Source organism: Benincasa hispida, chromosome 6 (assembly GCF_009727055.1).
Source record: "Benincasa hispida cultivar B227 chromosome 6, ASM972705v1, whole genome shotgun sequence".
NCBI lineage: Eukaryota > Viridiplantae > Streptophyta > Magnoliopsida > Cucurbitales > Cucurbitaceae > Benincasa > Benincasa hispida.
In genome coordinates, this window is record NC_052354.1 from 18,651,718 (window position 1) to 18,723,806 (window position 72,089).

Here is a 72,089-nt window from a genome sequence, read left to right on the forward strand (position 1 = left end):
AGCTTAATAAATCACGATGGGACAGAAAGCTGATGACAGTCGATGCGAATTAAGTTGACAAGCCGTTAATGACACTGTAGCAAGTACACTCAACTTTTCGGTGACAATTATTCGGTGCATCAGATAGAGAATTAATGGCATCCCATCAGTGCAATCATTCGAGAGAAAAAGCTCTCCACCTTGAAGCTCTATAAATACCGAAGGCCACCTTCATTGAGCCAGTTTCGGTTTTTTCATTCCAACTGAGCCATATAGAAGATAGTTAGCCTTTATTCTTAGTTTCCTTATACTTAGAAGGCAGAAGTGAGAGAAGGGAAGAGACATTGGAAGATCGTCCTGGTCCGCTCGAGAGAGTGCCAGGGAGCGTGGAAAACAGAGAGAGGGTCGACTCTTGCGAGAGGAAGAATATTATTATTTCTCGACGTGGCCTGTCCCTTGTCAAGTACAAAGAAATTCTCTTATTTCTCTAATCCTTTCTTGGATGAGTCAATATACCCCGGTAAGACTATAAGACTTCTCATCTTCTGAAGAGAACTAGATAGGTCGAATTTGGGTTTTCTAGAATATGGCAAAAAAGGTAAAAATAAAGAATAAAAAAACTCAAATGACTCTAAGGAGTCAACAGAAAGAAAAGACGCAACAGACTCGTGAGGACCAGGGAACAAAACTCAAATATATACGAAATACTAGGAGTCAGAATAGGGCGAGGTCGTTTGACCTCTAACTCTATCACCTGGATCTCATCGGATTTAAGCTCTGTATTCTCCTTAACCTCACAAATTGGCAAGCATGGAGTGATGTCCTCATCATTACTGAAGTAGTAGCACTCCACAAGGGACTCTGCCTCCGAGGTACAGACGATGGGTTGCTTTGGCACGTTGTCCAGTCTTTGCATGGTCTCTGTCGGCTGGGCAACATGGGTGATCAATCCTTACAGTCGAGCTTGAACACCCTGTTGAAACTCAAAAGCACTGTTAGCAAGTTCAGAAATTAAAAACTCCAAAGTCATACCTGGGTGATCTCTAAGAAGTGGTTCTTACTTCTCCATCGCAACGACATGGACTACCTCATGCCTCCAGATCTCTAGAAAATCAAAGAAATGGTCTGGCAACGGCTCGTCTGGCCTCCCAACTGAAGCTGCAAGTCGAGCAACAAGGTCACTCAGACTCTGCAAGTTAGTTTTAGCCTCTGCCTCGGGGCAAAGATTCTCCTATTGGATGCACTCAAACACCTGCTACCTACGAAGGTTGTCCTGTTGAAACTCAAAAGAACTGTTAGCAAATTCCATAACCAAAGCCTCTAAAGACTTACCTGACCCTGAAGATTAAGAATAAGTCGATTGGTGTGGTGTTGTGAAATCTTAGGATGATGAGACTCGTTGTCCATATGACCATAAGACCCCTCCCCAACGAATCCACATGGTGTTGCCATCCACTGCAACCTCGAGCATGCTTGCGTGGGATGCCCCTCTAGTAGGCAACTCTCGCACACCTCTACCTGCTATGAACTCCTTTCCACATAGTGGCCACCTACGGAAGTCAACTCAGCAATGTGGCATCTAAGGCCATTTACCTCGTCATCAAAATCTGTAACTAGACTTTCGAACGTCCAAGATTGATTCGAAAATCCCATCATGCTTAACTGGCACAAAAAGAAAACAAATCAAAGCAAAAGAAACTTTAACTAAAAAGAACTAATTGGCTTCCACGGTAGCAATGCCAGTTTGGTAGGGTCGAGTTTACCATCGCCCGTAAAACCTTGCTACACAAATAAAATTTATAAATCACCAAACGAATTACTTATACTAACAGGTAGTACAAGCGGCAAGTCTGGGGTTAAACCTTAGGGAAGTGCGCAAAATAGGTAGCTACTACCTTATAGCATTGCACTTCACTCGTTTGAGCATTGCAATGCTCCGTCCAGGGGTGTTTTCGTTCGTTCACGTTCTTTTGAAGTCTAGTTGCTCAAATTAGTTCCTAATTGCTTCAAATTAACCCAGAATAGCTCGTAATGACTGATTCTACCTCCCAGATGCTCAATACCTACAAAATCATAAAATAAACACATTAAACATAGTAACGGCCTAGAATTAAGAAGAGGAAAATAACATATTTTCGGTGGTATCAACAATCCTTTTATTTGTATGGGTGAGAGTGGTCAGATTGCCAATTCAACAAGCATACCATTTTGGGGGATTCGTCTGATTGAGGAGCTGAGAACACAACTATGCAAGAAGGAATTCACTCCTTCCCCGATGTCGGGGTAAGTAGATAGATTGCTCCCTTAAGGGTTAATTCTGAGACTTGAACAATGTGACATCATATCCTCTCTTGGCCTGAGAGGGGTTTGGTCATAGTTGGACTATGATTTATTATTCATTAGAGAGATCAGTAATTGGTGAAAGGAAACTGTAGTCTCTTTTGATATGCGTTGATTTCTATGTGTTAATGGTCATGCGTTAAACTGAAGAATATTCAATATGCATTAATCATGTATGCGATGACCATGCGTTCCTGTCACAAGTTTTCTTGCTCTCTCGCCAAGTATAACGAGAACATAAGTTTCTCGGGATGATCCAAGGTCGAACACAGGGAATTATAACTAAATGATGTTTGTGAAGTAATGCGTTTCTGGTGGTGAATAAAAATAAAAAGAAAGAAGTTAATGGACTATGCGCCCTACTCCTAGCTAAACAGACTGAGCAATAGAAGTTTGATTATGAGAATTGGTAGAGATGCAACAACTGTTAACGCGTAATAAGATGCGTGGAGAAGTAGAATTGTGAAGGGGATAAATTCACTGCATCATTAAGCTTGGTCACAAGGTTAATCCCAACTCGCCACACCAATGCATCACACATCTCTCAGTGGTCAGCCACATGCTTATATCTCTCTAACACATGGTTGCGTTGAGCATAAGATTATTCCTATCTCTAGGAACACTGCTTACTTTGCTTAGTGAGTTCCATTAGTTACCCTTTCGGGCAGTTGGCTATAGCTACTCAGCTTATAGACAAGCATTGCGATAGCCTCGCAATAAGTAAAGAGGATTAACTCACTATATTCGCGCAACACACACCTCTTGGTGGTTTGCTACATGCATCATATCTCTATGCCGCATGATTGAGTATGCGATAACTCTTGCAATCTACACATAACTCATTGCAATGAAAGTAAAAGATGAGTAAGAAGAAGAAGATGATGAAGATGATGCTGAAGAAGCAATAGAGATGCATTGATTACAAAATGTATTAATGTCTTAAGCCAAAATGTAATACAATACCGAGGTAAGAGGAGAGGTGGAGGGCTAGATGTAAGCAATCTCTTTCTTCCATCAAAAGTACGTCAAAGTTGCTGGTGGTGCCATGGATAGGTGGTAGAGTAGTCTCTCTCGAGCTCTATCTCTAGAGAAGCTTCGGTCGTCACTCAGAAGGGTTGTGAGAATGAAGAACTCTCAAAGCTCTATCCCAAAAGCTCTATCACAATAATCTGCCTAAGATAGAGACTCGGATGGCTTGAATTTGAGCTCAAAGGCTCTATTTATAGAGCTCAAAGACCGACAACATTGGTAGTCCCGCTCTGAATCATTGCCACTTCTGACGCAATAGGTGAAATGTCAGCATCATCTTATCTCTTTGATACTCCTAAAGTATGCATTCCTGATTGTTTCTTCTTGAAGTATCAACGCATTCCACCCACTTTACGATCGACCTTCTATCACGATTATCACTTTGTAGTTGCAGCATTCCATGCAACTGTTGGGAATGATACCCTAAACTCTCGTGTCTTGTAGTTTATAAACACAGTTTTGAACAAAAGCTTGTGATGTATAATATATGATATTTTCTTCACTTATTGTCTATGAACATTGGATGTTTTATTTGCTTTATCACAAACTAATAAACTAAAATCCCTTGTTGTCGTTTGTAACTTAAGCATGTATGTGGAGACATACAAGTGGATCATGTCTTAAGTGATAACCAAAATGGTCTATAGTATACAGATATAGGAGGGAAACCTTATCCTGGTAATGCTACGAATGCGACCCGCTTTGTAGAATAGCTACAAGTGTTGTGACTTGCTACAGATGGTCTGATCCTGATCATGTGGGGACACGCGAGTGGGGGTGTCCTATACAAAGAAATTTGTATAAGACTAGACCACGAAGTTTTAACGTCTCGTTATATAACACCATTCATGATAGAGACTTCACTTCACTAGGATAACGATAGGTAACATGACCTCAATCCTGAGTGAGATGGGAACTCCTGCCTTTGAGGGCGGTCCCTTGATTTGCATAGGTGTGAGTGGCCAGATCGCTGAATCAAACCTACCACTTTAGGGATTCGTCTGATTTGGCAGATGGGAACTCAGCTACACAAGATAGAATTCACTTCATCCCTAAAGTAGTGGTAAGTAGATAGAGTGCTCCATTAAGGGCTGATCCCGGGGCTGGAACGATGTGGCGTCACACACCTTCTCATGGCTTGAGAGGTGTCCACACATAGTAGGACTATGTTGTATTGTTCATTAGAGAGATTAGTGGTACTTGAGAAGTTAATGTAACTAAAGGAGAAAAACGGTAAATTGGCCCAACTGTACATACGAGCACCTGTGAAGGGTTATCGTACTGTTGATTGGTTATATCCAATGGATGCAGAAATATATCCGTGGTGAGAAGAGTTCAGTTGTCAGTCTTTAGTGGAATGCCTGACAATTAACTGATGGTGGATCTCGTGGCTAAAGAGTTTAGTCGGCTATTCACGTATGGTTGGAGCTTCGAGCCATAGGTTCATAAGGTCCCCTTGGTAGCTCAATGGATTCAAGTTAAGAATCAGTTTTTGGGTCAGTTTGAAGTGTTCAAATTGACAAGAGGGAGTTCGATTATATATGATATGATTGAACTGGTTAATTATATATGATATGATTGACTTTATGTATGAGATACATTATTTGGAGGAAAACGAATATAAATATGATTTATATCTAGTGAAAGAGAAAACACTATGGTTTATATGTGATATTAAACCATAGGTTAATGAATATGATATGATTATATTTATTATTTTTAATTGGACAATTATAACATAACTGTGCCGGCGTTTTCTCCATAATGGTGTGATAGTGGGAGGTTTCATTCAGTTTTTCTAACTGAAGAATAAAATGAAAATCTTTTTTATTTTGCAAAGAGATTGGTCATTTGCTTACGCATTGTGTATACAGCCTATCGCATAGCAAACCGAGAGACTACACGAAAGCTCAAAGTTTTTACACGATCGCATAGACGCGTGCTTCTTTCTAAATGATCGCATAGGATTTGTTAAATGATCGTCTAGCTCTTTCCTAAACGATCGTACGCCCGAGCATTTACTAAACGATTGTCTATATGATCGCAACCTATTTACTAAACGATAGTGTACCTTCTTTTAAACAATCAAGCATTGTCTATACGATAGACCCTACCTTCTCCCACTTGCTTGGTCGTTGTATACGATATTCCTTTCCTTCTTCCTTCTACCAAATCCAACAGAGCCCACACCTTCTAGATTCTTACACTGAGAATACCGAGGGCTCTAAGTGGTGGTGTCATCCCCATTGTTGTGTTCGTATGGAGGTCATTCGTGAGTAGACGACCGGTGATTTGGTGAACGATTGCTTGGACATTCTAGCGAGAGCGAGAGGAGCAGTCCACTGTTCGAGAGCGATATTTCTGTGAAGAAAGGTTCTTCAACTGGTATGTTTTCTTGTTCTCTTGTTATGCTGGTAATTTTTTGTTAATTACATATCTAATCTGTTAGAATGTAAATGCGGTAATTCTGTCACAATGTATTTGGAACGATCCACTTCCACTCAGAGGTACTCTTGCATAAGAGTTCCTTCAATTGGTATCGAGCCAAGTTCTGATATTCCAAATTTATTGATGCAAAGAATTGCATTTACATTCTAGGTGGGTAAAAGCACAGTTGCTCTCTGTTTAAGCATTAAATAGTTTGTGGATGTGGGATTAATGGATTTTTTGGGATGAAGCCTCTGGTCATTTAAACTCTTTTACATTTCAAAGTTAATTGTAAGGGCCCTAGCGTTTTTGGGCATATTAATTGTTATCGAGTCTGTAATTTCAAAGTTGTTTGAGTCTGTGAGTCGTTCGTGAAGAAGCTTCATAGCAAGGGTTGCTATTCTTCGAGGATGAAGATGACTAAGTGTTGATCGAGTCGTGTAAACGATGGGGTAGACGATCGTAAAGCATCGGATACTTGGGAGTTGGTTGATGTGCATGCACTAGACGATTGTGTAGCTCAATAAGCTTCATCGTTTAGTTCTTGCCTACAGGATCGCAGAGTAAATCGTTTACTTAATTGCTTGTTAAGTGATCGTCTACATGATCGACCTTTGTAGCTTTGTTGTCGTCTAAACGATTGTTTAGAACTCGCGTGTTTTTTCTTGTGCATTAAACGATCAGATACCTCATGCTTCATCGCATAGTTATGATACTCGATCGTAGCTAAACGATCGTATATTGGTCGTGTTTACTAAACGATGGGGAGCTTCGGCCGAGACGTTCAAGGCTCAGCTCATCTGTGAACCGGTTTGCTCGATGAAAAATGTAATAGATAGAGTTTTCTTTCTGGTTTTGAAGTGGTTCATCCTGGTCCATTAATCTTTGTGAATGTACACAAGATATATGTTTATTTATATATCATATAGTATGCCATATAGAAGAAATCTCACCTTAGGTTATGCATTGGTCATGCATTTCTATTTATTATAAGTGTTATGATTTAGAGAAGCATGATTTAAATTATGTAAGTGCATGCTCATGCATTATATAATATAAGAGTTATATTTATGCATACATAAAGGCATTGACATACAACATCTTTATATTATAAGTGTTATAGTGTAAAGGTGTATGGAGCATGTGTGCTTGGTTCGTTTCTTGTATATAAAAGTTATGTATGGTAATGAACAGACATTGCATGAAGCATGACACATAGGTTAAATTTATAAGCGTTTACCTAGTTGTGTAGTAATGTGGTTTTAGTTGTTTCTTTTATAAAGGTTATAAGGAAATTAGAACTAAAATCTATAAGAAAGACATGCATGCCAACGTAGGTTTGAATCATGGTTTTAAAAATGTTTTAAAACTTGGTGGAGATAGACCTAAGATCACGGCTCTAATATGATTAAAAACTATAGGCTTTAATCTTTTAATTAGTTTAATAGGATTAGATTGACTAATAAAAGAATAAAGTGTAGCAAATCTATCTATAAGGGACCTTTTGTCTAAGGCGGGTTCTGTCTAGGCTGGGGTATCTAAGATGACGGAAACAAAACACCCTTACCTAGGAACCTACATGGAAAGGTGAATTAGATAGATTTGATGAGTGCATGCAAGATTGAGGATAATCCATTAAAGAGTTTAATGTGACTACTTGAACTTGTTTAATTTCAAAGACAAAAGTTGTTTTTGAGCGGATTAAAATGACTTAGATTAAAATCAGTAGCCGGATGGTCTAAGTTAATGAACTTCTAGGTAAAGCATTCGATGAGAGGTACTTGGGGCATCTAATGCTTCATTTAAACCTCTTGCATTTCTCCCTTTATTGTCCACACTGTGAGATATATCCTCTGTTTGGATTGGTGTCCTAGTTCTCCTGGAGTCTTGTTGTTTGTAATTATACACATTGTTTACGAATAAAATAATTATTATTTCATTTTGGCATTTACTCATATCCAATAAACAAAGATCCATGGTTATCTTATGTAAACTTACACATGTATGTGAGGTATACAAGTGGATCATGTCTTAAGTGATAAACTAAATAAGTCTGTAGTATAAAGATTAAGAAGGGATTCCTGATTCTTGTGACACCACGATACGACCCGCTTTGTAGGGATTTGCAAGTGTTATAAACTACTACAGATGGTAGATCCTGACCATTCATGTGGACACATACGAGCGGGATTGTCCTATACAAAGAATTTGTATAAGATCGGACCACGAGATGACTAGACTTTGTATATAACGCCATTAATACTAGAGACTTATATCTCACCTAAACGACCATAGGTGACACGACCTCAATCCTAAGTGTTTTGGGAACTCCTGCCTTTGAGGGCACTCCTTTGATTAGTATGAATGAGAGTGGCTAGATTGCCAACTCAACATGCCTACCTTTTTTAGGACTTGTCTGATTCTGGAGTTGAGAACTCAATTCACAAGATGGAATTCACTCATTCCCCAAAGTAGGGGTAAGTAGATAGATTGCTCCCGTAAGAGTTGATTATAGGGCTTGAACATAGTAGCCACAGCTTCTTTTTGGAAGATAAAACTCAGTCATAGTAGAACTATGACTTATGTTCATTAGAGGGATCAGTGGTACTTAAGGAGTTAGATGTAACCACAAGGATAAACGGTTATTGGCCGAGCTGTACTTACGAGCGATCTGTGAAAGGTTATCGCACTGTTGATTGGTTAGATGGACACATAATATATCTATAGTAAGAAGAGTTCAGCTGTCGGTCTTTAGTGAAGTGCCTTGCAGTAAGAGATGGTAGATCCCGTGACTAGGAGTCTAGTTAGTTATTCATGTACCGTTGGAGCTTCGAGCTACAGGTCCATAAGGTCCCCTTGGTAGCTTAATTGGCTTCAAGTTGAGGATCAGTTCTTGTATTGATTTGAATTGTTGAAATTGACAAGAGGTAATTCGATTATATATTATATGATCGGTATGATGTATGAGATACATCTAATGGAGGATTAATGTAAATGAGATTTACATTAAGATCCTTGGAATAGAAAAAGAGTTATGGTTTGTATGTTTCATGAGATGAAATATTAAAAACTATAGGTTATAAATATAATATGATAAATTGATTATCATTTATATTTATAATAATATTAATTATAGGATAATTATCTCTTTTTCTCTAATAATTAATTGAGTGGGAGGTTATTGATGGTTTCATGGTAATCGTGAGATAAAAAGAAAAACGTTTTCCTAATTTTAGAAAGTTTTTGCAAAATTGTTAATGTAAGATTTTCAATCTTGGAAATTACTCACTGATAGTTGCCAAGTAAATCAAATTTACTAAGTGACAGCTTGGAGTTAGCTAAACGATCGTGGAGTGTTCTTACATGATAGACACTCAGCTAGACGATGAGCTAAACGATCGCATAGCTTTTACTAAACGATTGGGCATTAACCTATACGATAGGTTGTTTCATCTCCTACTTGCTCAATTGTTTACACGATTGTTCTTCCTCCTATTTTTTGCCTCTAACCAAGTCCACAAAGAGCCCACCCTCTGGATTCTCACACCAAAAATATCAAGGTAACCTTCTTGGTGGTGTCATACTCAAATCGACATAGTTGAGGTTCTGTGGAGGTCGTTCGTGGTGTTTGGGGGTGTTCATGAACTTGGCAATCGCTTAGTTTGAGTTCGCTATGATCATGCAGTGTAGCGATCATGTTGAACGAACATTCGTGTGTTGTTATGTTGCTATGATCGAGCGTTTGTGATCAAGGAACTTGAAGATAAGTCTTCAAAAGTTTGTTAATTCCTTCCCTTGATCTTGTAATAAAGCATGTTGTAGTTTCTGTTTTATGCATAACCGTATGTTTCCATTTGTGATTGTAATTGTAATGTTCATATACTATTGAAATTTGGTAAGATCCTTCTGCTGCTCATGGAAATCCTCGTGTTCGATTTCCTTCAATTAGTATCAGAGCCAGGTTGTTCTGATATTCCAAATTTCAATTCTGTTTTGAACTTCTTTTACAGTCTTGGTGGGTTTTCTACATTTGTGTTTAATTGTTAAGTGCATTTGTGGGATAGCGTTGATGGATGTTTACGGGTTTAATTTCCTTTGTTTAAAGCTTTCTTTTAACTACAAAATGTTAATTTCTAAGGGCTCCTGTGTTTTTAGGCATAATTAACATGCAATCGAGTCTGTAATTCAAAGTGTTTGGGTTAGTCAAGTCGTTCATGATGAAGTTTTGAAGCATGGAGATGCGGTTCTCAGCGAAGAAGAAGATCAAGAGTTGGTCGTATCGTGTAGCCTCAGGTAAATGATCGTTGGGATTTATCTAAATGATTGTGTAGATTTTTCTATACAATCGTATAGTATTTACTAAACGATGGGGTAAATTGTTTAGTCTATCGCGTAGAGTTGGTTGCCCGATCGCGTAGACGTTAGAGGTAGACGATCGTAGTGGGAGCATATGATGCTCATTATTTAGTTAAAGGCGCGCGTTAAATGATCGTGTAGTTAGCATGCCTCATCGCTTAGTTACTACCTACACGATCACATGGTATATGATACGAAGGCGTTTGTCCAGCGATCATTTAGATGATGATGCTTCGTCATATCGTAGCCATTTAGATGATCGTGTAAGGTTTGAGTTGTGCGTAGCCCGCTAGACGATTGCGTACCTCATGCTTTATCGCTTAGTAAAAGGTACACGATCATTGCTAAACGATCGCTTAGCTCTAGGAGCGTTGGTAAACGATAGAGCAAAACGTTTTGTTCTTTCGTGTAGATGATCGTGGGGAGTTTGGTACATGATGGTTGGATACGCATTGCTTCGCTCGGACGGTTCATGACCCAGTTCGCCTGTTTGAATCAGAGACTCCTTGTTTTGTAATAGTTAGCTTTATTTTTGTGAATTTAAGGCAATTTTACCCAGTTCATCGACATTTTCTTATTACACATATGATATATGGTGTTCATATGGCAAAGTGTTTGACATATAGTTTAAAACCCACTTTAGATTGTGCAATTATTCATGCATCATGTATTATAAATTATAATCTAGCATGAAGAAATTACATGAAAGCATGCGTATGCATAATGAAATACAAGAGTTATTCTTTGCATGCAGTGAGTATATTCATGCATCATCCTTTTATTATAAGTGTTATAGTCTAAGGGTGGAAGCATGTTGTGCTTGTTTCGTTGCTGTTTTGTATAAGTGTTATATAAAAGAAGTAGCAATGAATGAACAATGCATTGAGCATGACACTTAGGCTGTTTATAATCATTATGAATGCCTTGCATGTGTTTAGCTTTGCATTGTGGTTTTGGTTGTTTCCGTTTATAAGCGTTATAAAGGAAATTAGAACTAAAATTGATAAGAAAGAGTTGCATGTAGACTTAAAGTGAACTCAAGTTTTTTAAAAGGGTTTTAAAATTTGAATTGAGATAGACCTAAGTTCAAATGGTTCTAAAGAGTTTAGTAACCTAGATTAATCTTCTAAAATCGGTTTAATAGGATTAAAGTGATTGGCATAAAAGATTAAATTTGTTTTAAATATATCTATAAGGGACCTTTTGTCTAAGGTGGGTTTTGTCTAGGCTGGGGTTCTTAAGCTGACGGAAATGGAACACCCCTACCTGGGAACCTACCTGGAATGGTGAATTAGATAGATTTTCTACAAGCATGCGACAATTGGTCAAAGACTCCGTTAAAGAGTTTAATGGATGATGACAAAAAGTTGTTTAACTATCCAAGGTAAACGTTACTCTTGAGCAAACCTAAAAGCCACTTAGATAAAATCCTTAGCCGTGTTTTTTTCTAAGTAAACTAAACCCTAGGTTATAAAATACTCAGTGGGAGGAAGAGATGTATCTGATATGTCTATGATTCCACTCACGTTTCTCCCTGTTTGTTCACACTGTGAGACTCATGCTTGGCCTCGTGGTTCCTTGGAAGCATCCCCCTTCAAATGGTGTTTGCATGAGTCAATATCAAGGTGGACAGAGAGAATGTTTATAGTAATTGGGTGAAGGGTATTTGTCAACACGTCCTATGGTCTCTGTCATTGGTTCACACCATGAGATCATTCTATACTCCCTCATGGCGCCTAGGAGCATCCCCCCTCGGATGGGTTTTGTGCAGTTGGTCAAGATTAAGATGAACTCCAGAAATGGATAGGGTCGCTTTAGGTTTTGCCCCAATCACATTTTTTCCCTTCGGATTGGCTACTTGAGGCGGATCTCTAGAGCCTAAAATGGCGGGTCACGCTTAAGGGAGATTGTTAAGTAAGTTAATGATCTCTTGATCAAATCAATGATGGCTAGTTGTATAGGAGTAAGAGTTGTTCTGGTATTAATGATTGATTGAGAACTTCTCAATTCAAAGGAAGGATAATTGATCTCCCTTCGGTGGCTATTGTCCTAAACCTTTGAAGCATCATTGCGAAACTAGATGTCACACAGGGTTCATATTAGTTTTTCTAAAACCTTATTGGATGTTGTTTATTTTACAATGGGTATTTGCTTAAAACGTAACATAGGTCAACGTGCGATAGCATATCCCACGGTCTCTCTCGTTAGGTTGAGTAAAGTTTCTGTGCATCGCCTCGAGGCATCATAGGAGTGTCCCCCTATAGGATGGCAGTTTTACACGTTTCTTTATTTGATCTCTTGTATAGGATAAGGTTACTTAGTAACTTGTCCTAATCTACTTTTTCCCTACAGTGGGTGCATTAGGGCGGGACTCTAGGGACGAAAACGAAGAGTTATACTTATGCAAAATTGTTAAGGGTTAATAGTTCTGGACCGAAAAAATGGTGACTATTAGGTTCAATTCCAAGAGTTGGTTTTGCCTAATGATTATGAGTGTCTCATCCCAATGAAGAGGCATCTGATCACCCCACCGGTGATGTTTGTCCTGCCTCACTGGGGAATCATTGCGAAATAGGAATCTTTATCACTTAAGGTACTTGGAAACTATTTTGCTAAAATTAATTGGTGTTAAAATGTGATTTAGCAAAAGACTTATAGAAATTTGTTCGTTTTTCAGCAACGGTTTTTAAAATGGCTATAACCACAATTGCTTTGCTTAGCGTCAATAGGCTAACTGGTAACAATTACACTAGTTGGAAACAAATGATCACGACTATACTAATCATCGAGGATCTTATGTTTGTCCTTACGAAGGAGCGTCCTCCTATTCCAGCTCCTAATGCTACTCGAAATGTTCGGGAGGCATACGAGCATTGGACACGGGTGAAGGAGAATGCCCGAGCCTATATCTTGGCCAGTCTTAGCGATGTGTTGGCCAAGAAGCATGAGCTCATGGTCTCAACGCGTGAGATCATGATGTCCCTACAGGGGATGTTCAGACAACCATCTGGAAAGCTCAAGCATGAGGCTCTGAAAAACATCTTCAACTCCAAAATGGAGGAAGGCACCTCTGTTCGTGAACACATGCTTAATATGATGGTCCACTTCAATGTGGCGGAGATGAATGGGTCTAGGATCAATGAGGGCAGTCAGGTTAGTATTATCCTACATTCTTGACAGAAAGCACCATACACTTTGTTAGCAATACAATTCTGAACAAAGTGGACTATACCCTTACAACTCTCCTCAACGAGTTGCAGACATAGCAAACCTTGCTGAAAAGTAAGGAGAAGAAGGGAGGTGAGACAAATGTTGCTTTGTTATCAAAGCAATTCCATCGAGGTTTGACTTCAAGGACGAAGTCTGCATCTTCTCTTTCTAACACTAGAAAGTGGAAGAAGAAGAAAGGTGGTAAGGGGAAGGGGAAGGCGCCTGCTTACCCGCCACCTGTTGCCTAGCGAAATAGGCATTCGATGCTGGTTGACAAGGGAAAGTGTTCCACTACAACCAGGACAAACATTGGAAGAGGAATTGTCCTAGTTAGCTTGAGGAAAAGAAGGCAGCCAAGACTAAGGCCAAAGCAAACAAAGGTAAATATGATTTACTGGTGTTAGAAACTTGCTTAGTGGAGAATGATGATTCTGTCTGGATTATTGATTCGAGCGCCACTAATTATGTTTGTTCTTCTTTTCAGGGGATTAAATCCTGGTGGCATTTGGAGGCTGGTGAGATGACGATGCGAGTACGTACCAGGCACGTCTTCTTAGCTGTGGCAGTGGGAGGAGTACAGTTGACTTTACAGAATAAATTTCTTATTTTACAAGATGTATTTGTTGTTCCTGAGTTGAAAAGGAACTTAATTTCTGTAAAGTGCTTGTTACAATGTAAATATACTCTTCAGTTTAATGTGGATAAAGTGTTTATTCATAAATATGGAGTAGAAATTTGTACAGCAAAACTGGAAAATAACTTGCATGTGCTAAGATCGTTAGCATTAAGTTCCCTCCATAACATAGAGATGTTTAAAACTGTCGTAACTCAAAATAAACGTCAACGGGTTTCTCCAAAAGAAAATGCCCAACTTTGACACCTTTGATTAGGGCACATTAATCTCAATATGATTGAGAGGTTGGTGAAGAATGGACTTCTAAATGAGTTAGAGGAAAATTCTTTACCGATGTGCAAATCTTTCCTTGAGGGTAAGATGACTAAAAGACCTTTTACTGGAAAAGGTTAGCGAGCCAAAGAGCCTTTAGAGTTAGTACATTCTGACCTCTGTGGTCTTATGAATGTTCGAGCTAGGGGAGGCTAGAAGTATTTTATCAGTTTCACTGATGATTACTCTAAATATGGGTATGTTTATTTGTTGCAACAGAAGTCTGTATCTTTTGAAAAGTTTAGAGAGTTCAAGGCTAAAGTTGAAAATGCATTGAAGACGAATTAAGATACTTCGATCAGATTGAGGTGAAGAGTTTTTGAATTTGGGGTTCCAGGACTATTTGATAGAACATGGAATCGTTTCCCAACTCTCAGCACCGGTTACACCTCAGCAGGATGGTATAGTGGAGAGGAGAAATAGAACCTTACTGGACATGGTTTCTTCGATAATGAGTTACGCTTCCTTACCAGACTCATTTTGGGGTTTTGCAGGGGAGACTGTAGTGTATATCCTCAATTGTGTTCCTTTCAAGAGTGTTGCGAGAACACCTTTGGAGTTGTGGAATGGGCGTAAAACTAGTTTACATCACTTTTGCATATGGGGTTACCAAGCACATGTGCTTGAGGCTAGTCCAAAGAAGTTGGAACCACGGTCGAGATTGTGCCTCTTTGTAGGTTACTCCAAAGGTACACGAGGGGGTTACTTTTATGATCCCTCAGAAAATGGAGTGTTTTTTCCACGAACGCTGGGGAGGATCATATTAAGGAGCACAGTCCACGTAGTAAGGTCATGTTACGTGGCTTTCCAACAAAACTACTAAAACTTCAACAAGAGTTGTTAAAGGGTCTGCTTCATCAGCATGAGTTGTTGATGAAGTTCATTTGGTAGGTCGATTCCACCTCAAGAGTTGAGGGAACCTCCACGGATCCATATTGGATACATAGATTCTGACTTTCAGACTAATAAGAACTCTAGGAAGACCACTTCAGGGTCACTTTTTACTCTTAACGGATGAGCAGTAGTGTGGCGAAGCACTAAGTAGAGGTGCATCCCTGACTCCACGATGGAGGCCGAGTAGGTAGCGACTTGTGAAGCAGCTAAGGAGACCGTTTGGCTCAGGAAGTTCCTGATAGGTCTAGAAGTTGTTCCAGACATGTCTAGGCCCATCACCATCTATTGTGACAATAGTGGTACTGTGGCAAATTCCAAGCAGTCCAAGAGTCAGAGGCGCAACAAACACATAAATTGGAAGTATCATCTCATTCGCGAGATAGTGCATCGAGGGGACGTGATTGTCACGAAGATCGCTTCAGAGCACAATGTTGCTGACCCGTTTACGAAGGCTCTCACCACTACAGTGTTTGAGGGTCAACTTCAAAGCATGGGTCTACGGGACCGCCCGCGGCTGGACTAGGGCAAGTAGGAGATATTTTTGTACTGGGCCTTAGTGCCCTAGTTTATTGTTTTGTACAACCCACTCAGTTTAGGATAAGTGGGAGATTGTTGGGAATGATGCCCTAAACTCTCGTGTTCTGTAGTTTGTAAACACAATTTTGAACAAACGCTTGTGATGTATAATATATGATATTTTCTTCACTTATTGTCTATGAACATTGGATATTTTATTTGTTTACCACAAACTAATAAACTAAAATCCCTTGTTGTCATTTGTAACTTAAGCATGTATGTAGAGACATACAAGTGGATCATGTCTTAAATGATAACCAAAATGATCTGTAGTATATGAATATAGGAGGGAAACCTTATCTTGGTGACGCTACGAATGTGGCCCACTTTGTAGAATATTTACAAGTGTTGTGACTTGCTACAGATAGTCTGATGCTAATCATTCATATGGGGACATGCAAGCGGGGGCATCCTATACAAAGAAGTTTGTATAAGACCGGACCACAAAGTGTTAACGTCTCGTTATATAACGACGTTCATGACAGAGACTTCATTTCACTAGGATGACCATAGGTAACATGACCTCAATCCTAAGTGAGTTGGGAACTCCTGCTTTTGACGATGGTCGTTTGATTTGCATGGGTGCGAGTGGCCAGATCGCCGACTCAAACCTACCACTTTGGAGATTCATTTAATTTGAGAGTTGAGAACTTAGCTACACAAGATGCAATTCACTCCTTCCCCGAAGCATGGATAAGTAGATAGATTGTTCCCTCAAGGGCTGATCCCGAGGCTTAAACGATGTGGCGCCACACACCTTCTCATAGCTCGAAAGGTGTCCACACATAGTAGAACTATGTTGTATTGTTCATTAGAGAGATCATGGTACTAAAGGAGTTAGATGTAACTATAGGGGCAAAATGGTAAACTGGCCTAGCTGTACTTACGAACATCTGTGAAGGGTTATCGAACTGTTGATTGGTTATATCTGATGGACACAAAAATATATCTGTGGTGAGAAGAGTTCAGCTATCGGTCTTTAGTGGAATGCCTGACAGTTAATCGATGGTGGATCTCGTTGCTAAAGAGTTTTGTTAGCTATTCACGTAACGTTGGAGCTGCGAGCCATAGGTCCATAAGGTCCCCTTAGTAGCTCAATGAATTTAAGTTGAGAATTAGTTTTTGGGTTAGTTTGAAGTGTTCAAATTGACAAGAGGTAGTTCAATTATATATGATATGATTGAACTGGTTAATTATATATGATATGATTGACTTTATGTATGAGATATATTATTTGGAGGAAAATGAATATAAATATGATTTATATCTAGTAAAGGAAAAAAACACTATGGTTTATATGTGATATTAAACCATAGGTTAATAAATATAATATGATTATATTTATTTATTTTAATTGGACTATTATAGGATAATTGTGCCAGCGTTTTCTCCATACCCGTGTGATAGTTTTAACTGAAGAATAAAATGAAATTTTTTTTCATTTTGCAAAGAGATCGATCATTCGCTCACACATTGTGTATACAACCTATCATATAGCAAACCGAGAAACTCCACGATAGCTCAAAGTTTCTACACGATCGTATACACGCATTCTTCTTTCTAAACGATCGCATAGGATTTGCTAAATGATCGTCTAACTCTTTCCTAAACGATCGTGTGCCCGAGCATTTACTAAACAATCGTCTATACGATCCAACCTATTTACTAAAAGATCATGTACCTTCTTCTAAACGATCAAGCATTGTTTATACAATAGACCCTACCTTCTCCCACTTGCTTGGTCGTTGTATACGATCTTCTTTTCCTCCTTCCCTGTACCAAATCCAACAGACCCCACATCTCCAGGATTCTCACACCGAGAATACCGAGGGTTCTAGGTGGTGGTGTCATCCCCATTGTTGTGTTCGTGTGGAAGCTGTTCGTGAGTAGACGACCAGTGATTTGGAGAACGATTGCTTGGACGTTCTAGCGAGAGTGAAAGGAGCTGTCCACTATTCAAGAGCGAGATTTCTGTGAAGAAAGGTTCTTCAACTGGTATGTTTTCTTGTTCTCTTGTTATTTAGTTCTAAAAGCATGCTGGTAATTTGTTGTTAATTGCATATCTATTCTGTTAGAATGTAAATGCGGTAATTCTATCACAATGTATTTGGAACGATCCACTTCTGCTCAGAGGTACTCTTTCGTAAGAGTTCCTTCAGTGACAAATTGGTCTTTATGAAGGCCAACGCATGCGATCAACTTTGCAATGATCTGGGATCAACGCATGTGATCGATTCCTATAAGAACTACAAGAAATAGACATTTTGACGGATAATAACACATGATATAGTGTTAGTGGGGATTTTCAGTGCTGATCGACGCAAGCTTACTTTTTCACATGAATTCTTATTAACATCAACGCATATTCTTCTCATCAACGGTCATAATTCTAAGTAAAAGGCTACAATAGCTTGTATTTCTACAAGCTATCAATAGTACTTAAGGAGTTAGGTATAAATATAGGGGCAGAATGATAATTTTGGCCCAGCCTATACTTACGAATAATTTGTGAAGGGTTATTGTACTGTTGATTGGTTATATCCAATTGACATAGAAATATATATGTAGTGCGAAGAGTGCAACTGTCGATCTTTAGTTGAGTGTCCGACAGTTAACAGATGGTGAATAATTTAAATAAAGATATTATTCACGAACCGTTGGGGCTTCAAGCTATAGGTAAATAAGGTCCCCTCAGTAGCTCAACAGGATTTAATGTATTTGATACATTATAATATTAATGAGATGAAATAAATATTTGAATATGATTCAAATATTAACTATATGAATTTGATTCATATTGTTAAATTTAATGTAAATGTGATTTATACTAAATGACATTGGTGAGAGAAAAGAAACTATAGGTTATATTGTATTTGATTCAATATATAAACTATAGGTTATATGTTATATTTGATATAACATATAGTTTAATATAAAATATATGAAAAAGTGTTTATCAAATAAATATAAATATATTAAATTATTTATTAAAATAAATTAAGTTTTTTTAGATTTTTAATTTTTAAACCCCCCCCCCTCCCCCCACTTAAGTAGTGGTCATTTTTTTTCAAAGGGAGTGATTATTTTTCTCTTTTTCTGGGTGTGTTTTACAAATGAGTTTTCTGTAATTCTCACGATCTTCCTCTTCCTGCTCTTCTCTGTCTCCTTATCCAAGATAACTAAAGCCCCACTCCTCCTGGATTCTCATATAGAGAATATCGAGATCACCTTTGTGGTAGTGCCCAATTGGAGTTCGAGGACATTCACGTGAAGATTGGTTTCTTCAAAGGTAAGGGTTCTGAACCCAATTTCTTTTTCTTTTGTATTTTTTATTATAAGTATGTTGTAGTTCTTAATTAAATGCATAATTTATGTTCTCTATAAAATTTACGTTCTGTGAAATTTGGGAAATTTAGAACGATCCACTTCCGCTCGAGGACTCTTAATTGGATCCTTCAATTGATATCAGAGCAGCGTTTATGGCCCAATTTTTTCCCCAAAATTTTGGAATAATTTTTACAATTAATGGTGGGATTTAAACAAATGTCAAATTATTCATGTGATGTTTATTTTGATGGTTGTGTTTGAAATTATTGGATAATTTCAAGATTTGCACTTTTTTTATTGCTTTGAATTTACTTTTGGTATGTAAAGGCAATGTTTTTTAGGCATAAATTTGCTATCGAGTCTATATTGATTGTCCTTAAGTCATTCGTAGTTGTTCACGACATTTTCTGGAGATTTTGAGGCAAAAAACGGAAGAGTTTTGAAGGAGTTTGAAACTATACAGTGGGCGACTGTGGCGAACATGACGCGACGTTGCGATGTGGCGAACAAAGGAAAACTTCGTAGCGTCACGATGCTAAGGCACGGCATTGCAACGTTCTGAGATAGAGTTTTCACACGATTCAACTCCGGTTCACGCGTGTTTTGTTGTCTGCTAATCTGATTCGTTTTGTGGGTTATCTGGTTCAAGCTATTTGGGTCCATCTAGACCGGTTCTTGGTTTGATTCGAGCGGTTTAAGGCCCGGTTCACCTGTTTCGAACTGGATGGATAAATTTCTTGTAATAGTTAGATTCTTTGACTAATTAAATTAATATAAGAATTATATTAATTTAATTAATGTGTTTAATGTCCAATTCCAGTTCAATAATTTTTTTTTTATTAATTATGCATTTGATGTATGATTTTTATATATATATATATATGTCATATAGTATTAAATCCCACTGTTGGTTATGCATTTAATATCATGCATCATTTATATTATAAGTGTTATAACATATGTATATGCATGATTTAATTAATATAGCATGCCCATGCATCAGATAGTATAAATATTATAATATATGCATGCAGTAATAGCATATCCATGCATCATTTATATTATAATTGTTATAATATATGGTTCAATGAATATATGGATGTATGCTATAGTATGTTTCATTACCTTATTATATAAATGTTATATATGTTAGTAATGGAATGAAATTGCATGAATCATGACACTACCTTAGATAATTTATAAATGTTATAATTTACTAAAGTATGTCAAAGCATGCAATGTATGTTTTAATTTATTTCATTTTTTTTTATAATTATTATAAAAAAAATAAAATTAGAAATTAAAATCAATAATTCTGAGTTGCATGCAAACCTGAGGTTAAAACCATCTTTTAAAATTATTTTAAAACACGATTCAGATAGATCTAAGATCACATTTCTAATGAGAATAGAAATTTAAATTTAATCTTTTAATCGGTTTAATAAGATTAAATTGATTCATAATAAAAGATTAACTTTGTAACAAATGTATCTATAAGGTACCTTTTGTCTAAGGCGAGTTTTGTCTAGGTTGGGGTATTTAAGTTGACGAAAACGTAACATCCCTACCTGAGAACTTACGTGGAAAGATGAATTAGATAGATTTGTTACAAGCATGCAAGTTTGATTAAAGTTTGTTAAAGAATTTAACTACCATAATCAAAATAGTTTAACTATTTAAAGGCAAGTATTGTTTTTGGGCAAATTAAACAATCACTTAGTTAAAATCAGTAGCCAGATTTTCCAAAGTTAATTAACCCTAGGTAAAACATTTAGTGGGAGAAAAATGAGGTATATGATACTTCATTTTTCCTCTTCACATTTCTCTCTAAAAGTCCACACCGTGATATCTATACTCAGCCTCAAGCACCTTAAGTGTCTCCCTATGGATGACATTTGTATAAATCAATATCAAGGTGAATGGATAGAGTGTTTATAGTAAGTAGGAGCGGGACGTGTGACAACATATCCCTCGGTCTCTCTCATTAGTTTGAAGTAAAGTTTCATGCGGTCTCGTGGCACCTTGAGTGTCCCTTGAAAGGATGGCATTTTTGCATGACGCTTTATTCAAACTCAAGGAATAGATAAGGTTACTTTAGTTTCATATCCCAGTTGGTTTTTCTCTATGGCAAGCTCGATGAGGCAGAACTCTAAGACCTAAAATAAAGGGTTACATTTACAAGAATTGTTAAACAAGTTTAACAAATTTTGGACCGAACAATGGTGACTAATAGTGATAGTAACAAGGAATTGTTTTGTCTATTAGTTAAGATTGTCTCATTTCAGTGAAGGGGCACTTGATCACCTTATGGTGACTTTTGTCCTGCCTCACTGAAACATCATGCAAAATGGATGTCACTTAGTGTACATTAGACTATTTTGCTAAAAATTGATTAGTTGTCTTGATGGTTTAATGCAATTAGACTAATTATAAATAATTTATATGGTTTCAGCAATCTTTCAATATGACTTCTGCTACCCTAAATTTACCTGCCACTGAAAAACTAACAGGCGAAACTTACACTTCATGGAAATATACGATGAGCACAATCCTTATCATTGATGACCTTCATTTTGTCCTTATGGAGGACTGTCCTCTTATTCCAGCTCTTAATGTTGCTCGAAATGTTCGAGAAGCATACGAGCGATGGACACGGGCAAACGAGAAGGCCCGAGCATACATCTTGGAATTCCTTTCCAAAGTCTTGGCCAAGAAGCATGAGCCCATACTCAAGGCTAGTGAGATTATGAAGTCCTTGAGGGGAATGTTTGGACAACCGTCTGCACAACTCAGCCACGATGCTCTCAAACACATCTTCAATGTCCGTATACAAGAAGGGGCATATGTTCGAGAAAATTTTCTCAACATGATGATCAACTTCAATGTGGTGGAGATGAATGGGTCTATCATCGATGAAGCCAGTCAAATTAGCTTCATTTTCGAATCTTTACTTGAAAATTTTCTATAGTTCCGTAGCAATGCTGTTATGAATAGGATTGACTACAACCTGACCACCTTGCTCAATGAACTATAGACCTTCCAGTCCTTGATGAAAACTAAGTAATATAAGGGTGAAGCAAATGTTGCTACATCCTCTAAAAAGTTCTGCAAAGGTTCGACCTCTAGAAGGAGGTTTGTGCCTTATTCTTCCAGCACCAAAAAGCGAAAGAAGAAGAAAGGTGGAAAAGGGAAAGCTAACCCTCAGTTGCTGCCCAAAAGGGCAAGAAAGCCAAGGTTGCAAAGGGAATTTGTTTCCACTACATCCAGGAGGGATATTGGAAGAGCAACTGTCCCAAATACTTGGCGGAAAAGAAGAAGGCCAAGCAAGGTAAATATGATTTGCTTGTTTTGGAAACTTGTTTAATAGAGAATAATGATTTGGCCTGGATAATTGATTCGGGCATCACTAACCACATTTGTTCTTCATTTTAGGGAATTAGTTCCTGACGAAACTGAAAGCTGGAGAGATGATGATGCAAGTTAGAACTACGCACGTCGTCTTGGCTGTGGCAGTAGGAGGTCTTGTTCGTTGATTTCGTGATTCGAGCTTAGAAGTGTATTGTATAAAATAATTGGAAAAATAAGTGTAAATATGAATGATTCATTGATGCGTTTATTATGCGTTAGTAACGCGTTGATGCGTTAGTGATGTGCAACAGGACGCATGACACTCATCTATTGACGTTCAAGTTTTTCTGAATCAGATCCAAGTATAAATCCAACCAGATTCCTCATAAGTCCAGGTTCAAACTCAGGGATTCATATTAAAGCTAATGTAGACCTTTCGTTGTAACTGTTGTAGGGATATCCTAAGTGTATGGAGAAATGAGTTATTTACACTAAGCTGCTGTGTGTGTATGCAAGAAGATACAAAAGGGTCGAGTAGAGAATGATGGGTCGTGTGAAAATGGAGTTTGATGCAAGTGATATACGTCGATCTAAGATGGATGTACATGAATAAGAATATGATGCGAATGAGATGACTTGTTTATCTTCATTTATGTGTTAAACGCTATTCGACACTTCTCAATGCGAATATCATACAATACCTATCTCTAGGATGTATTCGTCAAACACAGGATGCAATAAAACACCAGTGTGTCTATCTCTAGATGTACTAGGCGTCCTAACTTGATGCTGGCTTACTTGTTCTCTCGAATAGTTTAAGCTAAAGATGCTTTAACCAATTGATTTAGTTGGCTTAAGCGTTCGAAATGGAATTTTGCATGAACTATAGATCCATCCAACATAAACAAGAAATAAACAATGGCAAAGTATGATAGATCAAATATATGAATTTATAAAGAAACTGATTGTCTTTACAAAACCAATACTTAATCAAATGAAAATATGAAAGCGATAAGTAAGATGAAATGGAAGGAGTCAAGCTGCAGAGTACAATCTCTTGTCCTCTTTGACTCAATTCTAGTCGTGTACAACCACTTGTGGAAGAATTGGAAGAAGTGTCTCTCTCAAGCTCGGCTTCCTTAGCTCCTTGATCGGCGATGGTGGTGGTTATCTTCCCTCTTGTTCTTCTCGGCACCACAGCACAGCTCTAAAGATCTAAAACTAAGACTAAGCTAAAACTGAGACTAAAAACTGAGAGTTGAGAATTTGGAACTTCGAACTCTCTCATCTGGTGGGATTTCCTCTATTTATAGGCATTGGTCTTCTCCAACTTGATGATGGGCAGCATTAAATTCCATACCCTAGTCAGCCGCCTAACACTCAGATGCTTTTCAGACACCGCCTACTGCAGGTGCCCATGCTTGCAAGTGGTGATTTGACACAAACAACCTGATTCAATGAATCTTCCTTGCGTTGAATCCCTACGACGCATGCCCCATGCGTTAGACTTTGCCTGCGACACTTTTCTTAATCATGCATTAGCCTCTTGTTGAGATCCTGCAATATCATACGTTAGTGCCGTAGTGTTTTAGCAATAAACATTCTTTTGCATGAGTTTGATAGTGTTCGAGTAATTCCATGCGTTTCTTTTAAAAATGATGAGATTTTATCATTAAAGACCCTAATTGTTCCAACTTTTGAGCCACAATAACTTGTATTTCTACAATTTATCAGGTCTCTAGTTAACTTACATAATAGATATATTTTGTTAGAAAATGTATATGTAGTTCCTGGTTTGAAGAGGAACTTAATTTTTGCAAAGTGTTTACTTGAACAATCATATTGTATAAAGTTCTTTGTAAATAAAGTGTTTATTTCTAAGAATTGTATCAATATTTATTCAGCTGAATTGGAAAATAATTTATTTGTGCCAAGACCGTTAGCAACTAAGGCCCTCCATAACACTGCAATGTTTAAAACTGTGGTTACTCAACATAAAAGACTTAAAATTTCTCCTGAAGCAAATGCCTAACTTTGGCACCTTAGATTAGGACACATCAATCTCAATAGGATTGAGAGATTGGTAAAAAATGGACTTCTAAGCGAGTTAAAAGAAAATTCTTTACTTGTGTATGAGTCATGCTTTGAAGGAAAAATGACTAAAAGACTTTTTACTGGAAAATGTCATAGAGCCAAAGAACCTCTAGAGCTGGTACATTCAGATCTCTGTGGTTCGATGAATGTCAAAGCAAGGGGAGATTTTGAGTATTTCATCACCTTTATGATGATTATTCAAGATATGGGTATGTTCATTTAATGCAACATAAGTCTGAATCTTTTGAAAAGTTCAAAGAATTCAAGGCTAAAGTTGAAAATGCATTAAATAGAATAATTAAGACATTTCGATCTGATCGAGGTAGAGAATTTTTTTTATCTAACATTCCAGAATTATTTGATAAAGCATGGAAATGTATCCCAACTCTCAGCACCTGGTACACCTTAACATAATGGTGTATCAGAAAGCTATTGGACATGGTTCGGTCTATGATGAGTTATGCTTCCTTACCTGATTCGTTTTGGGGTATTGTAGTACAGACTGGACCGTATATTTTGAACTATGTTCCATCCAACAGTGTTATGAGAATACCTTTGGAGTTATGGAATGGTCGTAAAGCTAGTTTACATCATTTCAGAATCTGGGGTTGTCCAACACATGTGCTTAAGGCAAATCCTAAGAAATTGGAACATTGTTCAAATTTATGCCTATTTGTAGGCTACCTTAAAGGAACGAGGGGTGGTTACTTTTTTCACCCTAAAGAAAATAAAGTGTTTATATCGACAAATGCTATTTTTCTGGAAGAAGATCACATAAGGGAGCACAAGCCTCGTGGTAAGATTGTGTTGAATGAACTCTCCAATCAAACTACTGAACCTTCAACAAGAATTGTTGAAGAAACCAACACCTCAACAAGAGTTGTTGAAGTTGGATCACCTAATAGGTCAAATCCTCCTCATATGTTGAGGGAACCTCGACGTAGTGGGAGGGTTGCAAACCTACCTATCCATTACATGGTTTTAACAAAAATTCTAGCTATGTAGTTGACGAAGATGTTGAGGATCCATTGTCTTATAAAAAGGTAATGGAGAATGTTGACAAAGATTAGTGGATCAAAGCTATTGAATGTTGACAAAGATTAGTGGATCAAAGCTATTGATCTCAAAATGGAGTCATTGTACTTTAATTGGATTTGGGATCTTCTAAACAACCTGATGTGGTTAAACCTATAGGTTGCAAATGAATCAACAATAGAAGATGCGGTGCTGATGGAAAGGTGCAAACCTTCAAGGCTAGACTAGTGGCAAAGGGTTATACCCAACTTGAGGGAGTCGACTATGAGGAGACTTTCTCACATGTTGCCATGCTAAATTCGATCAGAATTCTCCTGTCCATTGCCTCATATCATGACTATGAGATTTGACAAATGGAAGTTAAGACTGCCTTTCTGTATGGCAATCTTGAAGAGACCATTTATATGGACCAATGATGCGTGGTTAATGCGATGAAATTAAGGTGTATAATTCGATGGTGGTTGATGCGTTGTGCATGCAAGTTTTCCTAGCAAGATCCAAGTATAAATCCTACTAAGTTGCCTAGTAAGCCCAGGGTCGAACACAGGGACTAAGGAGACAGTATGCGATGGTGATTTCAAATTTCTTTACGGTGACAAATAACACAATGAGTTGGTTGGTATGTTTGTTTAAGGTATATATTCTATGCGGCGGACTTGAGAAAAGAGTTAATAACAACGAAAGTGACAATGAGTATGTGAGGGGAATGGGTTGAGAAAGGTTTTAGCTAACACTTCCTAAGATTGCATTCACGTTATGCAATCATGCTATATACATACAACAGCAAGTCATCTCTCAATACAAATGCTATAGCTCCTAGTTTTAGAACGCATGCGATATATGTGATGGTGTCTATAGGACTTATGTCTAAGCCTCTATTCTTGTCTATGCGATGATGAATGACACACACATACACAAGGCTACCGCATACTACCATAACCTATTTCAAGGGTGCATGCGATGCATGTTAACAAACAGAGCTTATCTCTAATTCTCTATCTCTTCCTTATACGAATCTAATCTTCCTTTCTCAAGTCTAGATTCTTACCTAACTCTCTCAAGTCTAGGTTCTTTCTTTAGACTCTCTCTCGAGTAGCTCTAAAGGGGTCATGAACGCAACATAAAACAAGATGATCACATACAATGAAGATCTTAGGTCATGCTAGCTAGGTATTTCTTAACCCATTCGAAAGTTTAGTTACTCATGTGTAATGTAAAGATAGTGAACAGATGTAGAGATGCAAGTTCCATTCTATAAATGAAATCAAAATACAGAATGACAATGGGAAATAAAGATAGAGAGCTTGGTAGTAATTTCTTGCTTCCCAAGGCTTTTACACTGTTTTTCTCTACTCTGCCTAAAGAATATTCTTGCTTTCGCAAGAGTCGACCCTCTCTCCATTCTCAACGCTTTTTGGCACTCCCTCGAGCTGACCAAGAACGATCTTTCGGCTTCTTCTTTCTTCTCTCGCCTCTGCCTTCTAAGTGTAAGAACACTATGAACAAAGGCTCACTATCTTCTATATGGTGAACTCTCTATACGGCTCAGCTAGAATAGAACCGAACCAAACCCCTTTAACGAAGGTGGCCTTTGGTATATATAGAGCTTTAGGGTGAAGAGCTTTTTCTCTCAAATGATTGTATTGATGTGATGTCATTAATTTTTTGTTTGATGCGTCGGATAATTGTCACCGAAAAGTTGAGTGTACTTGCTACAGTGTGTTGTTACCGGCTTGTCAACTAAATTCGAATTCAACCGTCATCAGCTTTCTGTCCCATCGTGATTTATTAATCTTTCACCTCGATGCGCTGTCTCTATGCTGCCACCTTTTTGGGCAAATCTTCGCGAACGCATACGATCGCATAGTCTTACGGTCGCAATCTTTTAATGCACTCGGACGCTGAATTCCTTGGATCACAACTCTACCTTGCGCCAACGCATTTTTCTGTACAAAATACGTAAATTAGCTGCTTTAATGCGATGGACGCATGCGATCGCAATGTTCTCAACTGATTGCTTTTGGACACGATTTTATATATTTTTACCATCGCAATCCTACATTGTTTTATATCTATGCATTGTAGTGACGTGAATTTCTACCCGTTATCAAGCAGCCCGAGGGATTCATAACCCAAGGTCAAGAGCAAAAGGTTTGCAGGCTTAATCGATCCATTTATGAACAGAAGCAAGTTTCTCGATCTTTGAACATAAGGTTTGATACTGCGATCAAATCTTATAACTTTGATCAGAATGGTGATGAGCCTTGTGTATACAAGAGGATCATTAACAGTTCAGTAGCTTTCCTACTGTTATATTTAGACGATATTCTACCTATTGGGAATGATGTAGGTCTACTAAATAAAGTTAAGAACTGGCTAGCGATCCAATTCCAACTTAATGATTTGGGAGAGACTCAGTTTGTTCTAGGAATTCAGATCTTTAGAGATCGAAAGAACAAAACCTACCTTTGTCTCAAGCATCATACATTTACAAGGTGCTTGTCAAGTATTCGATGCGGAACTCCAAGAGAGGTGTATTACTTTTTGGCATGGAGTTATATTGTCTAAGGAACAGTGTCCTAAGACACCTCAAGAGGTTGAGGAAATGAGACGGATCCCCTATGCAGCGGCTGTTAGCATCCTAATGTATGTGATGTTGTGTACTCAACCTAACATTTATTATACGGTGGGGATAGTATGTAGATATTAGTCTAATCCAGGATTTAACAGAAGCCCAAAACATCATAACTGATGATGGTGTTGAGAATCCATTGTCTTATAAGCAAGCAATGGAAGATATTAACAAAGATGAATGGATTAAAGTCGTGAATCAAGAAACGGAGTCCATGTACTTCAATTCTGTTTGAGAGCTTGTAGATCAACCTGATGGGGCAAAACTTATAGGTTGTAAATGGATCTACCAGAGGAAAAGAGGTGTAGATGAAAAGATATAGACCTTTAAAGCTAGACTTGTGGCAGAGGGTTATACCTAGGTTGAGGGAGTGGACTATGAAGAAACTTTCTCACCAGTTGTCATGTTAAAGTCTATCAGGATTCTCTTATCCATAGATAATATTATGACTATGAAATATGGAAAATGGATGGCAAGACTACCTTTTTGAATGGTAATCTTGAAAAGACCATCTACATGAATCAACCAAAAGGATTCATTGAACAAGATCAAGAGCAGAAGTTTTGCAAACTTAATCGGTCCATTTATGGACTGAAATAAGCATCTCGATCTTAGAATATAAGATTTGATACTGCGAAAAATCTTATGGCTTTGGATCAGAATGTTGATAAGCCTTGTGTTTAAAAGAAAATAATCAACAGCTTAGTAGTTTTCCTCATGTTGTATGTGGATGATATCCTACTCATTGGAAATAATGTAGGTTTACTGATTGATGTAAAGAAATGGCTAGCCGCTCAATTCCAAATGAAAGATTTGGGAGAGGCACAGTTTGTTCCAGAGATCCAGATTATAAGAGATCGTAAGAACAAAAGGTTGGCCTTGTCTCAGGCATTGTATATTGATAAGATACTTGTCAGATATTCGATGCACAATTCCAAGAAGGGTTTATTACCTTTCAAGCATGGAATTGTATTGTCTAAGGAACAATGTCCTAAGACTCCTCAAGAGGTTGAGGAAATGAGATGAATTCCCTATGCATCGACTATTGGTAGCCTTATTTATATATGCAATGTTATGTACTAGACCTGACATTTGCTATATAGTAGGGATTGTCAGTCATTATCAATCCAATCGAGGATTAGATCACTGGATGGTGGTCAAAATGATATTCAAGTATCTTCAGAGAACGAGGGACTATATGCTTGTGTATGGAGATAAAGATCGGGATTCTCGAAAATTTACATCAGGGTCAGTGTTTACTCTGAATAGAGGAGCTATAGTATGACGAAGCATCAAGCAAAGATGCATCGCAGACTCCACTATGGAAGCTGAGTATGTAGCTGCTAAAGAGGCTGTTTTGCTTAAGAAGTTCCTTACTGATTTGGAAGTTGTTCCAAATTTGTCTTTTCCCATCACACTTTATTGTGATAACAGTGGTGCTGTGGCAAATTCTAAGGAACCTAGGTGTCACCGAAGAGGCAAGCACATAGAGCGGAAATATCATTTGATTCGGGAGATTGTGCATTAAGGTGATGTGATTGTCACGAAGATTGCTTCGAAGCACAATGTTTCTAATCCGTTTACAAAAGCTCTCACAGCTAAAGTGTTTGAAGGTTATCTAGAAAGTCTGGATCTATAGAATATGCGGCATATTTTCTAAGGCAAGTGGGAGATGTTACTGGGGTATAATGTATGTCCTAGTTTATTGTATTTTTGTACTTTATCTGTATTGTACATTAGTCTCCCTAAGCTTTAGGACAAGTGGGAGATTGTTGAGAATGGGGTCTTACATCTTCTTGTAATCTCGTAGTTTGTAAACTTTGTATAAATATATTGTTGTTAATAAAATAAGTGTTATTTTATAAGCATATACTCACTCCAATAAACTAAGATCTGAGGTTATTTCATGTAATTTAAACAAGTATGTAGCGATATACAAGTGGATCTTGTTTAAATAATTATCTAAACAGTCTGTAGTAGATGGATAAGGCTGGGTATCTTATCTTGGTGATATTACAGATAGGGCCCACTCTGTAGGTGTTACAAGTGTTGTAAAGTGCTACAAATGATTTGATCCTGATCATTCATATAGAGACATGAAAGCGGGGGTATCCTATATAAAGAGTTTGTACAAGATCGGACCACGAAATGATTAGTCTCTTTATATAACGTCATTAATAATAGAGACTTACATTTCACTAGGATGACTATAGATGACATGACCTGAATCCTGAGTGAGTTGCGAACTCCTGCTCATGAAGGCGGTCCTTCGATTTGTATGAGTGAGAGTGGTAAATTGCCAACTCAGCAAGCCTACCATTTTAGGGATTTGTCTAACTGAGGAGCTGGGAACACAATTACACATGATGGAATTCACCCCTTTCCCGATGCAGGGGCAAGTAGATTAATTGCTCCCTTAAGGGTTGATTCCGAGTCTTGAACTTAGTGGTCATACCCTCTCCTGGCCCGAGAGGGACTTAGTCATAGTTGGACTATGATTTATTATTCCTTAGAGAAATCAGTGGTACTTAAGGAGTTAGATGTAACTATAGGGGAAAAACAGTATTTTGTCCCAGTTGTACTTACGAGCAATTTGTAAAGGATCATCGCATTGTTGATTGGTTATATCCAATGGATACATAAATTTATTTGTAGTATGAAGATTGCAGTTGACGATCTTTAGTAGAGTGATCGGCAGTTAACATATGTTAGGTAATTTAATTAAAGAGTTTAATTAATTATCCAAGTACCATTGGAACTTCAATCTACAGGTCCATAAGGTCCCATCTGTAGCTAAACAAGGATTTAATTGAGAATTATTTTTGGTTTAATTTGAAGTGTTCAAATTAATTAAGGGAATCAATTATATACGATATAATTAAATTAATTATATATATGATATAATTAATATAATGTATTTGATACATTATAATATGACAGAAATTTGAATATTATTCAAATACTAATTATCTGAATGAGATTCATGTAATTAAATTTAATATAAATATAATTTATTTTGAGAGGAATTAAAAATTTGGATATGATCTAAATATCATTTATATGGATGAGATTCATATAAGTGGATTTAGTATAAATGTGATTTATATGAAATGCCATGTATAGTTGAGAGAAAATAAAATCTATAGTTTATGTTGTATTTGATGCAATATAAAACTATAGATTATATGTTATATTTAATATAACATATAGTGTATATATATATAATAAAGTAGTTNATATATTAATTAAATTGAAATTAATAAAAAGGGAAGGAGTTACAACTCCCTCCCTCCATTCTCTCAAGTTAACTTACATGGGATTCAAGAAGTTGAATTAATCATCTTCTTCCTCAATTCACTCTGGGATAAGAGTTCTCTCTTAAAAAAGTTAACAGAGAAGAAAAGTTCTTCTCTTTTATCTCCTCCTCTCCATCTTCTTTTCCTCTTTCAAGGATTCAAGCAAAACCCAAAACTCTGGCTTGAATCCTTTATCTCAAGAGAATACAGAGGGTTCTCGAGTGGTGGTGTCCGTTCTTGAATAAGGAGATCTGCGTGGAGAAAGAGTTATGTTTGTGTCTTGTACGAGGGAGTTCTTGAAGAAAGGGCCTTCAAAGGTAAGGATTTCTAAAACCCTAAATATTTGTTTTAAAGCATGCTATAATTTTAAGTAATGCATATCTTGTAGTTGTTTTACTGTAAAACTTTATATTTAATAAAAAAAAATGGAATTTGGGATGATCTTGGCTTCCGCTCAAAGGATCTTTTATGAAAATTTCCTTCAAGCTCCACAGACATATGAACTCAACTCAGCACGCTAAACAACCCCTTATAATTTTAGTTAGGATTATTTTAGAAATGCTCTTGACATTCTTTGATTATTTGAGAAGAATGTTTTACGGTATGTTAGAGAATTTATATATGTAACATTATTATTAGTAGTATTTTTATTAAGAAGATTTGAGATTTCTGAGATATTATCTCAAAAAGAGCATGACTTTAATGTTTTAAGAGATATGTGAGAAATTGTGATTTTGAAATATTATTCTAGAGAGGGTACGGTTTTTTCAGAATGATTTGAGAATTGAAAGTTTTATGATAGAAGTGGTTTTCAAACCACTAGATCTTTGTACCCATGGTGGTTACCCATATGCTACATGAATGGGTTTCTATAGTATATCAGAAAGAGAAAGAGATGGTCTTTAGGACCCACTTCGGCACACACATAAGCTTTGGGTCGTGTGTTGGGGTATTTTGATAGAGATTTGCTCTACTATATACCTTGAGAATACTAGGTATACTTAGAGATTACTGGGTACATGGTATGACAGAGATGACTTTACTGTGCATATTGAGATTACTCTATACTAATATGATAGAGATTTTGGTATAAATTTGATGACGATTTTTATCCAGTTATGGCTATGTTTTCAATAGCCACTTTTACTGAATTTCTATGGTGTTTAGTTATCTCTACCATTGAAATTGCCCATGATTTCGATATTTTACAGAGTTTTAAATTTGTAATGAAAATGTGAAAATTTTCATTTAAAATTATTTTCTTATAAACTCCTACCACTCACTGGTCATTTTAGCCCATTCTTTTTCTTAAATTTCCATGATGTTGCATTTGAGTTTTCAATGGCCTACAAGAGTAGAGATCTGCCACCAGTTTTATCTAGATTTCATATTATTATAAATATATTTTGTTTTTGTCGTTTGGGCTTGTAACTAGAGTGGCTAGCTCTAGTTTCAAATTGTTTGTAAACCAAAACGTGGATAATTTTTCTTACCAAGTTTTCATGATGTGGTTAGAATGTTATGATTTGAATTTTCTATTAAAGAGTGTGTGGTGAGAGTTATTTAAAATAAATATTATGGGAGCGTTTATAGAGTTTTCTTACCGTGTGGTTTATCCAATTTTTAGGGAAAACTCTACTCGCATTTTTATAAATTTTATAAAGAAAGTATTTGCTAGCCACCTATTTTGAAAAATATTTTAGAGTTTAACGATGGATTTCATAGTTTAATTGAAATCTATTGTTATCATGTCACATCCTAAGTTTGGTAGGGTAACTTGGGGCGAGGTGTCATAGTAAGTGGAGGATGATGTACTAGAAAATTAATACTTTAAAACAAATGAATAAAGATTCAAATTAAATCTACGAATAATAATATGGGCATGGGCACTTATTGACCGATAAATTTGGTACAACAAATGGTAAACTTAATGTATATCAATTGTATAACTGACTCATATACTAAATATAAAATATATCAATTGACTGATACACCAAATATAAAACATATTCGTTAACGAACATACCAAACATAGAGTATATCAGATATACTATTGATATAAAGTTTGATACACCAAAGAGGGTAAAACTGGAATAATAAAAATAAAAAATCAAATATAATATTTTTTTTACTATATTTATAAATTTCTAAAAACCTAAATTTACAATTTTTAATAATAGTTTTTTTTTATCATTCTTGCAACTGTCCCTTCAAATTTTGTAGCATTAGCATTTTCATGAAACTTTATGATACCAAAAAAAAATACACCTGAAATCTTAAGATAAAATTGAGTACAAAACATAAATTCAATAAATTTTAATAACCCTTAATCAATAAACTCTACAAAATATATATTAAAAATTATTATATATTTAGTATAACCAAAGTTGAAAATATAGATATTGATGGAAGTATTGAGGTCTCAATTTTATGAAAATATCAATGAAAATTTCGAAAAAAAATATGAAAATTGGTGGAAATTTTTATAATTAGTCAATGAAACTTTGATTGTGGCTTAATTAAATTATAATTGACCATTTTAATCACAATTTCTATAAAGTAAGACAATATTTAAATGTCTATTGTAAATGTTTGTATAAATGTTGACATAAGGACAAAAATTTAAACCATAAATAAAAAGTAATCACAAAATAATATGAAGTTTAGGAATATTTTGAAGTAAAATGATGTGAAAATTATGAATGTTTTGGATTGTTAAAGAAAAAAACTCACATCAATTCAATTTTGAGGTGAAATGATGTGAAAATTTAATGAAAAAAGTTTGAATGAGGTTAAAAATAAATATATGTTATTTCTTGTAGTTTTTTTTAATTCAATTTCTTTAGAAATGAAAGTTTTTGGTTGAAAATAAAGCTAAAAATGGAGAAAAATTGGAAACTAAAGAAAGTAACACATAAAAAAGGCTTAATCCTTTGTCGAAAATGACACTTGCGTGTGAAATTATCAAATTGTGTAATCGGACCATAAAATTGAAAAACTTAAATTGAACTACCGCTGTTAATTAGAAAAAAAATCAAAATTTTCTTGAAATGTCGAAATTTCTTGAAAAATTCATCAAACTCTTAAAATTTTGTCGAAATGGGAAGAATCAGAATACGAAATTTAAAGAAATTTCGAAAAATCTCGAAATTTTGTCAACATTTGGGGAGAAAATAAAATCTCACCCAATTAAAATTTCAAGGCCATCGAAATCGCAAAATTTCGATCGAAATTTCGAGATTTCCATGGAAGCTTTAAACCAGAGTATAACTCATTGGACGGATTCGAGCATGATTCCGTTTCGGGCCAAACTTTGATGTTTGATCCAATGAACCAAGTTCAAGAGATGGACGATAGTCTTGCCTATTGAAAGTTTGGAACAGCCTCGCCTATACCCAAATTGTTTTTAAGTCCATCAAACTTGGAACTTTGTCACTTTTTAGAATTGGGTCGGCAATGGTGAGGGACATATACCATGACTTTGTCATTGAATTTTATGGTTTTTGTAGGTATAAAGACCAATTCTCTCTTTCGTTATCTCGATTAAACGAGATTCATTTTTCACTCGCTAATATCAGCTAAATCATCGATTGACTCAAAAGCTAAAGGTAACGGGTCATGGTAAATATAAACATTTCAACAATATCCAGTGGCAGAAATTGATGTTATTATACCTTCAAGATCAGCTTGAACAATTTGTTTATCCAACCCTTCCAAAACCAAGTGTATATTACCAATTTGGTGGTGTGTTTTTTCCCCTGCAATGAATTCATTGACAACCCCATTCACTTTGATGGAGCTGCAACCTGGTACCTTCTCAACCCCTTTCAGCTTCATCATCTCCCTCACTCTTTTAGCCTCCCCATGCTTCCCCAAAGCAGCATACATATTTGAGAGCAAAACATAAGCCCCACTATGTCTTTCCAATTGGAACAGCCTCTCAGCAGCAACCTCAGCCTGCTGCGTTCGCCCATGCTTGCAGCAGGCGCTTAGAAATGCCCTCCAAGCCACTGCTTCCTCTGAAGGGCTGGCTGTTTTCGGAAGCCTTTGAATCACTCCCTCTGCTTCCTGGAACCTCCCAACTCGACTCAGCAGGTCGATTACACACCCGTAATGTTCACTCTTTGGCTCAATTTTGTGTATTGTAGACATTTTATTCCATATCCTTAGACCTTCATCGATCATACCTGAGTTACTACAAGCAGCCAACACGGCTATGAAAGTAATGTCATCCGGCTTCATTCTAGCTTTTTCCATCTCCATGAAGAGTTTGAGTGCGCCTTCTCCATCTCCATGCATTGCCATTCCTGAAATCATTACGTTCCAACAAATAGTATCTCTCTGTGACATTTCATCGAACAGGTACTTGGCGAGGTTCAAATGCCCACATTTTGCATACATATCTATCAGCCCAGTGCTCACTCGCAGAGTTAATGGCAATCCCAGCTGACCCAAATACCTATGAATCCAAATTCCAGTATCAAGAGCTCCCATATGAGCACAAGCACTAAGGATTGTCACAATTATGGCTTCATCAGGCTCTATTTCAGTCTGCTGCATCAGACGGAACATGTGAAGCCCCTCCTTAAAGCAATTGTTCTGCACATACCCAGATATCATAGCGCCCCATATTCCTCTATCTTTATCCGTAGCCATATCAAACAACCCTCTTGCAGTGTCAACATCACCCATTTTTGCATACCCATAAATCATAACCGTCCATGACACAGAACTCATCTCAGGCATTTCATCAAACACTTGTCCTGCATTTCTCATGTTACCGAACGCGCAGTACATGACAAGCAAAGAATTGCCCACAAATTCATCCAGTACAAAACCCAATTTGATAGAACAAGCATGAACAGACTCTCCAAGGTGAAAATTTGTCATCCTCGCAGAAGCTTTTAGAACGTAAGGAAGAGTATAAGCGTCGGGGTGGATCCCATTTCTTAACATCGCAGAGAAAACAACAACGGCGTCAAGAAATTCACCTCGAAGCAGAAGGGCTTTGATCATGATGTTGCAGATGCAAATGCTGGGGTGTTGAATGTGTTGGAAGAGCTTGAATGCATGAGAAAGACTGCCATTGTGGGGGTCTGCACAAAAATTCAACAATCTGCTCAACACGAAGTTGCTATTATGGAGGCCAGATGTAAGAACCTGTGCATGAGCTTGCTTTAGCTGCTTCATATTTATGCATTTTTGGAGCAGTAAGAGACATCTCTTAGAACTAATTGACATGGGGAGGAACTATCTGATCTTATTTTTTCTTAAATCATTTTGAAATGTAAAGATCGATTAATAACACTCTGCCAAAGACGAACAAAAACTCGCCGAGATCTTCCACGTTTTATATTTTTGCAATTTGTACTATCAACCATACGTGTATAGACACTGAAATAATGCAAGTAAAAGAAAGAAAAATGGAAGTAGAAAACAATTTTCTCTTACTTTCTAATGATGGTTTTTATTTTTTCAATAAAAAGGTTGAATTCGTAGTTAAATTTCCAAAATAAGTTTTTAACAACTATTTTTTTCAGTTTTCAAAAAATTAACTCGGTTTTTTAAAATAATGGTAGCAAGTAGAATACAGAGTAAGAAATTGAGATGATAAAAGTATTTATAGACTAAATTTCTAAAAATTGGCTTGATTTTTTAAAACAATGTTATGATATTGGTTTTTGAAAATTAAACCTATAAAAACTACTTGCACCCATTGTCCATATTTTAAAAAATTGTTTTTCTTTTTAGAATTTGACTAAGGATTCAATTATCTATTAATAAATAGCCTGGGTTATATCCAGGAGTAAGAAGAGATTGTTTTTCTATTTGATACACTAAATTGGTCTATTATATAATTAGTGGTTAGTGGGTTATGTTTGTGGATTATAATAATTTGTATTTGGGACTAAAATAGCATCGACTATAATAGTATATGTTCGAGAGAAATTTAGTTTAGTTTTTCTACTATCTTTTCAAACTTTTTTTTTTTGTGATACATTTCTTATACTTTAATTTAAGAATGAAATTTTATTATATTTTTTCTATGTTTCATTAAAAAAAATAATAATCATAAAATAAAAGGCAAAGTTAGAAACATTTTCAATTTTTATTGTAATTGCATTTTGTTTACTTAAAATTTAAGAAAAGATATTTGTAATAGAGAGTAGAATAAGAGAAAAAATCTAAAAATATATTACATCTTTAAAATATTTGTAAATATGTATGAGTTGACAAGTCATTAACGACACTGTAGCAAGTACACTTAACTTTTCGGTGACAATTATTCGGCGCATCAGATAGAGAATTAATGACATCCCATTAGTGCAATCATTCGAGAGAAAAAAGTTCTTCACCTTGAAGCTCTATAAATACCGAAGGCCATCTTCATTGAAGGAGTTCGCTCAATTCGGTTTTTCATTCCAGCTAAGCCATATAGAAGAAAGTTAGCCTTTGTTCTTAGTTTCCTTATACTTAGAAGGCGGAAGCGAAAGAAGGGAAAAGACGCTGGAAGATTGTCCTGATCATCTCGAGAGAGTGCTAGGGAACGTGGAAAACAGAGAGAGGGCCGACCTTTGCGAGAGCAAGAATATCTTTTGAGCAGAGTAAAGAAGAACAGTGTAAAAGCCTTGGGAAGCAAGAAATTGCTACCAGACCCTTTATCTTATTTCAAATTTGTCATTTTGAATTTTGATTTCATATATAGAATGGAGCTTGCATTTCTACATCTGTTCACTCTCTTTACAATACGCATGATTAACTAAACTTTCAAATGGGTTAAGAAGTACTTAGCTAGCACGACCTAGGATCTTCATTGCATGCGATCATCTTGTCTTATGTTGCGTCCATCACCCCTTTAGAGAACTTGAGAAAGAGTCTAAAGAAAGAACCTAAGACTTGAGAGAGCTCGGTTAGAATCTAGACTTGAGAAAGTAAGATTAGATCTGCATAAGCAAGAGATAGAGACTTAGAGATAAGCTCTGGTTGCCAACATGCATCACATGCACCCTAGAGATAGGTTATGGTAGTATGCGGTCGCCTTGTGTATGTGTGTGTCATTCGTCATCGAATAGACAAGAATAAAGGCTTAGATGTAAGTCCTATAGACATCATTGCATACATCACATGCGTTCTAAAACTAGAAGCCATAGATTTTGCATTGAGAGATGACTTGTTGTTGTATGTATGTAGCATGATCGTATAACATGAATACAATCTTAGGAAGTGTTAGCTAAATCCTTTCTCAACCCGTTCCCCCGCATACTCATCGCATCTTTCGTATTATTAACTCTTTTCTCAATTCCGCCGTATAAACTTTATACTTCAAACAATATACCAACCAACACATTGATTTATTTGTTACCGCAAAGTAATAAAAAATTACCATTGCATATTGTTTACTTAGTCCCTGTGTTCGACCCTGGCTTACCAAGCAATTCAGTAGGGTTTATACTTGGATCTTGCTAAGAAAACTTGCATGCACAACGCATATTCCACAACCACATTCTACACCATTATTTCATCGCATTAAACACGCATCAAGTTTTTTGCGCCGTTGCCGGGGATTACAGAAATACATTGTGCTAACGGTAACTTTTTTATTTTCTTTGCAGACTCTTCGTCTCTGTGCACTGCTTTTCCTTAAGTAAGAGAAGAAGAAGGCGTCGTATGAGCAATTGACAAAATCCTAAGCCCGATTACGACCCAGAGATTGAGAGAACCTTCCTACGAAGACGAAGAAGCAGCCACCACCAACAACAACAACAACAAGAGAAAGATCCAAACATGGCGGAGCAATCAGAAAATGGAGCACCAAATGCAAATAATATCATGGCGAATCCCATCCTATTGGCGAACGACCGCAACAGACCCATCCGAGACTATGCGTCGCCCAACCTTTATGATTTCTCACCAGGAATCATGAGGACAGCTCTTGACGGATCGAGGTTCGAAATGAAATTGGTAATGCTGCAAATGATCCAAACTGCCGGATAGTTTAGTGATAGGCGTGGCAAGGATCCGCACGCCCACCTCTGAAATTTCATCGAGATCTGCAACACGTTCGTGTTCCCAAACATCTCCACTGAGGAGGTTCGATTAACATTGTTTCCTTTTTCGTTGTGTGACCAAGCACGAAAATCGGCTTATTCTCTCGAACTAGGGGAGATTACATCATGGGAACAAGTAGTGGAGAAGTTCATGAAGAAGTATTTCCCTCTGACGGAGAACACCAGAAGGAGGAAGTTGATTAACAATTTTGAACAGGATATTGATGAATTGCTTAGTGATGCCTGAGCGAGGTTTAAGATGCTGGTAAGAGATTGCCTGCATAACGGCTTACCAGATTGTTTACAGATGGAAATTTTCTACCACGGATTAAATTTGCATCGCAGACGGCTGCCAATGCATCAACAACTGGTGGTTTGCTCGATAAGACATATGACAAGGTGAAAAATATACTTGATCGCATTTAAAAAAATCACGAGAACTGGAGAGAAAGCGATCAACGATTAAGAATTAAAGATAGTGACGCAAATAATGGGGCCATCACATCCCTACAAACCCAAATGAATGCAATGATGAATCTGATACAAGACATCGCAATCAATAGCACGGGAATGCAAAAAGGGCAGGTCAACGCAATCACTCAAACGACCACGAGTTGTGTCACCTGTGGAGAAGCACATCCGATTGAAGAATGCCCATGGGATCTGCAGTCAATATGCTTCATAAAGAATAACCCTTTCTCTGATACGTACAACCCTGGATGGAGAAACCATCCCAATTTCGAAAGAAAAATCAACAATAAAGCTATCAACCTATGGCGCAAAAGGAAGGCCACCGATTTTTCCCGCGAACAAACGATCAACTGCAAAATCAAGCTAGTAGTTCGCAGGCACCACAATCTTCATCTTTGGAGAGTTTTCTGAAGCAATATATTTAAAAGAATGAAATAATGCTTCAGAATCAAGCGACGTCCATCCACAATCTTGAAATTCATATGGGACAGATTGCGGGTGAACTCAAAAGTAGACCGCAAGAAGCGTTGCCGAGCTCAACTGAGCTCCCTCGCAACTCTGGGGGTATAGGAAAGGAATAATGCCTAGCAGTCTCCTTGTTAAGCGAAAAAGTGACTGCGAAAGTAGGGGAGGAAATCCATCACGACCAACCGAAATCCCTGTCTCTTATACACATCTAGATGTGTATAAGAGACAGACTTTGGGGATACAACAAAGAAACAATGCCTAGCAGTCTCCTTGTTAAGCGAAAAAAATGACAACAGAAGAAAGGGAAGCGCCCACCAGGACTAACCCGAATGCGGTGACAACCGAGGACCCGTTGACATATGATTAAGAAGAGCCCAAGAAGATGAACCCAGAAGTTGCGTTCACCTTCAAGTCTCTAGAACACGCTCAATGGAGGGGTCTACATTGATCAAGTACTATGCGGTCTTGGGGCAAGTATAAACATAATACCGCTATCAATCTTCAAACGATTGAATATGGGAACACTAATGCCCACGAGGAGACTCTTCTACTTGTAGACAGATCCCGAATACATCCTGAGGGAGAGTTGAAAGATGTCGCAGTCTCAATTAACAAATTCATCTTACCAGCAAATTTCATCATTCTTGACTATAAAGCGGACAAAGATGCGCCCATCATATTGGGACGATCATTCCTCTCGATTGGTCGCGCTCAAATTGATGTGCACAAGGGAGAAATCGTAATGAACGTCAATGGGGAAAAGCTCCGAATTAAGGCAATCAAGATCCCAAAAGACTGAGAAAAGAAGAGAAAGTCGCCTTGGACGTAAAAAGTCCAGATTGAAATAAGCAGTCCCTGCATTACTATGCAACTCAAACTCCTCAGGGATGCAATTCTTTTGGAATATCCTTTTTCCTATCAATGATTCATGAAATTTTGTTAACCTTCTTTTATCTGTTATCGTATATTTGTCTTTTTATTTCAAAAATTTTTTTGTCAACTTTGTCTTTTTATTTGAACCTCTCGATGTTTTCTTTGCAACGATCGTGATAAACGATTGCGGAGGAGCTACACGAAAGACGCAACTACTTTATTCTGCCACCGCAATCAAAGAAAGCAATTCATCACAAGGAAGAATGCGATCACAACCAATGCGGGCGACCGTGGGCGTTGTATCTTTCCTTGACTTTTTCTATTTCAAATTTTGCACTCTCGCATCGTATTTTAACTTTGAAAATTTTATCATCGCATCCTCTTTAGTTGGCACCATCATTTAACATTGATTAATTTAGTAAGTCACCGCATTATTTCTCTTTGCCAATTATGATTTCAATGATGAAACACATGCCTCTATTTTTTCGTATATACTAGAGTCAACTTAATTTTAGGACAGTCACTCATGAAATATTTCTAGAAGTTAGTGGTCTGTCAGGTTTCTTTCAAACTGATTTTTTATGAAACTCCCTAAGAGCATCGTATGACTTCTTTCAATCTTTCAGCAATGAGGACATTGCTGTGTTTAAATTTGGGGGTGCGATATTCATTTTCAACCTTGCTATTTTTAGGAATTACAAAACAAAAAAGAAAGAAAAATATATCATAACGTTGCAATCGGATCCTATTCGTAGTTGGATGTCTGCATGACACCTGTAGGGGCAAGCCCAAACGAAGGTAGGAATCGTGATCAACGCATAAATAAATGACCGCAATTCCACAGCCAAATGGGCATGAGTTTAGACTGAGAATGAGCGCCTTGCTCGTAGTTGGTTGTCCGCATGACACCTATGGGGGCAAGCCAAAACGAAGGCTAGGCACTCGGATCAGCGCAAGGTCATAGAAAAAATATATATGTCTAAAATATGCAAGGATAAAAATCATTTGAAAATACCCCAGTTGAAAAAAGTATTTTTTTTTTTTTATATGAAATAACTCATGTGATGCCCTGGAAACAAGTAAAGCCTTTTTGTTGCGGTCCCTAAATTTCAAAAATATTTTAAGAAGAGACCTGAATAAGAATTAAGGAGATTTTAGTACATAAGATTTAAATAAGGCAACCTTGAGAAATCTAAGAAAGAAGAAGACGGTCGACTTGCTAGAGAAAAACTTTAGCTTATGCTTGAGGACAAGCATTGTTTTAAATTTGGGGGTGTGATAACGGGCAGAAATGCAAAAGCATTAAGTTTATAACATTGCGATCGCATGCGTCCATCGCATTAAAAACAGTTAACTTATGTATTTTGTGTAGAAAATGCGTTGGCGTGAGGCGGAATTGCGATCCAAAGAAATTAACATTCAGGCGGGTTAAGAGATTGCGACCGCAAGGCTATGCGATCGTTTGCGTTCATGAAAATCTACTCAAGAAGGTGGCCACAGAAAGCTGGCGCATCAAGGTGAAAGCTTAATAAATAACAATGGGACAGAAAGCTGATGACAGTCGATTCCGAATTAAGTTGACAAGCCGTTAACGACACTATAGCAAGTACACTCAACTTTTTGGTAAAAATTATTCGGTGCATCAGACGAAGAATTAATTACATCCCATCAGTGTAATCATTCGAGAGAAAAAGTTCTTCACCTTGAAGCTCTATAAATACCGAAGGCCACCTTCATTGAAGGAGTTCGCTTAGTTTAGTTTTTCATTCCAGCTGAGCCATATAGAAGAAAGTTAGCCTTTGTTCTTCTGTCGCTCCATCCCCGCAGGGCCAGAGAACCCATCGTTGTCTCGTAGTTTTCTTATACTTAGAAAGCAGAAGCGAAAGAAGGAAAAATACGTTGGAAGATCGTCCTGGTCAGCTCAAGAGAGTGCCAGGGAACGTGGAAAACAGAGAGAGGGCCGACTCTTGCGAGAGCAAGAATATCTTTTGAGCAGAGTGAAGAAGAACAGTGTAAAAGCCTTGGAAAGCAAGGAATTGCTACCAGACCCTTTATCTTATTTCACATTGTCATTCTGTATTTTGATTTCATATATAGAATGGAAGTTGTATTTCTACATCTGTTCACTCTCTTTACAATACGCATGAGTAACTAAACTTTCGAATGGGTTGAAAAGTACTTAGCTAGCATGACCTAGGATCTTCATTGCATGCGATCATCTTGTCTTATGTTGCGTCCATCACCCCTTTAGAGCTACTCGAGAAAGAGTCTAAAGAAAGAACCTAAGACTTGAGAGAGCTAGATTAGAATCTAGAGTTGAGAAAGCAAGATTAGATCTGTATAAGCAAGAGATAGAGACTTAGCGATAAGCTTTGTTTGCCAATATGTATAGCATGCACCCTAGAGATAGGTTATGGTAGTATGCGGTTGCCTTGTGTATGTGTGTGTCATTCGTCATCGCATAGTCAAGAATAGAGGCTTAGGTGTAAGTCCTATAGACATCATCGTATACATCACATGCATTCTAAAACTAGAAGTCATAGCATTTGCATTGAGAGATGACTCCCTGTTGTATGTATGTAGCATGATCGCATAACATGAACGCAATCTTAGGAAGTGTTAGCTAAATCCCTTCTCAATCCGTTCCCCCGCATACTCATCGCATCTTTCGTATTATTAACTCTTTTCTCAATTCCGCCGCATAAACTTTATACTTCAAACAACAAAACAACCAACGCATTGATTTATTTGTTACCGCAAAGTAATCGAAAATTACCATCACATACTATTTCCTTATTCCCTGTGTTCGACCTTGGGCTTACCAGGTAACTCAGTAGGGTTTATACTTGGATCTTGTTGAGAGAACTTGCATGCACAACGCATATTCCACCACCGCATTCTACACCATTATTTCATCACTTTAAACACACATCACTCTATCCCCCCTTTTCTCATTTTTTATTTTCTTTTCTACCCAAGACTTGAAAGTACTCAATTCATAAATGACTTAACCCCAACAAGTCAATCATCAAGTTTGATTATTATAACAAATAATAAATATAAATAGCAAATGAATGTCTATCATTGATAACTTAATCTTTGATTATATTTTCATAGTTAATAGCCACTTATAAAAACCTATCATTAATAGCCAACTTAGCGAATTTAATTAATAAAGTTGAATCTCAAACTAAAATGTAAGTGAAATTCCTAGAAGTTATAACTAATAGCATGTTTATCAATGATAGAAGCTATCATCGAAAAGAAAAGAGACTTATAAATGTTTGGGAAGAACAAGAAAGGGGCAAAAAGGTGTTCAGTGGCTATGATTGATAGAAACTACTACTGATAACATGTTACTAATGATAGAAGCTTATACTAATAGCATGTTATCAATGATAGAAGCTACTCGATAACACGTCATCGGTGATAGAAGCTACCCGATAGAAGCTATCACTGATAGTACGTTATCGATAATAGAAAACTATCGCTGATAACATGATATCAGTGAGATCATTGATAGCATCTTATCTGTGATGCTATCAGTGAAAGAAGCTATCACTGATAACCACAATATGAGTGATATTAGCGATATCGATGATAGAACTTATGTGATACCTATATATCGAGTTTTCTTTCAAAGGTGATAACCAGTTATAGAAGTCTATCATTGATAGCCTTAAGTGTTAATATTTCAAGGTTGATTCTAATTGATGAAAGTCTATCAGTGATAGCGATTGGTAGATTCTATCAGTGATAGTCATGATAAAAGATATTATTAGTGATAGCTACTGTGGTAATCAAAGTTGTTGGTTTTCTTTCAAAGTTGATTACTATTTATAAATCTATCATTGATAGCCACTAATAGCCTTAAGTATTAATATTTCAATGTTGATTCCAATTGATGAAAGTGTATCAATGATAGCTACTGATAATTGATAGCAAATTAAAAGCTAATATTTCAAGATTGTATTAATTTTTCTCAAATTGAAAGCTATCGCTGATAGCAACTATCATCGATAGCAATTGATAGAAGCTATCACCGATAGTAGTAGATAGCAGCTAACAATGGTTATCACTGATAGTTGCTATCAGTGATAGCAGTAGATAGCAGTTAACAATGGCTATCACTGATAGTTGCTATCAATGATAGCTTTTAATTTGAGAAAACTGGGAAGAAGCGAGCAAAATGGTGACTAGACATAATTTTTAGTCTTTTATCATTTTTTGTATGCAATTATTTTATCCTTGTACTACATATTCTATTATTTTGGGTTTGAATTCTATTTATATAACTAGCCCTTTAAGAAAAAAGTTTGATTATATATTTTTTTAAGACTTCATTTTTTATAATATATTACTAAACTAAAAAAAAAAAAAAAAAAAAATCAAAGTTGAAACTTTTTCAATTTTTTTTATAATTGTTTGTTTTATACTTAAGAAAGAAATTTGAAAAAAAATTTATATTTCATTTTTTATAACTATACTAGAGCTAAAAAATGTCCAAATTGAAATTCTTTCAACTTTTTGTAATTACATTTTTTAATGTAAGAAATGAGTTTGATTACATCTTTTATGCATGCTTCATTTTTCTATACTAAATAAAAAAAATCCAAATTTTAAACTTTTCACATCTCTTTGTATTTTAATTTAAGAAAGGAATTTAATTACATGGTTATAATTTCATTTTTCTCTTTAATTTTAAGAAATGAGTTTGATTACATGTATGGCTCATTTTTCTATAACTATACTAAAACTTTAGAAAAAGAGTCAAAGTTAATTTTTTTTGGGTAATTACATATTTTATATATTAATTTAAGAAAGGAATTTGATTACATTTTTCTTTTATACTTCATTTCTTTTAACCATACTAAAGCTACATAAAAAGTTAAAATTTACATTTTTCATTTTTTTTTTTTTTTGTAATTATATCTTTTATACTTCATTTTAAGAAATAAATTAGGTTACATTTGATTTATCTTCATTTTTTTTTAACTATACTAAAGCTAAAAAAAAAATGTCTAAGCTGAAACTTCTTTAATATTTTTTTGTAGTTACATTTTTAATACTTTAATTCAAGAAAGAATAAGTTTGGTTACATTTTTATGCTTCATTTTGTTATAACTATACTAAAACTAAAAAAAATGTTAAAGTTGCTTCATTTAGTTATAACTATGCTAAAAAAAATGTAAAAGTTGAAATCTTTTTTCTGTAATTACATTTTTTATACTTTAATTTAAATAGAGTTTGATTACATTTTTATACTTCTTTTATATATATATATATATGTATGTATGTATAAATATATAAATATAATTATACTAAAGTACAATTGCTTTCTAAATCTTGTGACCTACAGACTTTAAGAAGGTGGCCTTTCGTCCCTTCCAATACAAGTGGTTTATTCCTTCCAGAATTGGGGGACGTGTGATAGATCTATTTTCGTTGATAGGTTCCATTAGAAGAACCATCGATCGAATAGGTCAAAATTAATGGAACTCGTTCTAATACCAATTGAAAGAAGGATAATATGTCACATAGTATAACTTGTTAGACTCAATGTTACAATATTTTTTACTGACATACAGTAAAGCATAGATAAAAACAATAAAAGACCAAACACAAGATTTGGTAACCCAGTTCGGTGCAATTCCACCCACGTCTGATATGTAGTGTACTCAGGAAAGATAACTTCACTAATATAATGTCAAGCAATTACAATGTTGTACTTATCTTTATATAAACAACAATTACAATGATACACTGTTGGACAGACAATTGTCGTCACCTATGACTTCTAATCAAACAAATATATTTATAATCACTGAAACCACTACTTATATTACTGGGTAGCACAAGCAGAAAGTACGGGGTCAAACCACAAAGAGACCAAGAATTAAATCTCTCTAAAGCTTAATTTGACTATGGTTGACAAGAAAAACTAAATGCGAAAAAGTAAGATAGATTGGGAAATAGAGAGATTGAACACAAGATTATCTTCCCTGGTTTAAAGATCATAGGGTTTTCTATAAATCGGATCATCGATTGATTATGAAAACAATCTTGGATTAACTATTTCTTAAGCCTAATCGAATGTAGGGACTGCAGGATGAAAGTCCTAATGTAGGGAAAGACACATGACCATTACTCGTTATTTAATTTAGGGATTCTAAAATACCCATATACTAGAAAAAGCTAGATATAATACAGAAACCAAAATTAAACAGCCTATTGTAAAATTATCTTTGGTTAAGCATGCAATTCAATAATTCTATAGAATAATAGATAGAAATCTTACCTTTGTAGAAATCTCGATTAAATTCACCATTTCTCCAATTGATTGAAATCAATACAATCACAAGGCTTCAATCCTATTCTTTGAGAATTAAGGTATGTGGTTTGTGGGAACCAAAATTAATTGGGAAGTAGGAAGAATTTTAGAGAGAGAGAGTCTTGTGTACATAACTCTTCTATGCAAAAGAAAAAACTTGCAACAACAACCATATGTTTTGCAGGAGTTTTATCAAAGAGAGAGAGCGTGAAACGTGGGAATCATCCCACGTTTTTTTGTTAACTCCCTACATGGGAATTAACTTTAAACTAAATTAAATTAATATTTAATATTTAATATTTAATTAAATTTTATTTAATTAATGATTTCATTTAAATCATATTTAAATGAAACAACTCTCACATAACCTTTAGTTTTAATTCAATTAATTAAATTAAATTAAATTAAATTAAATAATTATTTAATTCTCTAATTAAATTATCTAACTAAATATCAAATATTTAATTTAGCCTACATTTGGATCATATTCAAATGTATTTTTCTCATAACCTATAGTTTAATTATGCATCTAATACACATTAATTTTAGCCTATAGTTTTAATATTAATTATGGATCATATTTAAATGAACTCCTTCAAACATTTAATTCTCCCATAAGTTAATTTTGAATCATATCCAAAATTAAATTTATAAAATATAAAGTTTAAGTAAAATATAAACTTTATATTATAATATATCAATGTACATTATATTATTTTCCTAAGTGAATTTGAACATTTCAAACTCAATTTAAGATATAGTTACCTCAGTTTCCTTTACGAGTTAGGCAGAGGACCTCGTGGACCTACATATTAGAAGCTCCAACGATATGAGATTAATTGACTAAACTCATTAACCAAATTAATCAATATTCATTAACTGTGGGTACACTCCACTAAAACCCACAACTACACTCTTCTCACTACAGATATATTTCTGTGTTCTCAGATATAAACCAATGACAACAAGTTAGTCCTTCACGAGTGTTCGTAACACCAGTTGGGTCAAATTACCGTTTTCCCCTGGGGTTACCTTAGTATCCTTTAGTATCAGCGTTCCTCTGATGAACAACTTGTTTATGGACCAACCATTAAACAGACACCCCTCTCGAGCCAGTGAGAGGGTAGAGCCCTTTGTTCAAGTCCCAGAGTAACACTTAAGGAAACACTCATCTACTTACCTTAAAGTCGAGAAGGAGTGTAATTCATCTTGTATTAATATGTTCCGAACTCTCTACTTAGTCTTGTACCGAAAATGGTAGGCTTATTCAGTCGGTGAACTAGTCACTCTCATCCATACAAATCAAAGGACAATCTCTCATGTACAGGAGTTCATAATACACTCAAGATTAAGACTAAGTTGCCTAGGTCATCCTATTGAAATAGAAACCTAACTAGTCAACAGTGTTATGTCTAGTGATTATTATTTTACGATATGGTCTTGTGCAAACTTATTACATAGGATATCCCCACTCGCATGTCAGCTATACCAACGCATTGGATCATTGTATTTGTATCATATATAAAGTGGATTGTATCCAAAGTGTCACCAGGATAAGGTACCCAGCCTTATCCCTATACTATATCTTGAACATTGATCCTTGTATGTCACCACATACAATTCAAGACTCATAAAACAATCTGGGATGTTAGTTTATTAGATTTAGGGTTATTAAGATAATATGAATGCAACACAATCATAACACTTATTGAAATTGTTGAGAATGTCCTAGAACTTGCAGTTCGTAAATTTTATGTTAAACATTCTATTTATCAATACAATATTATTGAGTATTTTATTCAATAAAGTTGTTGACTTTGCATTCTATTATGAAAATCCAATAAACATATCCATGACTATATAATACTTTAACTTTATGTGTGACAAAAATAGGATCAATTTAATAGTATATAACCTAAATGGTCTATAAGTATATGGATGAGATTAGGTATCTCATCCTTGTAATACTATTGGATGCGGTCAATTTTATATAGGTAATACAAATGATGTGATCCACAAATCATTCACGTAGAGACATGTGAGTAGGGGCGTCCTATGCAATGGGTTTACATATAGAATGGACCATGAAATAGTCACTCTGTTAAAACTGACTATTTCATACCTAAGGTAACCTAGGATAACTCAATCTTAATCTTGAGCTAGCTATGAACTCCTGTTTATTCGGAATTATCCTTTGATCTGCATGGGTGAGAGTAGTCCAATAGTGTTGCTCAATAAGCCTTCCATTTTAGGGATAAGACAGGATGAATAGCTAGGGATATAACCCTGCAGGATGGAATTCACTCCTACCCATTTTAGGGTAAATAGATAGGTTGTTCTCTTAAGTACTAATTCCAGGTTTTGAACAATCGGGGCCTCGCCTTCTCATGATAGAGAAAGGACATGATTCATAGGTAGTATTATGAATCGAATTGTTAATTAGAGGATCAGTGGAAACTTAAGGAACGAGATGTATTTACAGGGGTAAAACGATAATTTTGACCCAACTGTAATTACGAACAACTTGTGAATGATCGACTTACTGATTATGGTTTATATGAACAGAAATATATTTACAATGAGGAAAGTGCAACTATCGAGCTACAGTGGTGTGTCTTGATAGTTAACGAATAGTAATTAATTCGATTAAAGAGTTTCAACAAATTAATTACAGATCGTTAGAGCTCATGATCTGTAGGTCCATTAGGTTCCTCTACTAGCTCATTAAATTGGAATAACAAATTGAGTATTGATGTATGAAATTAGAGTTATGAATTTGAAATATTCAAATTCAATTTTTAGGGTTTTCGATTGATTGTATATGATAAACTTATAAACGTTTAATTTAATTGAAATTGAAAAATCAATTAATATTTAAATTATGATTTAAATATAAAATTGATTCATTGGTGATATTAATATTTTATTAATTTAATATTTAGATATTAAATTAATATTATTAAAAAATCAATTAAAATTAGTTTTATTTAAATGAATTATTTTGGATTAATTTTATAAAACTAATTTAAATAAAATGATTTTTTGAAATCATTTTAAGTTAATGGGTTTTTCCAATTTTAGGGAAAACCCACTAACATGTTTTATGCAATATCATCAAATTCCAATTGTTCTTGGTGATGATCTTCAAGTTGGAGCTGCCCAACATGCAACTCTATACATTTGCATGGTTTTTAACAATATAATGAAGCTACATACATGAAAATCAAGTGAGAGAATGGAAAAATATATACTATCTGATTTGATAACCTGAAGACCCTACTTTCGTTCTTCATCAATTCAACTTATTCAAGTGTTTCCACCTCACATTCCAGCTTGAGCATAGTAGAGAAGATCTCGGTGGTAGTCCTCTCGCTATTTCAAACTCTTTCTTGGTGGATCTCAGTCGAATTTTTTAAGGATATCTTCAAAGGTAATATGTGTTTCAAACCCTATTTTGAATATCATATGTACAACTTGCTTAAAACTCAAATTAAATGTAGTTTAAATGCTTATTGATTCTATAATCTTTCGTTGCTTGATATATCATTCCTTCAATTGGTATCAGAGCATGATTTAAGCACTTAACTATTGTTAATTTGAGTTTTGTGGGTGTTTATTCATGAACTGCATGAAATAGTATGTTGATATGATTTTTCCAGTATTTTGGCATTTTAATCCTTTCAATTATGTTGTTTCTCTTGTAATTGGATCTTGTTTCACGAGTCTTAATATGTGTTTAATAGTTTGTAATTCATATGGAGTCATTAGAAGTCGAAATTAGGATGTAATTGAAGAAAGAAGTGAAGAAGGTCGAGCTGCAATTTCCAGTTCTTCAGCTACTGTTTGAATTTCCAGCAAGATTGGACCCAGCTTGAGCGAGATTTCGTGTTTGAGCGAGATTTTGAATCATGGTTGAGCGAAATTTCTTGCTCGAGCGAGATTCTATTGTAATTTCGAGTGAGATTTCAAGTTCAAACGAGATTTTGAATCAAGTTTGAGCAAGATTTCAAGCTCGAGCGAGATTCTGATGGAAGTCCTAGCGAGATTTCAAGATCGAGCGAGATTTTTTAATCAAGTTCGAACGATATTTCAAGACAGGAGCGAGATTCTGATGGTTTGAGCGAGATTTCGATGAGCCAATGAGAGATCAAGCTTTGAATGAGATTTCAACTTGCAATGAGAGATCAAGTTTTAGTCAGATTTCAATCCAAGCGAGATTCTTGAAGAGGTTTAAGAAGATTAACTAGTTTGACTGGTCTTCTTCTATCTTGACCCGGTTCATTTTCAAAATTGGTTTCATTGACGCGGTTCAGGTGGTTCACATCCAGTTCGAGCATTTTTTGGGTCTGATTTGGAGCTCTTCGTAGCGGTCAACAAGTGGTTTGGAGCTGTCAACTGTTTTTGTAGTTCATAGGCTTTTGTTTACTAAAAAATGCTAAAACTAAAATCGTATCAGTATGTGTTTAATTGTTTATGCATGCGATGTATTTTATAATTAAATAAATCTTGTATATGCATGTATAGGGTTTCTTTTAATATAAATGTTATATTAAACGCCTTTGATAATTATTGCAAATGTTTAGCATGTCTATTTTTTTGTAAGTTGTTATAAAAAGTAATTAGACTTTAAAATCCATAACAAAGATACATAATATGCTCATTTAGGTTAACAACTAATTTTAACCGTTAAAATAAATTATTACCTTATAAAATTTTGTTACAAACTCAAATCGATTCATAAACCTATCTAAGGTTGGGGGTACTTAAGTTGACGGTTTACGTAACACCTCCTACCTGGGGATTATGACCGAAATATTGAGCATTGTTAACTGATTTTATGAGCTTGCATGAGCAGTGTGAGGTTTAAAACTGGTTTAAACACTTAGACATCGTAGGGTTATATCTAAATATAAATGTTATACTTGGATAAAAAAAATGATATAGACTTAGGTTGTTTAAAAATTAGCCATTTTTTAACTTAAGTAAATAAATACCCAAACATTTAGAACACTTCAGTGGGAGATTAACAATATATTTGATATATAATTATTAGCTCTCACATTCTCAAGAGTTCACACTGTGAGATCCATGCTCGACTTCGTGTCACTTTTACTGCGACTACTCCATTTGGAAAGTGTTTGCATGGGTCAATAAAGAGATGAATGGGGGAAGTAGTACATAGTAAGTGGGTAAAGGAAATGTATCAACATTGTCCAACGGTCTCCTCCATTATTTTGAACCGTGAGATTCCTATGTTGCACTTGTTGTCATTTTTAGGCGACACTGACTATGCATTAACCACGACGATCCCCACGGAGGGTTGTAACATAGGATTCGAAACAACCCAGGCTTCAATAAATGAATAGGGTTTTATAGTTCCATCCTGGGTATTGTCTTCCATTTCGATGGCATATTCATACCGTTTTATAAGATCTGAAAATGGTGGGTCATACTTACAAAAATTACTAATTGTTAGTAAAAATCTTGACCGAAAACGATAACCAAAAGAACTATAGGACTAAAAAGTTATTCTGATATAATATTTGGTCAAGAATTTGTCTTACTTCAGTGAAAGAATTGTTGACTGCCCCTCGGTAACAACTGTTCTAAATCACTAAAATATCGTTGCAAATAAATAAAGATTTATTGGGTACTTTATTATTTTGCTAAAATTGGATTTAAATACATAATGTTTAATAGAATTTCAGCGATGTCGAATTCAATCATACAACTGCTAGCTTCCGATAAATTTAACGGTGAAGGATATTCAAATTGAAAATCCAACATCAATATAATATTAGTTGTGGATAATTTGAGATTTGTGTTGACGGAGGAATGTCCTCCGATTTCCAGTACAACAGCGAACTGAAATGTTTGGGACATCTATGATCGGTGGGTTAGGGCTAATGAGAAAGCTTGGGCCACATCTCAGCAAGTATATCTGATGTACTTAATAAGAAATATGAGGTAATGCCCCCATGAAATAATGGCGTCACTTTAGGAGATGTTCGGGCAACCGTCATCCTCTATTCGACATGAAGCCATTAAGTATGTTACATTACTCGAATGAAAGATGGTTCTAACGTTAGAGAACATGTTCTCGATATAATTGTCCACTTTAATATTGTTGAGGCTCATGGGGCAATAATATATGAGATAAGTCAAGTAAGTATGATATTAGAATCTTTCCCAGAGAGTTATATGCCATTCAGAACCAATGCTGTTATGAACAAAATGACTTATAATCTAACCACGTTGTTGAACGAGTTACAAACATATCAGTCTATGATGAAACTTAAGGAGAAAAAAGTAAACGTTATTTCTAAACCTAAGAAGTTTTCTAAAGGATCAACGTCTGGAACAAGACCCACTGATAATAAAAAGTTTGTTCCCTCTTCTTCTAAAAACAAATGTGTACAAATGAAGAAAAAGGGTAAAGGGAATAAGAAATCCACTGCTAAGAAAACCAAAAACAAAAACAAGACTCCCAAAGGAAAGTATTTCCATTGCAAAGAGGATGGACACTAGAAGCATAACTGCCCAAAGTATTTGGCTGAAAAGAAAGTGGAAAAGGCGAAACAAGGTAAATCAGATTTACTAGTAGTTGAAACATGTCTAGTGGAGAATACTCACCTTACCTAGATATTGGATTCAGGCACCGCTAATCATGTTTGCACTTTTCTACAGGAAACTAGTTCTTAGAGAGAACTTTCTGAACAGGAAATGACTTTCAAAGTGGGAAACGAATGAAGTCATTTCAGCTCATGCAATGGGAGATGTCAAGCTATTTTTTGGAGAAATTTTCATTTTAATTAGGAATATGTATTATGTACTTAAGATGAAAAGAAACTTAATCTCTTTTTCCTGTTTGCTAGAAAATATGTATAAAATATCTTTTGAATTTAATGAAGTGTGTGCTTTTTCAAGAGGTGTTCATATTTGTTTTGCAAAACTCGAAAATAATATGTACATATTAAAACCAACTGAAGCAAAAGTCATTCTAAATATAAAGATGTTTAAAACAGCTGAGACTCAAAATAAAAAATGAAAAATTTCTCCTAATGTATATCTTTGGCACCTCAGACTTGGTCACATTAATCTCAACAGGATTGAGAAATTAGTAAAAAACGGTCATCTAAGTTAGTTAGAAAATAGTTTTTTACCTCCATCCGAATCATGTATTGAGGGAAACATGATAAAAAGATCTTTTTCTGACAAAGGTCTTCATGCCAAAGAGCCTCTCGAACTAACATACAGACCTATGTGGTTCGATGAATGTAAAAGCATGAGGAGGATATCAATATTTCATCAGTTTTATCGATGATTACTCCAGATATTGCTACATTTACTTAATCAGTCACAAGCCTGAAACTCTTGAAAAGTTCAAAGAATTTAGGACCGAGACAGAAAATTTATTAAGTAAAAGAATTAAAACATTTCAATCTGATCGAGGTGGTGAGTATATGGATTTACAATTCCAGAACTATCTAATAGATCATGGAATTCAATCCCAACTCACAGCATCTAGAACACCACAACAAAACGGTGTTGCAGAAAGGAGAAATCAAACCTTGTTAGACATGGTCCAATCAATGATGAGTTATGCTCAGTTACCTCAATCCTTTTGGGGGTTTACAATACAAACTGTTGTTTATATTCTAAACGTTGTTTCTTCAAAAGGTGTTTTAGAAACACCGTATGAATTATGGAAGGGATGCAAAACAAGTTTACATCATTTTCGTATCTGGGGTTGTCCAACACATGTGTTGGTACAAAATCCTAAGAAACTAAAAACATGTTCGAAGTTATGCCTTTTTGTAGGATACCCTAAAGAAACAAAAGAGGATTATTCTATGATCCCCAAGAAGATAAAGTATTTATATCGACAAACGCTACATTCTTGGAAGAAGATCATATAAAATATCATCTACCTCGTAGTAAACTAATATTGCAAGAAATGACCAAAGATGCTATAGAAACATCAACAAGAGTATTTAATCAAGCTGGTCCATCAACAACTGTTGTTGTCCCATCATGTCCATCTCAAGAGTTGAGTATGCCTCGACGTAGTGGGAGGGTTATTCAACAATCTAAACGCTATATGGGTCTAATAGAAACTCAAAACATCATACATGATGATGGATTAGAGGATCCATTAACCTTTAAAAAGGCAATGGAAAATGTTGACAAAGAACATTGGATAAAAGCCATAGACGTTGAAATGGAATATATGTACTTCAACTCTGTCTAGGAACTTGTAGATCAACCACATAGGGTTAAACCCATAGGTTGCAAATGGATCTACAAAAGAAAACAAGACCAAACTGACGAGGTGCAAACCCATAAAGTCAAACTCGTGGCAAAAGGTTTTACCCAAAGAAAAGGGGTTGATTATGAAGAAACTTTTTCTCCCGTTGCTATGATAAAATCAATTAGAATACTTCTATCCATTGCCACATATTATGACTATGAAATATGGCAAATGGATATCAAGACAGCTTTACTGAACGACCATCTTGATGAAAGTATTTTTATGTCTTAACCAAAAGGGTTCATCAAACAAGGACAAGAACAGAAAGTTTATAAGCTTAAACGATCCATTTATGGGTTAAAACAAGCTTCAACATCCTGTAATATAAGGTTTGATACTGCGATCAAATCTTATGGCTTTGAACAAAATGTTGACGGACCTTGTGTATTCAAGAAGATAGTCAATAAAACTGTAGCATTGTTAGTTCTTTATGTTGATGATATCTTGCTCATTGGGAATGAGACAAGCATCCTTGATGACGTAAAGAGAAGGTTAGTAACACAATTCCAAATAAAAGATTTGGGTGATGCTCAATACATTCTAGGAATATAGATATTTTGAAATCGAAAGAATATAATCCTAGCACTATCTCAGGCATCTTATATTGACAAGATGTTGTCAAAATATAATATACAAAATTCCAAAAGAGGTATGTTACCTTTTAGACACGAAATTTATTTGTCAAAGGAAAAGTGTCCTAAGACACTTCAAGATATTAAGGAAATGACAAGAATTCCATACACATCTGCAGTTGGGAGTTTGATGTACGCAATGTTATGTACACGCCCTGACATATGCTTTGTAGTTGGAATCGTCAGTAGGTTCCAATCCAATCCAGGACATAGTCATTGGACTGCTGTAAAAAAACATCCTCGAGTATCTAAGGAAAACAAGGGACTATATGCTTGTGCATGGACCTAAGGATTTAATCCTTACTGAATACACTGATTCTGATTTCCAGACAGACATGGATTCAAGGAAATCTACTTCATGATTAGTTTTCACTCTCAATGGAGGAGCTATAATCTGGAGAAACATTAAGCAGAGTTGTATCGCTGACTCCACAATGGAAGCAGAATACGTTGATGCATATGAAGTTGCTAAAGAAGCAGTCTGGCTACGTAAATTCTTGGCAGATTTAGAAGTAGATCCAAAATATGCACCTACCCATCACACTGTATTGTGACAATAGTGGTGTTGTTGCCAACTCAAAAGAGCCAAGGAGTCACAAACGTGGAAAACATATTGAAAGAAAGTACCATCTCATCAGAGAGATAGTACACTGAGGAGACATGATCGTCACGAAGATAGCTTCTAAAGACAACCTTGCTGATCCATTTACGAAGGTTCTCTCGGCTAAAGTGTTTGAGGGCCACCTGTTGGACTAGGACTCCGAGCAACATAATCTAGTTCAAGTGGGAGAATATCTATGGTATTAAAAAATGCCTTAGTTTATTGTATTTTCCCTTTATGTTTCTCGACATTGTATTGTATATATTTGTTCTCACTAAAGTTTTAGTCCAAGTGGGAGATTGTTGGAAATGTCCTAGAACTCGCTGTTCGTAAATTTTGTGTTAAACATTCTATTTAGCAATAAAATATTATTGAATATTATATCCAATAAAGTTGTTGACTTTGCATTGTATTATGAAAATCCAATAAACATATCCATGGCTATAGTATGAATACTTTAACTTTATGTGGTGACATAAATAGGATCAAGTTAATAGTATATAGCCTAAATGGTATATAAGTACATGGATGAAATTGGGTATCTCATCCTAGCAACACTATCGAATGCGGCCCATTTTGTATAGGTAATACAAATGATGTGATCCACAAATCATTCATGTAGAGACATGTGAGTGGGGACATCATATGCAATGAGTTTGCATATAGACTGGACCACGAAATAGTCACTTTTCTTTATAACGGTCGTTTACTGTTAAAACTAACTATTTCATACTTAAGGTAACCTAGGATAACTCGATCTTAATCCTGAGCTAGCTATGAACTCCTGTTTATTCGGGATTATCCTTTGATCTACATAGGTGAGAGTAGTCCAATAGCACTGCTCAATAAGCCTTCCATTTTGGGGATAAAACCGGATGAATAGCTGGGGACATAGCCCTGCAAGATGGAATTCACTCCTACCCATTTTAGGGTTAGCAGATAGGTCGTTCTCTTAAGTACTGATTCTAGGTCTTGAACAATCAGGAGCCCGCCTTTTCATGATAGAGAAAGAACATGATTCATAAGTAGTATTATAAATCGAATTGTTCATTAGAGGGTCAGTGGGAACTTAAGCAACAAGATGTATTTACAGGGGTAAAATGGTAATTTTGACTTAACTGTAATTATGAATGACCTATGAAGGATCAACTTGCTGATTATGGTTTATATGGACAAAAATATATCTACAATGAGAAGAATGGAACTATCAAGCTATAATGGTGTCTCTTGATAGTTAACTAAAAGTAATTAATTCAATTAAAGAGTTTTAAAGAATTAATTATAGATCGTTGGAGCTCATGATCCATAGGTCCATTAGGTCCCTCTACTAGCTCATTAAATTAGAATAACAAATTGAGTATTGATGTATGAAATTAGGGTTATAAATTAGAAATGTTCAAATTCAGTTTTTAGGGTTTACGATTGATTGTATATGATACAATTATAAACATTTAATTTAATTGAAATTAAACGGAATTGAAAAATTAATTAATATTTAAATTATGATTTAAATATAAAATTGATTCATTGGTGATATTAATATTTTATTAATTTAATATTTAGATATTAAATTAATATTATTAAAAAATCAATTAAAATTAGTTTTATTTAAATTAATTATTTTGAATTAATTTTATAAAATTAATTTAAATAAAATGATTTTTTGAAATCATTTTAAGTTAATAGGTTTTTCTAATTCTAGGAAAAACCCACTAACATGTTTTATGGAATATCATCAAATTTCAATCGTTCTTGGTGCTAATCTTCATGCTGGAGTTGCCCAACATGCAACCTTATACATTTGCATGCCTTTTACCTATATAATAAAGCTCCATGCATGAAGATCAAGTGAGAGAATGAAAAAATATATATACTTTTTGATTTTATAACCTGAAGACCCTGCTCTTGTTCTTCATCAATTCAACTTGTTTAAGTGTCTCCACCTCACATTCCAGCTTGAGCATAGTAGAGAAGATCTCAATGGTAGTCCTCTCGCTATTTCAAGCTCTTTCTTGGTGGATCTCAGTCGAATTTTTGAAGAATATCTTCAAAGGTAATATATGTTTCATACCCTATTTTGAATATCATATGTACAACATGCTTAAAACTCAAATTAAATGTAGTTTAAGTGCTTATTGATTCTGTAGTCTTCTATTGCTTGGTATATCATTCCTTCAGAAATAATGTTGATAACTCTTTATTGATAACAGTCAATTATTTACATTTACTATCTACGAGTTTTAGGGCATAAAACCCCACAAATTCCCACTTGAATTAAAACTCTAGTCAGTGGGATGTACATAATATCAAAACCTAAAACAGTGGGAATCGTAAATAAATTCAATAAACTAGGGCATCCATATTGATAACTTATATAAATACAAGTTATTTATACTGTTTTATTTAGATATTGCGGTATAAAGAAATAAAAGTTGCATTGATAGCATAGAAATTGGCTAAGAAATATGAAAATTATAAAATGTCGTCAATACACCCACTAACACCATTGCGATGGTAGAATAGAATGTTTCAATTTTTGTTTTACAGGAAATGAGTCACCGCATGCGTTCATGGCTAAAGATAAAATAAACAACACATCTATGTCGCATTGTGCCCATCAATCGAGAACGAAGAGATGATCAACGCAATGACGGCGCATGCGACAATCAATAAAGAGCTCTAGCGATCAACGTAATTTCAACTGCATGCGGTAATAAAAAATAACACCGCATGTGGCGATCGATCGAAGATGTAAAGAGCAACGCATTTGCGGAGGATTCTGACAAATGTAATTAAAGCTTTGTGCGAAGGTCAATTCTACAGGGAAAGCAAACTTGAGAGGGAAGCTTTCCTCTCCATTATTTCCACATGCCGGCAAGCACAACCTCCGTTCAGGATCTGTATCAAGACGTTAACACTCTTTCTATATTTGTTTCTAATCTCTATTTCATCATTTGTATTCATCTTCCTTAATCTTTCATTCACACCATTTATCGAACGCATAATTCTAGAATTAAATGTTATGATGATTACCATTGCCATCTCTCTGTTTCCTTCCGTTCGTCCATAACCCATTTTCTCCATGATGTTTTCCTAATTCCCTGGGTAATTAGCAAGAATTAAGCAAGTGAATTAATTTGGGTTAAGGAAATAACCAAGTTTAGCTAAAGCATGCTTGACGGCATCTTCACCTGTGAGAGTAGAAGCGAAGATGTTATTCCGCCTATCAAGAGAAGGCTGGAAGAATGCGTTAACTAAAGCGAGCAGTATTTCCAGAGATGGAAACAACCTTGCGTTCATCACGTTCATCCGTGTTTCACCATAGAAATATAGGAACGTGGCCGATCATCGAGAGGTGTACGCCAAGGGAAAGTGAAACCTTAGTTGGATCCTCGCAATTGACAAACTTGCAAAGTTTTTACTATTTACTCTTTCTCTTTCTGCTTCATTCATAAAGACTTTCCATCACATACATCGAATCTTTGTACAACTTCACAGTCAGTTCTCGACCTCATTATCGTGTATCATGTATCTTGTATCTTGTATCATATTAGTTTAGGATTTTATTTTATCAACACAATTTTATTTCATCGCAATTTACATTCTTGTATAAACCTAATTCTTTATTCATTGTTAAACCGGTCGCATGTATCACAAAAGTAACGCATTAACGAAAACAATCCATATGTTCGACCTCAAATTATTCTGAGAAGCTTGCATTGGAATTATACTTGGTTTCAGCGCAAGGAAACTTGTGACACATATTACTCCATCGCATACTGATAACTTGTAGAAATACAAGTTATTTATACTGCCTTATTCAGATATTGTGGCCAAAAAAGAAGAAAGTTGCATCGATTGTATGAAAATTAACTAAGGAATACAATAATTATAAATTATTGCAAATACACCCACTAAAACCATTAAGATGGTAGAAAAGGATATTTCAAGTCTGTTTTGCAGAAAACCAAACCACCGTATGCACTCATGTCCCAAGAGAGAAGGATTAACACATTTACGTCACATTGCGCCCATCATTCAGGAATGAATAGACAATCAACGCAATGACAGCGCATGCAACAATCAATCCAGAGCTGAACTTCAACCGCATGCGGTAATAAAAACAACATTGCATGCGGGCACACAATCGAAGATGCAAATGAGCAACGCAAACGTGGAAGATTGTGACATGTGTACAACTAACCGTTGTGCATATTCGATGGACTGATTGCATAACAGAAGGAATATTTATTCAACCATTTTTGTACTTTCCATAACAATAAAGTGGGGACTACAAGTCAGAGAGTCAAAACATTCATCGATAAATACCCTCAAAGAATTCACTGAAAGATATACTTGATATGAGGGATAATTGATACGGGGCTATTGAGAGAGAGCTGATCTGAGTGCTAACCGGAGGAAATCCAGGAAGAGAAGAGACAAGGCCAAGAGGTGAGTCTCAGTGTAATTCTGTCAAATCCCCGCCGAGAAGCTCTGTACTTAGATCTCTTCTACTGGTTGAGCAAGCCTGAGAGGGAAGTTCATCCTTCCATTCACTCCATCAACGCCGGCAAGCGATTCTCCATTCCAGATCTGTGCCAAGACATTGGCGCTTATTTGTATTTGTTTTTAACTCTCATTCATCAATTGTATTTCATCTTCTTAATCTTTTCATTCACAACCATGTATTAGATGCTAAATAGTATTATTGAATGTCTCGATCATTTCCATTTCACTTCTCTGTCTATTTCCATTCCTCCATAAATCATTTTCTTCATGATGTTTTCTTAATCCCTTGGTGATTAATATGAATTAAACAAGTAACTTAATCTATGCTAAAGAAATAAAGATGTTTAGCTAAAGCATACTAAACGGCATCATCACTGTGAGAGTAGAAGTGAAGATGTCATTTTGATCTGTCGAGAGAAGGTCAGAAGAATGCGTTAACTAACGCAAGAAGTACTTCCAGAGATGGAAGCAACCTTGAGTTCATTACGTTTGTCCTTGTTTCATCATGAACATGTGGGAACGCGGTCGATCACCGAGAGGTGTATGCCAAGGGAAAGCGGAACCATACTTATGCCTTTAACGCAATTAAGGAACTTGAGTTGTTTGTACTAATTATCTTTTCTCTTTCTGTTCCACACATAAGACTTGCCACCGCACAACACGATCTTTGTATATTCTTCATAGTCAGTCTCAACCTCGGTATCTTGTATCATTAAACCTGTATCTTGTATCATCATAGCTTAGGTTTATTTTATCGCACTTTACTTTTATTGCATTTACTTTATTATCGCATTTTTTATCGCTTACCTCTACTTTATCGCATTTTCAAATACCTGTACACACAACCTTTTTATAAATTGAAAAACCCCTGGTCGCATATATCACAAATGTAACGCAATAACCTCAAACAGTCCCTATGTTCGACCTCAGATCATATTGAGAAACTTACGGTGAAATTATACTTGGTTTCAACGCAAGGAAACTTGTAACAACGCACAGCATACTACAAGAACATTCATTAATAACGCATATCTAGAAGTAGTATCGCATATCATCATATAAAATCTATGTGCAACAAGTTTATGGCGCCAATGCCGGGGAAATGGTAACGGGGACATGGATTTGAACCTTGTTTGCATCATTGTATAGTTTATGTCACAACAAGTTTATGGCGCCGTTGCTAGTTCCCCGGTTAACGGTTAATTGTTTGAGCATGTTTGTGGTATTTTGCAGGACAGATCTCTTTGTACTGGTTGTTCAACGCGAAGAGCAGTCTGATGGCTTAGGATTGCTGGAGTGATCCAAAGATTCTAAATGGACCCAGAGATCAAGTGTATTATTCGCGTAAAAGTACATCAGGTCCGAATCAAGTGGTGAAGAAGCATGGCTAATAATAACGAGGCTCCCGCAGGGAATCAAAGGGAAAATTGGCCAGCGCAAGATTCCATATTTCTTGCTGCTGACTGCAACGTTCCAATGAGAGACTATGTGGCGTCGAATTTCTAAGACTTCTCACCAGGAATCTCAAGATCGACGGTTGAGGAGAATGTAAGCTTTGAAATCAGACCAATTATGCTACAGATGATTCAGAATATGAGTCAATTCAAAGGATTACAAGGAGAAGACCCACATGCGCATTTGACGAATTTTGTAGACATGTGCAGCGCATTCTCCATGGTTGATGTGACTCAAGAAAGATTTAGGTTATATCTTTTCCCGTATACATTGCGAGATGAAGCAAAGAGGTGGGCTCAATCGTTAGAGCCGGATGAGATTAAAGCATGGGAACAGTTGGTTGACAGATTCATGAACAGATTCTTCCCTCCAAGCGTCAACGCAAGGAGACGGAGGGATGTGTTGAATTTTGAGCAACAGGGTTATGAAACTTTGAGCACTGCCTAGGTGCGTTTCAAACAATTAAAAAAGAATTGTCCGCATATCGGGATTCCCGATAGCATTCTAATAAAGACGTTTTACAATGGCTTAGATCAATCAACGCAAGCAGTTGCCAATGCCTCCGCAGCAAGAAGATTGATGGATAGATCATATACAAAAGCCAAGAGCATATTGGATCGCATTTCGCGACATTCTGATGAGTGGATTGATACTGGGTTTGGGGAAAGTGGTCGGGAGAAAGAAAGAGTAGAAAGTGCTAATGTGCCAACTGATACAATGAGCACACTGTTCGATCAGATGACTATGATGACCTCTCTCCTTCAGACGATGGCTAATCAATAGAGAAATCTCTTTCAAGGATCAGCGCAAGTTAATGCATTGATGCACGTGGCTGCAATGAATTGTGTTCAATGTGGGGAGGGACATCCAGCAGAAGTCTGCCCGTGGAATCAACAGGTCGTCTACTCTGTCCATAATGAATCATTTGGCAACATCTACAACCCTGGTTGGTGGGATCACCCAACTTTAAGTTGGGGCGGGAATCACAGCCAGGGGAACCATAGTTTCCATCAAAACAGTTATCAAGGGGATCGAGGCAACTCTCCGGTTTTCATTAATCAGGAATATAGCCCAGGTAACTCTCAGAGTATACCACCCTATAACCAACCGTTCTTATGTGATACCTCTTGCAGTACTCGTCTCTAGAGACTTCACTGAAGCATTATATTGAAAAGAGCGAGGCAATTAGACAATCGCAAGCTGATTCCCTTAGAGGTTTGGAAGAGCAGATTAAACAGCTTGTAATTGAGTTGAAAAATAAAGCGCCTGGTATGCTGCCTAGCAGTTCAGGATCATCGGGGTCACGAGGTAAAGAGCAATGTCACACAGTGACATTGAGGAGTGGTAAAACAACAGCCCCTTTCTACCAGTACCAGATCAAAAAACAAGGCCAGTAGATCTAACTGTCGATGATGACCAATCAATCAATAGTGAAAAAATTAATAGTTCAGAAGTAAGTTCGCCTACAAAAGATGAAGCTCCTCAAGACTTGAATTCTAAATTAACACAACCTCCAGATAATGAAACGCAACAAAGACAGGACCTCAAAAAATAGACAATTCAACAAGAAGTACGGCGGGATCCTCCACCTTTCCCGTCCAAGCTGAAGAAGAAAGATGATAGTAAGCAATTCCAGAGGTTCTTGGACATTCTCCGACAGCTACACATCAATATTCCCATAATAGAAGCTTTGGAACAGATGTCGAGCTATGTAAAATTTCTCAAGGATATTCTTTCTAATAAAAGAAAGACCGGGGAAAATGAAATAGTTGCATTAACATATGAATGCAGCACGCTGTTTCAAAACAATATCCCCACCAAAATGGAGGATCCTGGGAGTTTTACATTGCCTTGCACGATAGGAGGTAAGATGGTCGGAAACGCACTGTGTGATTTAAGGGCGAGCATAAATCTAATTCCCTTGTCGATCTTTAAGAAGTTGGATACCGACAACACAAGACCAACAACGATCACACTACAGTTGGCCCATAGATCGATAACGCATCCTGAAGGCAAGATAGAGGATGTACTCGTGCAAGTGGACAAGTTTATCTTCCCGGCAGACTTTGTTATATTGGATTACGAAGCTGACAGAGAAGTACATATCATCTTGGGTCGCCCATTCCTAGCGACAGAGCGAGCACTGATCGATGTGCAAAAAGCAGAACTAACCATCAGGGTCGATGATCAGGAAGTAAAGTTCAACATTTTTAATGCGTTGAAGTACCAAATGATATGGTGAATTGCCAGTATATTGAGGAACTACGGGAAGGACCTTGGCACGAGCCCCTAGAAGAGTTGGAGGAATAAGATTTTGGAATAGGCACAATGTTGGAGGAGGATTATGCCGCAATTTATGTTGAATCAAACTTTGAACCACTCAAGTTATCTGAACGAACTTCACAACGCATCAAGCCATCTTTGGAAGAATCACCTGTGCTAGAGTTAAAGTTGTTGCCGGTGTACCTCAAGTATGCTTATTTAGAAGGTAACAACACGTTACCGGTTATCATTTCTGCCTCGCTGAGTAAGGAGAAAGAAGACGCACTTCTACAGATCCTGAGAAATAACACAAAGGCTTTAAGATGGACCTTGGCAGACATTCGAGGAATCAGTCCCTCGTATTGCATGCACAAGATTCATCTGGAAGAAGGAAAGACAGGATCGGTAGAAAGGCAACAACGTTTAAACCCTGCTATGAGGGAGGTCGTGAAAAAGGAAATAATGAAGTGGCTAGACGCAGAAGTCATCTACCCGATATCTGATAGCAGCTGGGTGAGCCCAATGCAGTGTGTTCCAAAGAAAGGGGGGATGACAGTCGTCACTAATGANACGCCCATTTCTCGCCACAGGGCAAGCATTGATTGATGTGCAAAAAGGAGAGTTGACCATCCGGGTCGATGATCAAGAGGTAAGTTCAACGTACTCAATGCGTTGAAGTATCCAGGAGATATAGAAAACTGCCAATATATCGAAGAACAGCAAAGAGAACAGTTGCACGAACCCCTGAAGGAAATGGAGGAGGAATATTTTGAAGATGGCGCAATATTGGAGGAGGATTACGCCGCAATTCATGTTGAATCTAATTTCGAACCGCTCAAGTTATCTGAACGGACTTCACAGCGCATTAAGCCATCTTTAGAAGAGCCACCTATGTTAGAGTTAAAGCCGTTGCCAGTGCACTTAAAGTATGCTTACTTGGGAAGTAATGACACGTTACCAATTATCATCTCTGTATCACTAAGTAAGGAGAAAGAAGATGCTCTCAAACGGATCCTAAGAAACAACACAAAAGCCTTAGGATAGACCTTGGCAGATATTCGAGGAATCAGTCCCTTGTATTTCATGCACAAGATTCGTCTGGAGGAAGGAAATAATGGATCAGTGGAAAGGCAGCGTCGCTTAAACCCTGCCATGAAGGAGGTTGTAAAGAAGGAAATAGTGAAGTGGCTGGACGCCGGTGTCATCTACCCGATATCTGATAGCAGCTGGGTGAGCCCAATGCAGTGTGTTCCAAAGAAAGGGGGGATGACAGTCGTCACCAACGACAAGAATGAATTAATTCCCACAAAAACTACAACGGGGTGGAGAATTTGTCTAGATTATTGCAAGTTAAATTTGGCCACTAAAAAGGACCACTTCCCACTCCCGTTCATTGATCAGATGTTAAACAGACTTGCGGGGAATGAATTCTTCTATTTTTTGACGGCTATTTAGGGTACAACTAAATAGCAATTGTGTCGGAGGATCAAGACAAGACAACCTTCACGTGCCCATTTGGTACGTTTGCATTCCGACACATGCCATTTGGACTCTGTAATGCGCCAGACACTTTCCAACGATGCATGATGGTGGTATTCTCAGATTACTTGGAGAAGTTTGTCGAAGTATTCATGGACGATTTTTCAGTTTTCGGTAATAATTATGACTCCTGTTTATCTAACTTGAAAAAGGTCTTGAAGAGATGCGTAGCAACAAATCTTGTTCTGAACTGGGAAAAATTCCACTTTATGGTGGAAGAAGGAATTGTTCTGGGTCATAAAATCTCGAAAGTAGGATTGGAAGTTAATCAGGCAAAAATCGACGCAATTTCCAAGCTACCCCCACCAGTGAACGTGAAAACACTTAGGAGCTTTCTAGGACATGCTGGGTTTTATAGAAGATTTATTTGCAATTTCTCCCAGATCGTTAGGCCCTTAAGTGCGCTCCTTAAAGCTGACCGAGAATATAATTTTGACGATGCATGCACCAAAGCATTCAACAATTGAAAGATGCGCTCATCACCTTACCCATTTTGGTTGTGCCGGACTGGACGCAACCGTTTGCGTTGATGTATGACGCAAGCGGATATGCTGTGGGTGCAGTATTAAGTCAGCGCAAGGACAAGGTATTGCATCCTATTTATTATGGAAGTAAAACATTGAATGATGCGCAGGAGAACTATACAACCAAATGTATTTACAGGGGTAAAACGATAATTTTCTTCCAGTTGTAAATACGAACGACTTGTGAAGGATTGACTTACTGATTATGGTTTACATGTATAGAAATACATTTACAGTGAGGAGAGTGCAACTATCGAGCTATAGTAGTATGCCTTGATGGTTAACGAAAAGTAATTAATTCGGTTTAAAGAGTTTAACCAATTGATTACAAATCCTTGGAGTTCATGATCTGTAGGTCCAATAGGTCCCTCTACTAGCTCATAAATTGGATCAATGAATTGATTAATTAATTTGATGAATTTTGAATTTAGGGTTATGATTTTGAAACGTTCAAATTCATATTTAGGGTTTTTCAATTGATTGTATACGATGCAATTAAAAATGTTTAATTTAATCAAAATTAACACGAGATTGGAGAATCAATTAATATTTAAATTATGGTTTAAATATTGATTTTGAATCACTATTGGTGGAATTGATGTTTTATTAATTTAATATTAAGATATTAAATTAATTAAATTAGTTTAATTTAAATTAATTAATTTTGAATTAATTATATAAAACTAAATTTTAAATAAAATAGTTTTATTTAAATGAAAAAACATTTTTTGAAATTATTTTTGGGTTAGTGAATTTTTCCCAAAAATTGGAAAAATCCACTAACATCACTTATGGTGTTTTATCACCAAAATCCACCATGAGTTCTTCAATTAATACAAGTAGAAGCTGCACTACAGGCATCCATCTTCTAATGCATGAATTAGGGCTATATAATGAAGCTTCATGCATGGAAATAGATAGAAGACTGAGTTCTTTATCCAAGTTATTATAAAACCGAAACCCTACTACACCCTCACTAGTTCATCTTCAATTCAGCTTGATTAGAGTGCTTCTACCACATATTCCTTCTTGAGCATAGTTGAGAAGATCTTGTTGGTGGTCTATCTGAAGAATCCAACTCAAACTTGTGGAGATTCTGCTGAAACCGTGAAGAGAACTACAAAGGTATTGTCATGTTCAAACCCTCTTTTGAAAACTTCATGAGTAGCATGTTTAAAACTCAAATTAAATGTAGTTTAAGTGCTTGTTGATTTTGAATTCTTCAGTTGCATGTTATATTACTCCTTCAATCGGTATCAGGGCATGATTTAAGCGCCTAACTATTGTTAATTTGAGTTTGGTGGATGTTCTTCATGAACTGTATGAAAATAGTATGCTGATATGGTTTTTCAAGGTTTTGGCATTTGAATCTTTTCAATTATGTTGTATTTGTAATTGGCTCTTGTCTGATGCCCTTAATATGTTTTTGATAGTCTGTAATTCATTTGGAGTCATTAAAGTTGCAATTAGAATGTAATTGAAGAAAGAAGTGAAGAAGGTCGAAGCAGCAGGACTTGGAAATTCGAACTTCTACCAAATACTCGATATTCGATGGGATATTTGATGGCATTCTTGATGGAATTTCATGAAATAATCGATGCACGATGCCATACTCGATGGTACTCGATGCATTTACTCGATGATATTTCATAAAATACTCGATGAATGATGTCATACTCGATGGTGCTTGATGCATCTACTCGATGATATTTCATGAAATACTTGATACTCGATAATAGATGCCTTACTCGATGGTCAATGGTGTCTACTCAGTGGTATTTTTGTGAAATATCTTATGCTCCATGTCATACTCGATGTTGGTTGCTTGTTGATACTCGATGAGCTTTGTTTGGTTCAAGTGTTGGGTTTTATGTCCTAAAACTCGTGGTTATATCGTATATATGTATTGCTTATTTCGTTTTAGAAATACATCCAATAAACTAAAAGTTCCATGACTATTATATGAGCACTTGAACTTTATGTGGAGACATAAAAGTGGATCAGGTTCGAGTAAATAGTCAAAATGATCTATAGTATATGAATGAGGTTGGGTGCCTTATTCCGGTAACACTATTGGATGCAACCCACTTTGTAGTTGCTACAAAGAGTTGTAAAGTGCTATAGAAGATGTGATCCTAATTCGTACGTGTTATGACATGAGGAGTGGGGGCATTCTGTGCAATGGGTTTGTACAAGATTGGACCACGAAATCAGCTACTCTTACTTTATAACGTTGTTTACTATTTAAGACTGACTATTTCAAAGAAATGACCTAGGTAACTTGACCTTAATTCTGAGCTAACTATGAACTCCTGTTTATTCGGGATTATCCTTAGATTTGCATAGGTGAGGTTTGGCTCAATAAATCTTCATTTCAGGGGTAAGACTGGGTAGATAGCTGGAGAGATAGGGTGCAAAATGGAATTCACTGTTACCCACTTTCAGGGATAGTAGAGAGGTTGTTCCCTTAAGTGCTGACTCTGAATCTTAAACAAGGGGCCTCACCCTCTCATTGGCTCGAGAGGGACTCGGTTTGTTGATCGGATCACAAATTAATTATTCATTAGAGGATCAGTGAGACTTAAGGAACAAGAGGTAATCTCGGGGGTAAAATAGACATTTGACCCAGCCGTTATTACGAACAACCTGTGAAGGGTTAACTTACTAATCATGGTTATATCGAGTGGACATAATATATCTACAGTAAGGGGAGTGTAACTATGGGCTTTAGTGGAGTGACCCATTAGTTAACGAATGCGGATTAATTTGGTGTAATGAGTTTAGCCAATTAATCTCATATCGTTGGAGCCTATGATCTGTAGGTCCATAAGGTCCCCTACTAGCTCGTAAATGGATTAACTTTGGAATAGCGTGATGAGTTAATTTGAAACGGTCAAATTAGAATTAAGGGAATTAATAATTATATGTATTATACTTACGCGTTTACTTTTGGAATTAAACAGAATTGGAGAATTAATTAATATTTAAATATGATTTAAATATTAAATTCATGAATAAAGATTCAAGAAGGTGGAATTTGTGTAAAATCAATTTAATATTTGATATTAAATTAATTAGAATTAATTAAATTGTTTAATTAGTTATTTATTATTAATTTTATTAGGAAATTAATTTAAGAATTAAACAATTAATTTTTTAAAATTAATAAAGTTTTCAATTTTGAAATCAAAATTGATTTTGGAAATCAATTTGTAAATTAGAAAAACACAAAAAGAAAATATGGGATTTCTCCACTTACATCAACCTAGGAGCTCACTCAAAGTCCACTTGAGTCTTGATTCAATCTTCAAGCATGAGGTGCTCCTCATGCAGCAGCCTCCATTGCATGATTGTCCTGCAATAAATAAAGAATATTGAAGTAGAAATCATTAATGCAAATCAATTGCACTTACTAAAGTTTTGTTGAAAACTAGTGAGGTTGAAGAAAGTGTTCTTCAAGATTCTACAGTGAGCTTCTTCTCAAAATTTCCTTAATTCAAGCTTATTTTGAGTCTCACAACTCAATCTAAAGCTCCAAGAGAATAGTAGGGAAAACCTTGAGGTGGTTCACAATGAGATTTGGAGGAGATTTGCAGTTGAATTCAAGATTAAGAGGTTCTACGAAGGTATTACTTGAAACCCTCTTATTATTGTATGAGCATGCTTTATTTATAGCCAAAATTGATGAATTAGAATGCTTATTGATCCTTGTTGCTTCCGTTGCATGTTGATGTACTCCTACATCAAGGTGGTTCGAGCAGTCTAGAAGTTTTTTAAGCTAGTTTTACTGATTCTTGTAATAGTTAGACCTTTATTTATTTTAAAATGCCAAAACCAAAAACCATATTAGTTTTATGTTTAATTATTTATGCATTTGATGTTTGTTATAATTAAATATTTATATATATGTGTGCATAAAGTATGTCATTTAGATTTAAAATCCTACCATAGGTAAACATGTTACATGCATATTGTTTGTTATAATTAGTTATAATATATAGTTAGCTTGTTTTAGGGTTTGTTAAAAATTGATGCAATCGTTATTTTGATTTTAAATATCTTTGAAGCATGTTATGGTATGTTAAAGCATGTTTATTTTATAAGTTTGTTATAAAATGAAATTAGACTTTAAAATCCATAACAAAGATAAACAACATGCTCACTTAGGTTAACAACTAGTTTTAACAGTTAAAATAGATTGTTACCTTATAAAATTTGGTTACAGACTCAAATCGGTTCATAAACCTGTCTAATGCTGGGGTACTTAAGTTCACGGTTTACGTAACACTTCCTACCTGGGGATTATGACCAAAATATTGAGCGTTGTTAACTAATTTTATGAGCTTGCATGAGCGATGTGAGGTTTAACACTGGTTTAAACACTTAGACATCATAGGGTAATATCCAAATATAAATATTATACTTAGATGAAAACAATATAGACTTAGGTTGTTTAAAGTTAGCCGTTTTTAAACCTAAGTAAATAAATATCCAAACATTTAGAACACTTCAGTAGGAGATTAACAATATATTCGATATATAGTTATTAGCTCTCACGTCCTCAAGAGTTCACACC

At 36.0% G+C, this 72,089-nt stretch overlaps 1 protein-coding gene across 1 annotated transcript; it reads right to left on the reverse strand.

The window, feature by feature from the left end:
• Positions 1–23,871: 23,871 nt before the first annotated feature.
• Positions 23,872–36,934, reverse strand: LOC120080037 (pentatricopeptide repeat-containing protein At2g20540-like). Its single transcript, XM_039034574.1, has 2 exons — positions 35,164–36,934; positions 23,872–23,989 (listed from the first exon to the last, which is right to left on the reverse strand). The coding sequence occupies exons 1-2, from the start codon at positions 36,728–36,730 to the stop codon at positions 23,964–23,966; spliced, it is 1,593 nt and encodes a 530-aa protein (XP_038890502.1). The 5' UTR covers positions 36,731–36,934; the 3' UTR covers positions 23,872–23,963.
• Between the last annotated feature and the right edge of the window lie 35,155 nt (positions 36,935–72,089).

Bases quoted from the DNA above. Each gene is read 5' to 3' on its own strand.
- LOC120080037 (XM_039034574.1), bottom strand. From the start codon at position 36,730: ATGTCAATTAGTTCTAAGAGATGTCTCTTACTGCTCCAAAAATGCATA. The intron at 23,990-35,163 runs GTATAATAACAT...ATGATATTGCAG, and splicing joins TGTTCAAGCTGATCTTGAAG to GATCTCAACAAGAGGCTAAT.